Here is a 50,476-nt window from a genome sequence, read left to right as displayed (position 1 = left end):
AAATTTTATCATTTATCATAATGTGAATATTAATATGAATCTTGGATCTTTATATTAAACTTTTTATTTTTATATTTTTAAGACGGAGGGGAAGGGAGGGAGAGAAACATGTGAAAGAGAAACATTGCTCAGTTGCCCCTCGTATGCTCCCAGGAGTGAGGACCATAGCAGCAACCTAAGCATGTACCCTGACAGAAATTGAACCGGTGACCTTTCCCTTTTCAGGACAACACCCAACCCACTTAGCCACACCAGTCAGGACTAAACTTTTTTTTTTTCTTTGAATATGCATTTGCTTATTGTTAAGTAAATATTTTTCTATTTTAAAAATTCAAATGATATGGGTAGTGTAGGGGAGGAAGAAACTTTTTCATCTACCTCCTTAGGTCTAGTATCTGAGACCCTATAAGTTAATCTGACAAAAGACAGACTAACAGGAGGAAAGGGTTCATTGCAGATGCATATGGGAGTTTCACAGAAACGGAGTGAACACTCAAAGAGACAGATAAACCATTTTATCTAAGTGTGGAGAAGGGGATTTAGACTTTGGTTGGGAGGAGGGGAGGCAAGTGGGAAAGGTATGGGAAATAAAGTCTGTTAAGCAGACTCAAGTCATCACGCGTTGTCTGCAGAAGCCTTCTCCTCTTGCTGGTACAGGAGGGGAAGACACCTCTACACATGAAGATTTCCTTTACAAAAGGGAAACAAACGTATATCCTCTGGTTTTAGAGCTTTTCCGAAGTCAGCTGTTTCTTAGTTACCTTCAGCTCAAGATAATCCTTATGCCAAAGTGGCATGTTTTGGGGGCGGGGTGAGGGTTGGAAGGGTAGAGATATCCTGATCCCCCTCAGTAGCATGCTGAAAATAACAAAACTACCAACATCTTTTTAGAGGCTACCACATTCCTTTTTGCTTTTCAACCTACTGTTTGCCCCACAGTCCCTCAAATGAAAAAGAGCAAACATATCCAGCTTTGTTAAAGGAACTTCTAAACATCTAGCTTCTAAATTTAGAAGTTTCTTTAACAGAAAAAAAAAAGGTACTTTATTAGTTACATGAGTCCTCTCCTCCCCAGGTAGAATGTACACTTAGGCTATATAATCTGTTTGTTTAAAGCATAGAAGAGAATTATGAGCTCTTTGTTGAAAGAATCTGTTTACATTAAATCATTGCTGTAGTAGTTTTAAAAAGTACAAAATCATGGCAAAGTAAAATACAATAGACAGAGTCAAAGGCAAATAACAGGAACTGTTGTAAATCTTGATTGTGGTCATGGTGGGTTTCACAATTGTATACATTTGTCAAAACTCCTTGCACTATGCTCTAAAAAAGATGAATTCTACTGTATATAAATACTCCTTGATTTTAAAAATGAGGGGAAAGGTATTTAGCCAACCAGGAAAAAGTATTTGCAAATTTTTTGTCACAAGCAGCAAATACCCATAATCCATAAAACACTTCTCAACTGCCAGAAGAGCAATAACCGCAAGAAAAATGGGCAAAAGATCAGATAGTTAACAAAAAAGTAAATGAAAATAGCCCTTAAACATACAAAAAAGATGCTCAATGACATGTAAATTAAGACTACTGCAAGATACTACCCTTTTCTATCAAATAGGCAAAAATCTAAAAATTAGACCACTTTGTTACTGGGGTAGAGGGAAACAGGAATTCTTGCTTATGACTATTTGAATGCAAAATGGTCCAACTCCGGAGGATAATCTGGAAATACCTAGCAAAATTACACATGCATTTCTTCTTGTGGGAAACAATTTCAAAGACATACTGGCAAAATTGTAAAATGTGTCATGGCCAAGGTTATGGCTATACCATTATTTATAATTTTTAAAAAATGAGAACAATCCAAATATCCATCAACTGGGCAGTTGGCTAAATGGAATACTACATAGCCATAAAAAGAAATGAGAACAATCTCAACACACTGATCTGGAATGATCTCTAGGGTCAATCATTAAAAAAAGAATAGTACAGAACAATGTCTGTAGTATGCCATCTATTTGGAAAATATTTTTTAAAAGAAACAGCAGAAGGATAAACCAAGAAATGATGGTAATTAGTTATTTCTAGGGGGGATGGAGGAGGCCAGTCAAGTGTACAGGGAATAGAAGCACAACTTATGCAAACATATCTTGGTTGGTCCATAGTTTTGATTTTGGAACTGTGTGAATATTTACATAATTAAAATCTCATAATTAAATCAAAAGGGGTAAAAAGCAACCCTTACAAATTGAAAACACATTAAAAAAATGAAATTAACCAACTTTTTAGTATTAGAGACACATAAAGAAGATAACTGTTCTTAATGTTTTTAAGATAGTATTTTGATAGTATGTCCATTAATGTACATATTCTAAGTACATATTCTAAAATAATAACCAAGTAACCTTGACTACAATAGTGTTATATTGATATTGTTATTTTGATGTTACTTTTTAAAGATTTTATTTATTTATTTAGAGAGAGGGGAAGGTAGGGAGAAAGAGAGGGAGAGAAACATTGATGCAAGAGTGAAACATTGATTGGTTGCCTTTGGCACATGCCACAACCGGGGACCAGGTCTGAAACTCCGGCATGTACCCTGACTGGGAATTCAACCAGCAACCTTTTGCTTAGCAGGATGACACCCAACCCACTAAGCCACACCAGCCAGGGCAATTTTAAAATCATTAAGCTATATTGTAGGATGAAGTAATTAAGTGATAACCATGGCATTGTTTTTATATGCATCAGAGAAGGAAAACTCTGACTCCAAAAAACCTCCGCTGCCTTGCGGCATACCTCTTCAGGGGAAAGGCTAAGGGAGTAAACCCTGACAGAAAATCCGGAGCCGGAGTCCCTAAGGCGGTTTGACGTTGTAGTCAACACCGGCAACTCCTGCGGCGCACCTGAAGCCAAGCTGTATTGACTCCGTCTTTCCCTTGGACCCTTCAGCTGCGAAGAGAGGGGGGGTCTGCTGCATGGGCAACAGCGGACCCTCCATATCACCCTGCCCAGGCTCTGTAGCTTCAGCGTCATCGCAAGATGTCGATTCAACACGGGAGGAGACAGATACGATGTCACTCCCGAGTCGGACTGCACAGCCATTCTCGGCAGTGCAGATAGACTCTTAAGAAGCTACACCATCGTCTCTCGAGACGGACGGCTGCCGACGACGACGTTTTTATATTCATATTTTTTAGAAATATGTTTTAAAGTATGGATGGATGAAATGATATGCAGTCTAGGAGCTGTTTGATCAAAAAAGAAAAAGGAAATGGAACCCTGACAACTGTTAAGAGTTAGTAATGATTATATGGGGATTTATTATACAATTTACTCTCATGTTATGTTTTATAATAAAAAAATTTTTTAAGCATAAGATCTCTATTTTTAATGACTCCACTGGAAATACAGTCCCCACCCCTTACACTATTTTAAAAAAATTCAGCTGGGACCAGATATCAACTCCTGTGCACCCTTTCATTTTCAAAACTCTTTAATAATCTCAAAGATAGAGCTTCACTGTGTCATTGAGTGGTATTTCAGTTAACAGCTGCATTTCTACATGGAGAAATTAGTAACAGGAGTATAATAATAATAGCTTGATGTATCTTGGGCCATGATTTTTAAATGCTCATGACACTTTCTCATGTAGTTATCTCAGCTTCACCTAAGGGCTTTGTAATTACTGCCATTTCAGAGATGGGAAACTGAGTCGAGAAGTTAAGCAATGTGTCCATGAGCTGACATTGGGACTTAGGTTTCCTATCAGTTCATACTACTACTTCATTCAAATTACGGAGGAAATTAACATCAAGAGATGAAATTAAATTCATAGTATTTTAACTTCCACTTCAGACTTCTGGTTAAATAGTATAAATATTAGAAAAATTACCTTAACATCCTAAATTTCATGATGCAATGAATAGTCTAGAACTAGTTAAAAATTTTATTATAAATTTGGGCTCTTGTCGCATGTGTGTGTGTTTTGTGAGTGTTTATCCACCTTGTCTCCCTTTTCAACACTACTGTGAAGTCAAGGGTATCCCTTCCTTTATTTCAAAGTCTGGATCCTGGGCTTATATCTGCAAAGTAATCCTGGTAGAACACAATGGTTATTAAATGTGTTTGTGCTGTCTTGACCCCATTTCTTCCAAAAGAGAAGAATGAAGCTCATGAGTTCATTAAACCGCCACAGAATGCATTGTTACAAGGCAAGCCTAAGTCTTGAACACCTTTTATTTATTGGGGGGAAAAAGAATTGTTGACTTAAAATAGCACCTTTAAATGTTTTAAAATTATGCTCTTGTTTGTTGAAGCAATACTGGCACATGGAAAGGCTGTAACTATAAAACTACCATCTTTAGTGTTTAACTGTGGAGTGTCATCTTTAACTATTATATTATTCTCACATTTTTAATGTGAAAAAGAGAAGCGACTTCCAATCTAAATTCCCATGTTGCCCCATATTCTTGGATTTATCTAGCACTTTGGTATTATCTGAATACTTTGTTCTATTATTTTTCAAAAGGCAGTGTAATGATTTCTTATTTTTCTTTGGGTTTTCTTATAATTTGGGTCAGAGTATCTTTTTGTATATTAGAAACTAAAAAGAAGATATGTTGCCCTGGCTAGTGTGGCTCAGTGGATTGAGTCCTAGCCTGCAAACCAAAAGGTTGTCTGTTTGATCCCTCCCTGGTCAGGGCATATGCCTGGGTTACAGGCCAGATCCCTAGTTGGGGACGTGTGAGAGATAACCAATTAATGATTCTCTCCCTCTCTTTCTCCCTCCCATCCCCTGTCTCAAATAAATAAATAAATAAAATCTTTTTAAAAATGTGGATACAAAAGTAAATATACAGCATGACCCCAATTGTGTCTAAAAATAATTTATCCATACAAAAAAAGGCTGAAAGGAAATAAACCATGGGATTTATAAACATTATTTTAGCCTGGTGGAATTATGAGTCATTTTTATTTTTTACACTTTTCTACATTTACAGGTATCTCCTGCTTTTTAAAAGTTCTGGTTATGCCACTCTGTTGTTACAAAAGAAAGACCTACATTAGTACCTGTTTTTGCTAACAAAGAAATCCAAAGAGGATTTTTGCTTTCACACAAAAAGATGAAAAGCAAAAGAGCATTTAGTGTTTGCTTTGCAGTGTGCCATTCTACTGTTTTAGGGGCAGCGGGAACCCTGAGCAGCGATCAGCTCTGCTTTCACTCTATGTTAGTGTTCTGTTGGGTTGTATGTGTTCCTTGGTATCTGTGAATACTAAAACATGTTTCCATATAAATTAATGGCAATTGCTTCTTCATTTTACAGTTTCAGCTTACAAAAAGTTTCTCCTACACTATGCTTTTGGATAGTGGGGGAAACTTGTAACAAATAGATATTTATTACTGTTATCACAAGAAAAAAAAGATATTTTAAAGTCTTTTCTACCCCAGATTTTAATGAACATAATGGATTTTTTAAAAATATTCTTTTAAATTTATTTTTAGAGAGAGGGGAAGTGAGGGAGAGAGAGGGAGAGAAACATCAACGTGTGATTGCCTCTTGCATGCCCCCAACTGGGAACCTGGTCTGCAATCTAGACATGTGCCCTGACTGGGAATTGAACTAGCAACCCTTTGGTTTGCAGGCTGGCACTCAATCCACTGGCCACACCAGCCAGGGCCATACTGGATATTATTTATAGTGATTATACATAGCTCCCAGCAACCCTGTGATATTAGGAATGTACAGCTGACTGGACAGTTCAAAAATTCACTTTTCCAATCTTCCATCCATCCCAGCATTGCAAGCACAAATGCAAAGAAATATTCCCCTGTGACATTTTCCTTCTCTTCCCTCTCTTTATTCTCAGTAACCATGTGAAAAAAAACTTGGAATGACTTGCTCTTTTCTGATGTACTAATGTAGCAAATAGATTTTGATAAATATAGAAACCTAAAGATGCAGCCAGGGAGTGGTGTTCATTTAATTAATACCATGAAACAACCAAATATTATGATCTTGAAAAAATACTGGGTTGTCTATGTTGACATTGCCTATGTTGAAATATTTTTAACTGGAACAAAAATAGAACTGTTACAGTTTCCATTTTCTTCAGACAGTTACATGTCGTAAGTGGTTGGAATGATAAAAACTAACCAGGACTTGGCATCTTAGTATAGAAGCCACAACTGTGGAAGCTCAGCCACCTGACAAATACCAACAGAATACCACCCCCTGCCCTAGCAGCATCTGTCCTTTACCCCGCAAGTGAGTCAGGGAAGGGACAGTGATACCACCAGACTTCAGACATATTTATCTTAGAGATGGTGACCCACTTATCAAAACCCAGGCCTTTTAAATTTAAGTATGTACGTATTTCTACATACAGTTCGGCAATACCAAACAGAGACCTTGTAGACAAAACAGCCACATTAGCTTGTTCTTAAACTATTAGCCATTTCTTCCCCTTGAAAAAAAATTAAAAATAAAAGAAACACAAACCACTACTACCATTCCACAAAACAAAATGGGGCGGGGAAATAGAAAATAGGCTTAAAAGAGCCTACGAATTTGCAGATAGAACATTTAGCTTTGGGTAAATTATTTTACTTTTCATGAACCTTAGTTTTTCTCATCTGCAAAGTGAAGATGATAATAATAATACTATGTATAATATATATCAATGATTATGTAAGTGAAGATGATAATAATAATACTCGTCGGCAGCCGTCCGTCTCGAGAGACGATGGTGTAGCTTCTTAAGAGTCTATCTGCACCGCCGAGAATGGCTGTGCAGTCTGACTCGGGAGTGACACGGTATCTGTCTCCTCCCGTGTTGAATCGACATCTTGCGATGACGCTGGAGTGTCCTCTCCAGTGAAGCTGAAGCTACAGAGCCTGGGCAGGGTGATATGGAGGGTCTGCTGTTGCCCATGCAGCAGACCCCCCCTCTCTTCGCAGCTGAAGGGTCCAAGGGAAAGACGGAGTCAATACAGCTTGGCTTCAGGTGCGCCGCAGGAGTTGCCGGTGTTGACTACAACGTCAAACCGCCTTAGGGACTCCGGCTCCGGATTTTCTGTCGGGGTTTACTCCCTTAGCCTTTCCCCTGAAGAGGTATGCCGCAAGGCAGCGGAGGTTTTTTGGAGTCAGAGTTTTCCTTCTCTGAATAATAATACTATGTATAATATATATCAATGATTATGTCTAGAGAGTGAGTTTATAGGGGATTTTCACTTTCTAATTTTTTTAAGAAAATGGAAAGGCCTATTTCATAAGGTTTTAAAGAGGATCAAATGAGACAATGAACGTAAAATTTTTGTAGATGCCAGTGCTCTACCATGACTACTGTTCAGGACGTCTAGTAAAATTAAGTAAGAGTGTTGACTAAGTATAAGGGAAAAAAATGTTTCATTTATTGGTATCTGTTATGAGCTATTCTGTCCCATCTTAGTGCTTAAGAAAAAGCACTACCTCCCCAGATTTCTCTCCCCAGCCTGAAAAATAAATCTTTATGGTCTTGAATTTTTCAATGGCCACCCAAGAAATCCCCCATTGGTGTCCATAGACTGAGGCTGGCAGCCTCCATCCTGCAGGAAGGAGAGCCTGAGTTCAAAAAACCCTTTTGTGCTTGTCCAGGGAGCTTGAGTAGAATAATACTGCAGTAAGTATATATGGTGTGACTTCCTATGTCCCAGCCGGCCACACCTATCCTTCCCCAAGGATTGCCATAGAGTTGATGCTTCCCATTAGAAATCAATTCTCTGTAAGGACTTCTTACCACTCCAAGGCCAATAGTGTGTCCTTGGACATTCGGGTTGAATGTACTTATTGTGTACACTTCCTCTGTAATTCATAGGAAAAGTCACAGTCATAAAGATGTGGGAATTCTGAGGGACAAGGAGGTAACAAATGAAACATTGACTTTCTTCCCCTTTGTTTGTTTGTACCTCTTTAGTAGAGGCAAGACCATGAGGTAGGGAAAGCAAACAGTAGAGACTGGAAGGGAGATGTGGGAAACCAGGGAGATATGAGTTCTCCAGAGTAAACTTTACCTCATAATTTTGCCCGACTCTGGTTCTATAAACAAAAGTCCCTTTTCCCCTCTGGGCAAAAGAGGCAATCGGAGTAATTAGAAGTTCAGGGTTTGTTAGATGTTAAGTACCTGGATTTCAGCTGAGAAAAAAGCTGTTACATAAAGCGGGGGTTTCTCTGTGGAGAACTGCCCGGCAGAAATAAAGCTGGCACCAAAACCTGTTCTGTTTCCCTTTGAGTTTTGCTGCAACCTCTAAGTTATAATCAGAGGAAGGAAACGCCTGAGAGATCTGAAGGCTTTAATTGTCGCAGAGTGCAGATGGCTTGGATTACCGCACAGCAACGCAGCTCAAGGTCAGTGTCTCACAGTGTAATCCGCTGCCTGAATATATGATTTTAGTTGGACAGCCATTTCTAGACTAGAGCTGTGCAGCTATATTTAAGCAAGGTGAAAGCCTGGGACATTGGCTGACAGAAATCAACAAGTAAATTTATCAGAAATTGAGAGCATGGGTAAACCCACCATATTTTTCATGCAAAATAAGACCCTGCCAGTGAGCTTCAAAAGAAAACAGGAAGTGGTTGTGATTGGGGAACAAGAAGCCATGCACACTCCGCCCAGGAACTTGGGTTTCTGCTACTCTAGTGCAGACCTGGAGGGGGGGGAGGGGAGGTGGAGAGGGGTGGTCAGAATGTGCCTAGGGCCAGCAGAAATCCTGAGACATTGGTTCTGTATGAAAAACAAATCACATTTCCCCTACTTGACATGGAACTCTTGAGCTTTTCACCCTATTAACAGTAACTAAAAAGAGGGATTTTTTTTTTTTTTTTTTTTTTCAGAAAGAGCCCAAACAAAACAGCTTCATTCACTGTGCCAGAAGGTGGGGACTGTTTTGTTCTCACTCCAGGTCAAAGATTTAATACTTTGTGCGATGTATATGAGGTCTCTCTGGAAAAAGTCCAGAACATTGTTAATATAATGAGAATGGTTTGCATGACATCAATGTAACCTGGCAGCCAAGGAGAGTGGCCTGGAATGCGCATGTGTGAACAATGACAACTTTGCTATACTACTCAGCGGGGTTGGTAGACACTATTGAGTGAGCATGTGTACTGTGTGGCTGTTGCATTCAAAATGACTGAGCGAGTAGAGCAACAATTCTGCATCAAATTTTGCATTAAGCTCAAAAATTCCTCTGCAGAAACTATTAAGATGATTCAGAAGGTTGCAGCTATGGGCAACTGGTGACTGGCAGCTTCATCATGACATCGCCCCTGCTCATGCATCATGTCTCATGCTGAGTTTTTTGGCGAAACATCAAATTGCCGAGGTGACTCAGCCCCTCTACCGCCCAGATCTGGTGCCCTGCAACTTCTGGTTTTCCCAAAACTAACGTCATTTTTGAAAGTGAAGAGTATTCAGACCATTCATGAGATTTAGGAAAATACAACGGGGCCACTGATGGCGACTGGGAGAACTGTGTGAGGTCCCAAGGTGCCTACCTTGAAGGGGACAGAGGCATCATTTTCCTGTGTACAATGTTTCCTGTATCTTGTATCTCCTTCAATAAATGTCTCTATTTTTCATATTATATAGCTGGATACCTTCTGGACTGACCTCGTCTAAGTTCCCTGAGTACCTCATTGCCTTGGATAGAAAGAATGGCGTGGGGGCAGGGTAAAGGAGATCTCCGGAGGGGTGAGTCTGCTTGATCGGCAAGTGAACAAAAGATACAGGGTTCTTTTTGAAATGTGTACTTCGAGGCTCTGGGTTCATGCCACAGTGTTATAGCCTTGATCCAGCTTCAGAACGAGTGGGGGTTGGAAGCCTTTTCTACAGTCAGCCTTCCCATGTGAGAGGTAAGAAGATGGATGTACAAGCTCGTCAAAATTATAGGGAAATCACTAGCAGCACCAAATCAGAACCTCAGTGCCCCGCAGCTGGTGTGAAGCCCAAAGCACAGCCAGGAGGCCCCTCACAGAAACAGGTGAGCTGATACTGATTCCTCAGCAAGTGTGAAGGTGGGTGTTAGGAGGAGGTTGTTTCAGAATGAGATCTTTGTGAACTCCATGTCTTCCTTCCTCTCATTCTGAAATGTACGCCTTCCATGCCCCCCAAAGCCCCACCCCTCTGAGAATCTCTACAGGGTGGTAACTTGGCAGCATTGTTTCCAGCCTGAAAGTCATGAAGACCAAAAAAAGATGGTTACCTAAACTGTCCTTCAGACTCAAAAACTATCTTCTATGGATAAAATAGTAAAGCTTTTCAATGCAAAAACAGGCATAATAATTTAGGAATTACCAAGGGAAAGATCAGTCTTTGGGGGAAGAGGCATTTCCACTAGGGTGGGCAGGCTGGTGCTTGCAGTGAAGTGTCTGAGTAAATGTGGCCAATTTCAGAGAGCTGAGCAGACGACTGGGAGCATGCTGAGAGATGTGGAAGGGAAGGGCTTCCAATTTTACAGCCGACCCTAATCTCTTGGTTAGGGGACCTTTGACCTAGTTCATTTCTCTGTCTTCTACAATTAAAAAAAAAAATCCTTAATCTCTTTTGAAAGGCTTTCAGATTTTTTTAAAAAATGTATCCTTCATCAGGCTTTGGCAATAAGGTCTTCCAAATCCTCATCCTTTCCATCAGTAGGTGTGAGTACTTTCAAGTCGTAATATATATTGTTCCGAAAGAGCACTTTACCTGTACCCACTGCAACTAAACAACTAACCTGATGGTTTAAAGAGGTCTGTTAGATCTCCTGTGGACTAAGTATACAGTCCTAATAAATTCTTCCCTGAATAAAGCCCTGCCAACAGTCATAATTGTCCATAGACCCAAGGGGTATCTCCTGAGTTGATCAGCCACTTGTAGGTGGGCTAAGGGTAATCTCAACTACTACTGTCAAGTTATTACAGAAAGGTTATAAAATAGGTGAGTCATTAGATTAAACTGTGTTTACCAAGTTTTTAAAAAAGCACAACTAATATTAAATACATTTTACATTGTGACTCAGTATACAGGTTTTGCACATATATTAATTGTTATGGGTTGAATTGTGTCCCTTCCCAAAGATATGTTGAAGTCTTAACATCCAGTACCTGTGAATGCGACTTAATTTGGAAACAGAGTCTTTGCAGATGTCATCAAATTAAAATGAGGTCATTAGAGTGGGCCCTAATACAGTATGACTGGTGTCCTTATAAGTAGAAGAAAATTTGGAGGGTGAGCCCCTTGTGGTTCAGGTTTCCCCCACTAGGTGAGTGTTCTAGAAACCCATCTGTATCAGTGTACCAACTGGTGTTGTTGTGAGAGGCTGTGTTTGGCTTCAGTGAATTTTTTTTTTTTTTGAAGACTCTGCATGTTTGCCCATTTCATGATGGGTGATTTACAAATGCACCTGCCCACACTGTGGTGAGTGTATAGCAGTTTTTGACCAAAAATAGTATGACCCCTGTGCCCCACCCTCCCTATTCACTCAATCTCACCCCGAGCGACTCTTTTTTTTCTCGGATGAAAAAAATCCTCAAAGGGAAACATTTTGCTGATGTGGAAGAAGTGGAACAAAAAAACGGCAGAAGCACTAAAAGGCATCAAAATTGACTAGATCAAAACTGCTCTGAGCAGTGGAAAAAAGTCTTCAATAGGTGTATTGCATCAAATGGAGAACACTTTGAAGGTGACCAAAGTCTAAACATGTAAGAATAAATACACAACTTTTAATAAGTAAATTCCAGTTCTGGGGGTTCCCCCTTGTACAAGCCAAGGAATGCCAAAGATTCCTGGCCACCACCAGAAGCTATCAATAGAAGAGGAAGAAAGAATTCCACAGAGTTTCAGAGGGAGCATGGCTTTAGTGACATTTTGATTTTGGATTTCTAGTTTCTGAAACTGTAAGAGAATACATTTCTGCTTCTTTTAAGCCACCCATTTGTGGTACTTTGTTGTGGCAGCTCTATGAAACTAATACAATAATTCAATTTCCCTCAATGATATTTACCCTTACCATGTGTCATTTTATTGCATCTTTTGAAAATGCTTACCATATCCAGTTCATTGATTTCACAACCCACTAAGGGGGTTGTGAAAAATACTGGACTAGAAATGCCCTTTAAGGTTCTTTCCAAACTTGAGAGTCTGTGACTCTATGGGACATAAATGGGATACAGATCAGAAGAACCAGAACACAAAAATGGTCTAGTTTTGTACCTTATTCTCAGCATTGCCAGGCTTTACCCTGTAATCTCTTATAGGTTCTGGAAAAAGACAAATATGTTAATATTAGACAAAAGTTGTAACATTATAAAAAAATTTTTAAAAATATTTGGCTATTGCTCATAGTTTCCTTCCCCAAATAACAGATATTAAGACACCTAATTGTAGCCTAAATGTGACGACTTTTATTCCAAATTCTAGATTGCCTGACAATTCCAGAGATGTTGGTCAAAGAGTACAAACTTGCAGTTAGAAGATGAATAAGTTCTAGGGATCCAATGCACAGCATGGTGATTATAGTTAACAATATTGTATTATATACTTGAAAGTAGCTAAAAGACTGGGTCCTAAATGTTCTCACCACAAAAAAGAAATGATAATTATGTGATGTGATGGAGGTATTAGTTAACACTACAGTGATAATCATATTGCAGTATATAACTGTATCAAATCAACATGCTGTACACCTTAAATTTACACAATGTTATATGTCAATTATATCCCAATTTTAAAAAACCTGAAAATTCCAGCTTAATTACAAATGTCTCTGAAGCTAAATGGGGGTACATACTTTCCAACCTGGTTATTTGGCTGGTAGACTTGAGTAGACCTCCAACAAAAAGGAAGTATTTTGTAGATCAGAACCTACCTGCAGGATTGATGGATTGCAACCTGGCTGAAGGAGGCAGTTGCTTCCCAACTTGGCTAATGCTTGGGAGACAGAACAGGAGAGGGACAAAAAAAGCACCTACTTTCTGTCAGGTAGTCCATCAGTGTCAGGCTGATTTAAGTTCACAACCCTGTACTCTTACTTAGCCTCTCTCAGCTTCAATTTACTTGTCTCTTAAATGACGATAATAACCCCCACCTCCCTGGGCTGTTGGGATTAAATAAATTCATTACCTGTGAATGCGACTTAATTTGGAAACAGGGTCTTTTTACTAATTAATACAAAATAATATTAATGATAAATAGTAAAGAAATAGCATAGAATCCATGTACATACAGGGTAGTGCCTGATACATTGTAAACACTGAATAATTATTGAATATTTTTATCATCTTCATAAGACTGTAAGCTCCCCGGTTGAAGGAATTCACTTCAACAACACAATAGCACTCCCACTGTTTCTTCTTCACAAACAACACCTATTTCTCAAAGGAAAACTATAATCTCAGGTGCCACAATGAACTTCATGGTATTGAATGTACCTCATTAATCTAAATGGCAGCAACAAGTGGAACCATGCTCAGCTTCAGAGACAAAGGACATGCGTGAGGTCCATCTTCAGTCTGTCAGCAGGGCTGGAAATAGAAGCCAGGATTTCCCAAAACCAACCCTGTGGGGTGGACTAGTCCTTTTGAAAGAACCTCATCCAAGTAGAGCTTGGCAAACAACAGTACATTATTGGGGCAAATGGGATTTCTCAAAGGCAAGAGAAGCTTTCCCTTCTTCTTAAGTTTCTCATTCATGGGAAGACCACGCAACAATTTTAGGTATCATTCTAAGGAAAGAGAAAATGATCACTACCAACTCTTTGTTTCTGCAAAACACCTTTTAGTCTTTAGTCAGAGGCACTCACAGTTTTCACATCTGCCATCATGGTGCCTGTGCCTCTGTGTACCCCACAGCCTTTACTTTGCATTATATCACAGCTCCGTTTCCACGTACCTACCCTTCCTCATAAAGATCCTTTTTAATAGCTGCATCTTAGACCACTGGGTGAGTGTGGTATCATCTACCAAACCAGTCTACCCTTTTTTTGGTCATTTAAATTAGTTTTCAGGAAGTAGGTGCACAGTCACAAAAGCATGTGTGTCAAATTAACTTCCTTCTTTGTGTGAGCGGAAGCAAGTTTATGGACATTTAAAATACTGGAGTAACTTGCAAATAAGGAAAGCCTTACCAACTCACCAATTATTTTTCATTTACCTACTTCTCACAATAAAAACAATTACATCAGTATTGTCCTAACTGAATACACTACCTCCCTCAGAAGATTGAATTTCCCCCTAAAGAAATTAAAAACAGTGGAGCAGACAGAAGGGGGTAACTGGTGATTTTCCCTTTCCAGTTTTTCATCGGTGTGTAGTGACCTCTGTGGTTTTCTCCTCAAAGCCATTCCACCCTTCTTTATGACGTATCAGCTATGGCTTTGGTGGGATTTACTGTAGCTCCAAAAGTTGGTCCTGATCAGTCTAAAGCAGCGATCCTCAACCTTTTTGGTACCAGGGACTAGTTTAGTGGAAGACAATTTTTTCACTCACAGGGTTGCTGGGTGGAGGGGGGGATGGTTTCGGGATGATTCAAGCGCATTACATTCAAGCTCACCTCCCGCTCTGTGGCCTGGTTCCTAACAGGTCTGAACTGGTCCCGAGGTCCCTAGGTTGGGGACCCCTGGTATAAATGGATTGCTTTGAAACAAAGCAGAATGTGTCCCTCCTCCACCAAATTGGGAAAGAGGGTCTGGGGTGATGTGTCTACTGGCATTTAGTGTTTGGTGGGCCAGGGATGCTGTAGGACAGCCTTGAACCATAAAAAACTATCTTCTCAAAATGCCAACAACACTTCTGTAGGAAAATACTTGTCTACAACCCGTCAAGATAGTCTTGTCACCCTTCCCACAGTGATTGATTCAGGTGTCTAGTCTTCAGCCAATCAGACCTTGGCATTCTCCTGTGCTCAGTCCTGACAACTCAAAACTGATGACTTTTAATTGAAGTAGAATTTACATACATAAAAATGGGTAACTTTTAGAAGAACAGCTCAATGAATCATCACAAAATAAATACAGCCAAATACAGAAGAAAACCACCACCTAGATTGAAAAATAGAACATTGGCAGCATCAAGCTCCTCAAGCCCCTTCACAACCATGACCCCTTTTCTCTTCCCGAAAAGAAATTGCTTTCTAGTGTTCTGACACCACAGATTTGTTTTGCTGATTTTCAACTAAATATAAATGGAATCATATTATGTTTTTTTTCAAGTCTAGATTCTATGAACACGCACTTTGTGAGATTAATCCATAGTGTTAAGTGTGTAACAGTTCACTTAATTTTAGTGCTGTGTAGTGTTTCATTGTATGACTATCATAATGTATTTGATTACTAATGGACCTTTGGGTTGTTACAAGTTTTTGGCTATTATAAATAATGTTAGCAACATCTTGTACATACATTTTGGTGAACATGTGCCTACCTGTTCAGTATATATGTAGGAGTGAAGATAATGTTCTCCTTTAGTAGATACTGCCAAATAGCTTTTCAAAGTAGTTGTGCTAATCTGCACTGCCACCAGCAGCATAAGGGCATTCCAGTCGCTCCATATTCTTGTCATCACTTGTAATTTTCACTCTTTTTAATTTAGTCATTTTGGTGAGCATATAGTGATAGCTCATTGTAGTTCTAATCAGCAACTTCTTGATCTGCACTTCCTGGCTAATACTGTTGATACCGTGAGCCCATTTTAATGCACTTGTTGGCCACTCCTCTTTTGTGATGTGAGGACCTATTCCCATTTTCCTCATTTTTCTACTGAGTTTTTTTCTTATTAATTTATAGGGGTCCATTATATATTTGGGATAGGAGGCCTTTGTCAGTTATGTTTTTCCCACTCTGAGACTTGCCTTTTTCATCTCTTAATGGTGCCATTTGATAACTTGAAATTCCTAATTTTAATTTAGTCTAATTCAGGGGTTTGCAGACTTTTTCTGAAAAGGGCCAAATAGTAAAAATTTTAGGCTTTGCCAGCCATAAGATCTCTGACACAACTACTGAGCTCTGGAGGGGTAAGTAAGTGAGGCCATTAATGCATTCTATCACTTCTTATTTAAAATTGTTATTATTGATTTTAGAGAGAATGAGGAAGGGAGAAAGAGACAGACATTGGATTTGTTGTTCCACTTATTTATGCATTCAGTGGTTGTTTCTTGTATGTGCCCTGACCAGGGATCAAACCCGCAACTTTAGTGTTTGGGGATGATGCTCCAACCAACTAAGCTACTCAGCAGGGCTGCTATCACATGTCTGTATCAGACCAAGAACAATCCCTTCTATTTTTAGTGTGTTAAGGGTTTTTATCACCAATGGATGTCACATTTTATCAAATACTTTTTTGCATTTACTGAGGTGATTCTGTTTTCCTTTTTTGTAGTATTATTGGGTTAGCCAAAAAGTTTGTTTGGTTTTCCCATTAGATGTCTCTAGTAGTGCTTAGATGACTTTAACTTCATTAGAAGCAATTTTGTTAGATTGTATTATGACAGATGTCATATCAGCATGCATTTTAAAAAAGTATCAAAATTCGTGAATTTTTGTATGGCCATTTTAAAATTGAAGATGGAAGAAAAATGCAACATTTTTGGCATACTATGCTTTAATATTTTAAGAAAGAAAGGTAAAAATGCAACTGAAATAAAAAAAAAAAAGATTTGTGCAGTGTATGGAGAAGGTGCTGTGACTAATCAAACATGTCAAAAGTGGTTTGCAAAGTTTTGTGCTCCATGGTTGGATAGACAAATAGAAGTTGACAGCTATCAAATTGGGACATTAATTGAAAAGAATCAACATTATACCACTTGGGAGATAGCTGACATACTCACCCAAGAACATGTTTATTGATTTTAGAGAGAGAAGAACGGAGAGAGAAACAGTTATGTGAGAAACATTGATTGGTTGCCTCCCATATACACCAGGACTAGGGCTGAACCAGCAACCTCAGTATGTGCCCCGACCAGGGATCGAACCCGCAACCTTCTGGTGTACGGGACAATGCTCCAACCAACTGAGCCACCCGGCCAGGGCTCTATGGTTTCTTCAAGCTCCATTCTTTCATTCATTTGTTTATTCATTTAATAAATATTTATTGGATCCCAACCATATGCCAGTCCCTGGAATTCAATCACAAGCAGAAGTAATGAGGTCAATGGGAGGAAGACATAAAATAAATAATCACACAGGCAAATCTACAATTATAAACTCTGATATGAGTTATGAAGGAAAGACTCAGGGAGACGTGGGTGAAATTAAAGAAGGAACCAGGCCTATCCAAGGTGAGAGGAGGCTTATAAATGTCATAATCTATGAATCCTGAGTTTAGTGGAAGCATCTTTGCGCTCCAGCTATCCGAAAGAACAAAGTGAGTGATTCCTGCACCAGTGGAATCTCAGAAATCACTCTGCTTGCCCCCTCTGTCCTCGCCAGCCGCCTTGGTTTGTGTATTTATTTATCCACTTATGACTGGGCAGGGCCAAGCACTGGGGAACCTGAGAAGAGAGGACAGATCATTTAAACAGAATTCATCTCCTGATTTTAATGTATGCATGGGAACCACACAAAGAAAGTGTCCCAAATCTCTGCACAGAACATCGATGATAGGGAGATAATTGCTGGAAATGACTAGTGTGATGCTGTTAATGCCAGATCAGAGAAGGCTGCCAAGGCTTGGCTTTTTCCCCTGCATGGCAGCCAAAAAACACAGGTGTCTTATTAAAGAAAAGAAAGTGCAGAGGAGAGAGGGTTGAATGATCAGGAAATGTATTCATGCGGAAGCCTCAGCCCAGCCCCGAGGATCTCCAGACAGAGTCCGATTGCTAGCCTTGTTCTGCGTAGCCAGGTAGTAGTGGGGCTTCACAGCTGCAGCCGGGTTTGAGGCGGGTGTTCTCATTTCTTGTTGCCAAGCGACCTCCCAGTCCTCTGAAGCCCTCGTATTAAAAAGCTGACAGCTTCTCTTCTCTGTGCTGCCCTTCCTGGGCCCAGCATCTGCAGTCATGTCTTTATAAAGCACAGAGCCAAATGATCATTCTCAAGGATGTTTTCCGGTGCCACTTTCACAAGTGAGTTCACATCTGGAAGCCTGACTTTCAGGTACTGCCTGTTTCACACCCACACAGCTGCTCTGTCCCTATGGACCTTTCCTGCTATGGGTTACACCCATCTCTGGAATTCAAATTCTCTTAAGGGTTAGATAAACCTTGGCCTCCCATCAGAGTCTCCCATGAGTTATGCTTTACCTCCAGAGGCTGCACACTGGTGTAAACCTTCTTCAGTCAGAGAGTCCCCTGAGCTACAAATATTTACATGTTTCAAGAAAATGCTTCCAGATGAAGTCACTGCCAGTTCTTTGAAACCATCCAGACCGGCTTCTAAGAAGCTGGGAAACTGGCAGAATTAAAAGGATATTAATTTGAGCTAGGGTTTTTGTTTGCTTGCTTGTTTGTTTTATTGATTTTAGAGACAGAAAGGGGGAGAGAAAGAAACATTTATTTGTTGTTCCCCTTATTGATGCATTCATTGGTTCATTCTTGTATGTGCCCTGACCAGGGAGCAAACCTGCAGCCTTGGTGCACCGGGACGATGTTCTAACTAACTGAGCTAGCACAACTGAGGAAGGTTTTAGACACCTCTTAACCCAAAATCTTCCTTGCCAAATGGCTTGAGCCCCTCAAGTCCCTCCTATGTGGCAGAACAGAACTTCTCTGGGCTATGAAGAACCATGCTGCAATGGCAGAACCCTCACTTTTTCAATGCTAAATACAGCCCTGGGAGAAACGTCATGGCTGACATTAACACAAAAGTAGCTTAGATTCTTGTGGGGGTTGTTCATATAAGCAAGGGAGTGTTGGGGGTGAATGCAGGCAGCTAAATGGCTCTTTAGACAGACAATTTTTCCCTTTGTTTCTGGCTGCCAGCTAGAAGTACGTTTCAGTTTTCTAGTCAGCAAGCTCAGCCAGATGCACACATGGTAGATGACAAAGAAAGAGGCCAGGACAAAAAGATATTAAAATTAAAAACACACTTCAGAGATGGTCTTCTGCTCAAATTGCATGATCACAGGGAGAATTATAAATCAAGAATGAGGTCAAATGATGGTGCTGAGTTCAGCTTTGTTTGTCCCTTGCTATTATGATGCCCAGATGAGAACTATCAGGGAGAAAAGTCTGAGCTAAAACATCTGTGCTCCTAACCTATCAGCCACTAAGCACCACTTTTAGGACAGCACCGAAATAAACATTCAGAGAGGAGCAATGCATATAATCAGCATCTGTCCACTTTTTAATTAAATCAGTCATTTACAAAGATATATTCTGTGCTTGGGGTTCAAGTTTCAGAGAAAATACTACATGCAGAAATCTATTCTCCAAAGCTTGTGCAACATGTACGGCAAAGTCTGAGAGCCAAGGTCGAATCTGAGCCAGCTAAGGCCAGAGTTAGAATGAGTGACAGACATTTGAAAGCCCAAGGGTGAGAGGAAGGAACTCAAACACATTACAGACAGGCCTTGTGTTTTTAATGGGGAGATTGCCCCCTAAAGACTTATTTTTAAGTTGGTTGTTTGAAAAGACCTAGGAATACATTTCCCCTTATGAACAATGATATTAAGATAGTTGTGTTCTCAGATTAGTCCACAGAATTCTCCTTGGCACAATATAACTAAAATCACCCCCAGTCACCTTAAGATCCTCAAGACTTGCCTTTGAGTCCCCAGAGTGACAGTGATGAACTGAAGGAGAGAAGAACTGGTTACAACTGATGGCAACATTGCAGCCAGGTGCAAGGGGCCAGCACCGCACAAGCACCTGGCGGGAGGCAGGCGCTCCAGGGTGGCGCTGTGGTTGCCAGAGGAGGGGCCTTTTCCCAATTTGTCTAAAAAGCTATGCTCCCAAAGGAACCCTGGAGGCTCCAATAGTGACAGTGAAAGATGGCTTTTCAAGAAGGGGTATGGCTTTTCTAGAAAGGGGCTTCGCAAAATGAGTGGGAAGGAATTTTGGCAGAAGAGGATATTACAGGGGGAGAGCTGCAGCCATCCAGATACGCATTTCTATTTCTCGGTCACCGGACACTCAAGGAGCTATAAACAAAGAGGTCCTGACCAAAACTTCTTCAGGAAGCAAAACATAGTCCTCACCAACTGTTCTCACATTGCATGTTGAGACTCTCAGTTGATCTGGCTACTTCTGTGAGGGGATGGCAGTCAACTCAGAAAGGTTTGTTGTACCTTAGGGCTGGTGCAAGTGGGTAAATGAAAACAAGATACCTTTTGGGATTTTTCTGTAGAGTGGGACTCCCAAACAGATGAGGAGGTGCCCAGCCTGCTCTGGTGGAGTCCAGAGAAGGGAGATGGTATGACCATCACGTCCTGTGTAGGGGTGCGTGAGACCAAGTAGCTATGGAAAAGGGCCCCAGCCCAGATTGAATGTGGATTAGGGATCCTTACCAAGGCCTAGAGGCCTCTGTTGTAAAGAAAGAAGGAAAACAGCTTCCCAGAGTTGTCTCCATTCAGCCGGTGGGTGAGGAGAGAGAGTGAAGGTGATGCTCAGGGGGCTTGGGGGGCCAGGCCTGGGACCAGCCTGCAGCACATGCACTCATGTTTCTTTTTCTTTTCTTTTTTTTTTCTTCTCTTCCCTCCCTTCCCCTTTCCTCCCCTCCCCTCCCTTCCTCTCTTCATTTCTTCTGAAGCAACCCAGCACCAGCCATCTTTTATTGTGTGTCAGTTACAATATGAAAGGATTCGGAGGTGCTGCGCAAAGATAATGGTCAGGAACATGGAGTCTATGCTGGGTCCTCTTCAGCGGAACTTGTGTCGCCGCTCACGGTTGAGTTCCTTATAGGAACGGTAGTAGCTGAAAAGCAGAGAAGCTGCCAGCACCATGGAAACCCCAGCAACCTCTCTTTCTTCACCTCGACATACTTGTTTTAATACTGGTAGTAATCTCTTTGAAACACTCCAGCAGTGCCTTCAGGGGTGAATCCCGCAGCAGTATCCAGCGTGGCAGCTCCCCTGTCCTGACATCCATGCACTTCTCCGCCTTCAGTGGTAGGACCGACGCCACCTTGGAGCTGGGGTGTCTGCTCTCACCTGCACTCCTGTCTCATCGGCAGAAACTCAGTCACACAGCCGCGTTTCCGCAAGAGGAGCTGGGAGCCTCACGCAGCTGTGTGCTGGTGGGGGAAGAGCAGAGTGCGGAGGTGTGAGTGCTGCCCGCTGTGTCTCTCCTCAGAGAGGAAGTAGAAGTGTGGCCACAAGGGAGGAGTTTCCTTCCATTTTTGTACCTGTACTTACTCAGGCAAGAGTTGCGCTGCAGCTATGACTAACCCAGGCAGAACTGAGAACCAGGGTGGGACTCGCACCCTCTCAGGTTCAGGTACAATGTCACCCGGTTACCCGCGACGGGGACGCGCCCTGCACTCATGCCTTTCTCTCTTTGGCCAGCTCCTGCAACAGGCTTCTTCTAACCAGGCCTCTTTTGAAATCGATCTGCCACAACAGTTGCAAACCCCAGCTGCTCCTTTACCCCTTGGCCAGTAGAAGGGGAATCAATTATCCCTGCCCTCCGTGAATTGCAGTGTCTGCTGATCTGCCAAAGGACAGGATTCAAGGTCTCAGCCCTGCCCACAAGGCTCTACTTAATCTGCACCTAATCACTTCAACAACTGCTTGTTGCCCTTGGTCTCCACCTGGCGATGACAAAACACCACCTCAGACTTTCAAGAGTCTGGAAACCCTAGCCCTCAGGGGAGATAAGGATAGGCATGCATGGTGATCTCCATTTCACCCGATGCACGATACACAGAATGGTTAGCAAAGTAAAGTGCTGTAAACTTGCCCGCCATCTTTAAAGAAGTCTCGCTGTGAGCTAATGATAGTAATAGCCTGTGGTCTATTTGTCTCTGCCTTAGAAAATTCTTGAGTGGCTGCATATGAGCCATCTCCCTCAATTCATATTTGTTTTAGAGTTTTCAGTGTTACCATTTTAGGATTTATTTTCCACCACTTCAGCCCTCCTCTTTTCACCTATACTCTTGGTAATTTTGGCAACGAGTCTCATGATGCAGCCATTAGGAACTGGGGCTCTGCCTCCTTTCAGGACCCTTCCAGAATTTCTGGGTCTGGCTAATATCCTGGTGAGTATTCACCAGGAGCAAGGTGCAGCTGGACACTGAATTTTGGAGCCAAAGGCCTTATTTCCAATGAGTTCTGCTTTGGAATGTTTTTCAAATGCTTTGCAACAGTGCCATGCAAATGGATTAAATGATAAAATAAAAAATGTAAAACAAGATGGTTCACATTCCTTGGAGGGAAAAAAGCAGAAATGTCTAGGATGGTGAGCATTCTTAGAGAAGTTTCCCTCCTCTCTCATTCAGGATAGAGTTCCATCAACAAGATTCTTCAGTCCTCTGGGGATCGGTGATTGGTGCAAAAAGACATCCCTCTTCAGGGCCCTCCTAACACACACCCCAAATTGAAACAAGAAGTTTTCCTCTGCTTCCAGGCCAGACTTATTTATTTATTTGTTTGTTTTCTTTTTAAGAGAGCGAGAGGAAGGGTGAGAGAGAGAAACATCAATTTATTATTCCACTTATTTGTGCCTTCATTGGTTTATTCTTGTAGGTGCCCTGACCAGGGACTGAACCCACAACCTTGGCTTCAGATTCACCTGCTCTAACCAACTGAGCTTCCCGTCCAGGCCTTTATTTTTTCCTAAACAAATAATTTTAATCAAGTTCACAGTAAGCAATAAAAGTGCAATTACATGAGAAGCCCTATATTTTACATATTTAAATATTTTTCATTGTCTTTACTTCTAAGGTGTTGCAGGTGGGACTCACTCCTGAATCTTCTTTCTAGTGGTGGAGTAAGGTACTTATTGCTCTGGAGTGTCACACACCTTGAATTTATGGTTCATCCAAATGAATTTATGAGCAGTAGGTGGTTTTGTTGTTGGAGGATAATCAGACATATAGTGAAGCCAGCAATGACATTCAGAGGGCACCATGCTTCAATCCACAACCCAGAATATGTTTTTGCTATTCATTTCTGTAGTATATGTAACCCATCAGTGACGGCCAGAATACTGCTTATTGTCTTTATAGCATGTCTCTCTAACTGTCTGCCCCCACTAATGTACCAACCCTCACATCACTTGCCCTGAAGAGGATTCGTAAGCAGTCTTGGAGGCCACCAGGGATGCTGACCTGCTGGGGCCAGTGTTTCAAGACCAGCAGGTACTCAGTTGGCCCTGCAGACTGACCTTCCAGGTGCACCATTCAGAACGCCAGCCTGTCACTTTTTGCTCACAGGATAGTTGTAGTTTACCTTCTTCTACTATTTATGTATGCAGGATTTGGTTTTGAGAATGCTAAAAATATATGCAAAAATTCTGAGGCATAACTGAATTGTCTCAAAGAATGTGATTCTCTGTTGGAGATGGCAGCTTGCAGAAATGTGATGGGGGAGAGAAGGCAGTTACTAAATTCAGGGACTAACAAACAATTATCAGCCCTCAGGCCAATAAAATTAGAATCGTAGTTATCAGAGGGCAGGGGGCCTCTCTCTTGCTTGTTTATAAAAAATCCTGTTTTGAAATTACACAGATTCCACTGTCAAACAGCAAAGACTGTCTATCAATAGAGAGTTGAAGTAAATACTGACAATTGACAGTGTTTGAGACAACAAACCCCAGCATTTGGGATGGTGTAGACTGAAAGCCAGAAGTCTTTTAAGTTGATGGTCAAAATATGCAATGACATTAGATATACAGACACCATATACATCAAAGGTACTATTCATTCATTCAACAGATATTTTTGAGAACCCAGTCTGTGACAAGATGAAATGCAGCCATGAAAAAAACAGCCTCTTCTCCTTTGAAAATTACACTCTACTGGAGAAGACAAGAAATGAACAAAATAAAGTCAGTGTAACTGATGTGAAGGAGACAGAACAGGGTAGTACGTTAGAGGATAATGGTAGGCAGAGGCAACTTTTGTTCGAGTAGCCAGGGAAGGCCTCGTTGAGAAGGTGACATTTGAACTGAGACCTGAATTAAGGAGCCAGTTGAGAGAGGATTTGGGGGTAATATTGTAGGCTGAGTGAACAGCAAAGGAGCTCAGGACTGAGCTCGGCCTATTTAAGGAACAGAACAAGAGTCAGTCAAGCTGATGACTGACTGAATGGGGCAGTGATGTGGGTCAAGCTCAGTGAGGTAGGCAAAGACCAGATCATGAAGGGCCTTGTAAGGCATTGTAAAGGGTATAGATGTTATGTATGTATGTATGTATGTATGTATGTATTTACTTATTTGAGAGATGGGGAGGGGAGGGAGAAAGAGAGGGAGAGAGACACCAATGCAAGAGAAACATCGATTGGCCGTCCCTCTGCATGCACCCCAACCAGGGACCCTGACCAGGCATGTGCCCTGATTGGGAATCAAATTGGTGACCTCTCACTCTTTGGGACAATGCCCAACCAACTGAGCCATACCAGTCAGGGTATAGATTTTATTTTAAAGGCAGTAGGGGTTAAAATAGGTGTGGGATGTAATCTGATTTTCATTTTAAAATATTCTCTACATGTTGTGTGTAAAAGAAGCAGGAAACACACAGGCAATTGTCCTAGAGGTGCCAGGGGGAGAAGATGGTCATTTGGACAAGAGTGGCAGCCATAGACATGGAGGAAAGCAGAGAGACATTGGTTATATTCTGGAGACAGAGCCAATTGAGTTTATTCATTGTAAATAGGGAGGAAAAAGAAAGAAGAATCAAGGAAGATTCCTCGGTTTTGGCTTGAACAACTAGCTGCAGAGAGTGTCATTTATTTAGGAGGGAAAGATGGGGGTGGAGGAGAGGAGAAGCATGGGGACAGGGTGCAGAGGCAACAGCTTGGGTTTGAGGAACTTTTCATCCACCCAGGTGGAGATACCGAAAAGGCAAGTTGAACTATCACAGAATTGCCTGCAATGGTCATCCTCACCAGAATATCTAAAGATCTTCTGTCTGCAAGATCCGTGCTATCAAGATGCAGAAAACTCTCTGAAGCAGGAAGGGGTGGGGCTCTCTGGGGCATCTTTGGTTATATGTGCCCTTGATGTTACACAAGTGCCTGCATGGGGGTCACATCTGCACAGCAACTTTGACTCTTCAGTGAGCTAGCTGTCCAGTGGTATTTGGGACTCTACAGCTTCCAGAGAGTTTTTAGAAAGGGAGAGGGCTGTTTTTCTTGTCACCAGGTGGGGGAGGGGGTCACTGGCATCTAGGGCCTGGGGCAGGGAATACAAAGTGTGCTGCAATGTTCAGAATAGGCTTCACCAGAGAACAGCGGTCCAATCTAAAATTCCTGTGCCTTGGAAGAGGTTATTTAAAACTGAAGAGTCTCTCTTTCTTCATCCTTCAAATGAGGTTAGATCCAACCACCTTATTCTATGACTCACAAGATATACAAACAATAGTGATATAAATAGGGACCTGGCGGGAGGTGGTGGCGGCCTTGAAAGCACACCACTTAGATCTCCTGCTGTGGGGAGTGTGAATGACTGATGGGCCCAGCTGCTGATATTCCAGACCCACCTCCACACTTACTTGGAGACCTCGCTTCCCAGGTTTCTCCCAGCCAGAAGGGGGCACTACTGCGGGGCTCCTTTAAGGAGTGGCTCAGGCTCAAGGGCTCCCCCTCAGCTTGTCTGAACTAACTATTCTTGCTACTGCAGCCTGACTCTCCTCCCTGATCCCTGATCCCCCTTGCTTCCCTCTCTCCCTCACGCTCTCCCTGCCTATTCTAGCTCCCACCCCTTTATCCTTAGCAAGTGTTCCCCCAATAAGTTTCTTACACATTTAATCCCATCTTGGCTTCTGCTTCTCAGAGAACCCAATCTTACTCCTGTGGTGCCAGCTGTGGTTTGAGAGATCAGAAGGGAAGATGAGGTATGGAGACTGGCTTACTCATAGCCTAACAAGCAAAGAGGATGCTATCCTGAGTGTTATGTGGGGCATGCACAGTCCCTAGAAAAGGGTGGTGGCACAATTACTAAAGATTTCTCCAGGGATTACCTGGGAGAACGTCCCTGCGGAGAGGAATGCAGTGGCAGTTGCAGGGACCCAGGCAGTTGAATGATATGAGAGCAACAATACCTCCAAGAACACCAGAGTTGACTGGTTACTGCTAAGAGGCACTGCAAAGGGCTAACAAACAATAAAGATGAGTGTGAGAGCCAAAGAGGCTCTTCAATAACTTACAAAGAGGCCCTTCTCTCCTGACAGAGTTGAGCAGCAGACTGAGGATCTGATGAAGTCATGGAGCTCCAAGATGTTTGAATACTCTGCTAAGGCAAGTCTGTTATGCTATGATCAGGAACCATTTGGAGAAAGAGGGGACTCTGAAACCTGGGATGGGAACATCTGGAAGGATGCCTCTCAGCTGTTGACTTGCCAGAGGCCTTGAACCTCTAAGGTTGCAGAGCTGGCATGTCATGGCAGTGGCGCTAGTGCTGTCACCATGCTGGCAAACATGGCACAGATCCCCCTGCAAAGCAGCAGGTGTACTCTCAGGAGTGGCCTCTACCTCATCTACTGGCTCCCAAGATAATAATCAGGATTAAACCCCAGCATGACCTAGAAGGGAGTGAAACTATACATCAAAGGAGCTGTGAGAAGTAGTGAGGATGTATCAACAGGAAACTGGGAGTAACCTTGGAATTATATTGATAGCTAATGTGAGTGAAGTGGAGATGTTTGAGTTACCTTGACTAACGGTAGAGGAAAGGCTAAAAAAGCTCAGAAAATGGACCCACAAGGACCTAGAGGACATGTAATTCACCAAGACCTCCATAAGAGCATCAGCACCGCTAAAAGGTTTGGTGGCGGCTCTACCCTGCATGTCAGGTTCAGTGGTAGAAGTGGCAATTATATATTGAGCTGGCCAAAAAGGTCATTACATTTTTTCCATAAAATAAAAGACACAGTTTTCATTTTTGCCAATAACTTTATTGATTTGGATATTTTAAGTAAGTTGGCTCTCTCCTGCTATTGGCTTCTAGTGGGTAGAGGCCAGGGGTGCTGCTAAATATCTTCCAGTGCATAAGTCAGCCCCACAGCAAAGACTTATGTGGCCAAAATGTCAATAGTACCAAGAAACTTCACAGACCACTTTTTTTCCCTCATTAAACTTTGTTTTAATGGGTCTCAAAACTCTGTGACAGATTTTGGTCAAGTTGTTTCCATTAAAAAGTACTGATTTCAAAAACTAATAACTTAACTGGCACACACACAAAAAAACCCCAAATCGTCCACAAAATTCTCCTTTCTTTCTGAAGGTTTTACGGTGCATTGTAATCATTAACCAGTCCTTTACTATTAAACTTAAATGTCAAATTGAGACCAACAGTTCTGAGACTGTTCTTCCACCACTGATTAAGACTGGGTGGCAGGTGTTGGGGATAATATTCATTTAGCCTTCTGAGCTTTCTGGGCAGACTTGGTGACTTTGCCAGCTCCAGCTGCCTTCTGGTCCATTGCTTTGATGACACCCACAGCAACTGTCTGTCTCATGTCACGAACAGCAAAGCAGCCCAGAGGAGGATAGTCAGAGAATCTCTCAACACATGGGGGCTTGCCAGAAACCATATCAATGATGGCAGCATCACGAGATTTCAAAAACCGTTGGGCCATCTTTGCAGAATGACAATCAATCTTCTCCTTCAGCTCAGCAAATTTGCAAGCAATATGAGCTGTGTGACAATCCAGAACAGGTGCATAGCCAGCACTGATCTGGCCTGGCTGGTTTGGGATAATCACCTGAGCTGTGAAGCCAGCTGCTTTCATTGGTGGGGCATTTTTGCTGTCACCAGCCACATTGCCACGGCAAACATCTTTGACAGACATGTTTTTGACATTGAAGCCCACATTGTCCCCAGGAAGAGCTTCACTGAAAGCTTCATGGTGCATTTCAACAGACTTTACTTCAGTTGTAATGTTGACTGGAGCAAAGGTGACCACTATGCCGGGTTTTGAGAACACCGGTCTCCACTTGACCCACAGGGACAGCACCAATGCCACCAATTTTTTATTTTATTTTATTTTTATTGTATTTCTATTACAAATGCCACCAATTTTGTAGACATCCTGGAGGGGCAGATGCAGTGGCTTCTCAGTTAGATGAGTTGGTGGCAGGATGCAATCCAGAGCTTGAAGCCGAGGGGTTCCACTGGCATTGCCATCTTTACAGGTGACTTTCCATCCCTTCAACCATGGAATGTTAGCACTCAGCTCTAGCATGTTGTTGCCATTCCAACCGGAAAGTGGCACAAATGCTATTGTGTCCGGGTTGTAGCCAATTTTCTTAATATAGGTGCTGACTTCTTTAACAATTTCCTCGTATCTCTTCTGGCTGTAGGGTGGCTCAGTGGAATCCATTTTGTTAACACCAACAATCAGCCATTTTACACCCAGTGTGTAAGCCAGAAGGGCATGCTCACGGGTCTGCCCATTCTTGGAGATGCCTGCTGCAAATTCACCAACACCAGCAGCAACAGTCAGGACAGCACAGTCAGCCCAGGATGTGCCTGTAGTCACGTGTTTGATAAAGTCTCTGTGTCCTGGGGCGTAGATGATGGTCACATAATACCTGCTGGTCTTGAATTTCCACAGGGAGATATCAATGGTGATACCACGCTCACATTCAGCTTTAAGTTTATCCAAGACCCAGGATACTTGAAGGAGCCTTTGCCCATCTCAGCAGCCTCCTTCTCAAATTTTTCTATGGTTCTTTTGTTGATCCCACCACATTCGTAAACCAAATAGACTTGCTGGAATCTACATGTCCAATGAACACAATGTTGATGTGAGTCTTCTCCTTTCCTGTTTTGGCTTTGATTTAGTAGTGGTGGTTTTCACAACACCTGTGTTCTGGCAGCAATCCCATTGCAAAAAAGACGCAGACCATTTTTGACACATTTAATTTGTTACAGCACCTTCTCCATACATGGCACAAATATATTTTTTGTTTTTACCTTTCTTGAAATAATAAAGCATGGTATGTTAAAAATGTTGTGTATCTCCTTTCATCTTTAATATTAAAATGGCTGCACAGCCCTGGCTGGTGTGGCTCAGTTTATAGTGCTGACCTGTGAACCGAAATGTGACCAGTTCGATTCCCAGTCAGGGCACATGCCTGGGTTGCAGGCTAGGTCCCCAGTTGGAGGTGTGTGAGAGGCAACTGATAGGTGTTTCTCTCCCTTTCTTTCTTCCTCCCTTCCTTGCTCTCTAAAAATAAATAAATAAAATCTTTAAAAAGTTTTTTAAATGGCTGCACAAAAATCCACGAATTTTGTTAAGTTTTCTCAAAAAATGCACACTGATATGACAGCTGTCACAATACAATTTAACAAAGTTGTTTTCAATGAAGTTAAAGATAACTAAGTACTACTAGAGCCATCGTATGGAAAAAACTAAATGAACTTCTTGGCCAACCCAATACTAATAACTGAGTTGGCCTTATTGATATCCGTGGAATTGTGAGGCTCCAAAGTGATAGAGGCCAGGTGGTCACATTTACACGACGAGAACCAGGATGCCACAGTTATTTGGAATGACCAGCAAAATCAGAGGGGCACCCAAGGAGGCTTGACCTGAAGGGACCTATCAGGTGGTTAATAGAGCACAGTGTCCCTGGGGTCAAAAGTGAGGAGCACCCAAGAGGGTGCTGCATAGTATCTACACCAGGAAAAGGCCAGAATGGAGGAGCAGGAAGCTGAGGGATGTCCCTCCAATAAAAAGTCACACTCTCTCACACAGTTCCCAGACTCGAGCTAATTTTCAGACCTGGCACCCACAGACTGAAGAGGTAGTCAGGGTTCCTAGGAGAAAGGACCCTGCAATGTTGCAGAAAAAATATATTGTAAAAATTCTTGCAGCTATTCCCCAAAGACACATTTGATCATTTACTAAGGTGATTATAAATAAGGGAAAAGGGGAGTATCTAGTCATTTCAAGGACTCTGACATAGGGTCTAATTTGACTTGATTCCTAGGTATCCCAACTCCCCACACCCCCCGGCATCCTACTGGGCTCTGGCAGAGAGGGAGTGCTTGGCCACGGTGCAACAAGTAATGGTCCCTCCAGAACAACCCATTCTGCACTGGGTTCTGTCACATCCACAGAGTTATAAACTAGAATGGACCCCAGCAGCAGTCAGTTGTGAAATGGAAAAGATACATTCAGGATTGAGTCCGAGCAAGACCAGAGGGTGTAATTATGCTGTATGAGCAAGTAACCCATGCCACCAGGTCCCCATGTCACCTAGCAGTTTTACCTTGGACACCTGGCTATGGGGGGTGGGTGGCATCTCATCCAAGCAGCTGAAGAAGGAGGAGAAAACAAGCTGGAGCTTGATCTATAGGTGGGTTGCCTCTGTGTGGGGGGTGTAGATCAAAATGGATGGTGGCTGTATTACAGCCATAGTCAGGAGTAGCCCTGAAAGATATTGGAGAGAGAAGAGCTTACCTATGGGCAGTGCTGCAAGCAGTACCCCTGGGCATTCACTTTGCATAGAAGAAATGGCCTGGATGTACACAAATTTCTGGACAGTGGCCAATGGCCTGGCTGGCCAGTCGAGGGCTAATCCAGGTACGTGCATGGACATATAGGATTGGGCATGGACTATATTTTTGTGTCATGTGTTAACAACCCCCAGAAAGCATCTCTCACAGGAGAGGCCCTGATCAACCAATTAGCAAAATGACTTAGCCAGGTGACATTAGTCAACCTTCACGATCAGCCAATCCCCAAATGATGCACTGGGCACATGATCTGAGTAGCCATGGTGGCAGACATGGAGTCTACATATGGGCCCAACAGCATGAACCTCTACTTATCAAGGGTGACTTAGATACTGATGCCTTTGACTGTCCAACTATCAACAAAGGAGACCAAGGTCGAACTCTTCATCTGGCACTATTCTTTGAGAAGGACAACTGGCCACCTTTTGGCAAGTCTACTGCATTAGGCACCTTCCATCCTGAAGACCAGTAGTTCACCCTCAAAATGAGAGAGAACTCTTCCAAGTAGCATTTGCCTTTCTGCCTATCGAGCCCCTGCCAGCATCACTAGCTGGGGTCTCATAGCTTGCCTGACCCACAGACATGGAATCCCACACAGCACAACTTCTGACCAGGGGACCCACTTCACAACAAAGGAGGTGAAGGAGCAGACCTGTGACCATGGCATCCACTGGCCATGTCATGTATCACACCACCCAGAAGCAGTCAGATACAATAGAATGGCCTTCTAAAGGCATCAAGTGCTCACTCAGAGGCAACTCTATACAAACACAAAGTGCCATTCTTCAGGATGAAGAATATGTGTTACATCATGCCTGGCTGGTGTGGCTCAGTGGGACAAACGCCAGCCTGCAAACCTAAAGGTTACTGGTTTGATTCCCAGTCAGGACGCATGCCTGGGTTCACAAATCAATGTTTCTCACCCTCTCTCTCATCCTTTCTTTCTTGCTCCCTTCCCTTTTCTCTAAAAAATAAATATTTTTAAAAAGAATATGCATTAAATCAGAGCTGTCCCTGTGCTGCTGTGTCCCTGAGGAAAGAATGTACGGGTCTGGGAGCCAAGGGGTGAAAGCGGGAGTGGCCTCACTTATCATCATTTCCAAGGACCCAGTGGGGAACTCAGGCCTTCAGGAATGATGGCTTCAGTCACACCACAAAGCAAGCCACTGAGGGTGAGGGGAGCTACAAGGAGGGAAGGAGAGAATGAGCGAGTACCAGGGGTGTCCTGGGCACCAAGTGCAGCTGTGGGGTCTGTAGTGTGTTAGTCTTCCTCTTCTAAGTTTCCCCTCAGGAAGCGGGGTCCACAGGGACCATGGAGTTGCTGCTCCTAGAACCTGCACAGAGATGTAAACCCATGTGATGCAAGGGGTGGACTGTGGCAGCCGTGAAAATGCACCATTCAGACCTCCTGCTGTGGAATCAGAACTGACAGAGGACCCCAGTTGCTGGCCTTCCTGACCCACCCTGCGCTGGCTCACAGCCACACTTCCTGCAGGTGGCTTCCCGCCACAGACCGAGCTGCGGGGCACGAATGCAGGCCGTTCCATCGAGATGCAGACTCCTTTAATGAACATTGTTTTCAAGTTTCCAACCTTTTAATTCTTGTAAAAAATCACCTTATTGAGGTGGTGACACATAAAAATCTGTACATATTTAATGCATACACTTGATGAAATTGGAGATAAGTATTTACCCATGAAAGCATCATCATCAACATATCCATCACTTTCAGAAATTTCCTCCCACCCTCTTTATCATCACCATCATCATCATTATTTTGTGATAAGAACACTTAACATAAAATATACCTATTTAGCAAATTTTTTAAGTGTTTAATACAGTATTGTTATCAATAGGCATAATGCTGTACGGTAGATCCTAGGAGGAATTCATCTTATGTCATTGAAACAGCATACTTTTTGGCTAATACCTCCCTATTTGCCCTGCCTCCCAGGCCCTGGCAGTGACCATTCTGCTCTCTGCCTTTATGAGTTTGACTATTTTACATTCCTGATATAAACGGTATCATATACTATTTGTCCCTCTGTGTCTGACTCATGTCACTTGTCATCCAGATTCATCCATATTGTCACAGATGGCAGGATTTTTTCTAGTCCATTTCTTTAAGGCACTCAGGGGCTACCCACAAAACCATGCCACAGATCACGCTCTTCCTACCCCACCCCTTTCTCTCCCCTCCCTCTGGAAGTGTCAGGTCTGCGCTGCTGCTGGGAGTCTCTCCCCACTTTTCCTGGCTCCCTCCCCTGCACCCTGCACAGATGATCCCATAGTAAATCTCTTGCTTGTCTAATCTATCTTGGCTTCTGCTTCTTTGATGATTTGCACTAACACAGAAATGAATCTTAAAGCATCATTAATCTACTCTTAAGATGGAGACCTTTGTCAGTAGAGCAAAGATACAGTTCCATCAAAGAGTTCCTTAAGAGGTACAAATGTCCTGTTTAAAACTTTAAGAGCCGGACTCTTCCGGGTTTTCAAATACATAGTATTATATCAAAATGTATGATTCATTCATTCAGCAAATATTAATTATATCTTTACTATGTGCCATACACTGAGAAGACAGTGGTGAAGAAGACAAACTTCTGTCACAGCGTATAGTCTAGTGGGAGGAAACAGATTCTTCTATTCAACTATTATGTCTTATGTGTGGGTCTAATAAACATCTCAGAGTCAGATGTGCAAAACCGTACTCCTCACCACCTCCCACCACGTCTGCTTCACCCTCAGCCTTCCCCATGTCAAGGGATGGAAACTTTCTCTTTCCAGTTGCTTATGAGTGTCAGCATATCTTCAAATGACATCCAGAATCAGACTACTTTCTCTGCTGCTACCACTCTAGTCTGAGCCACCACAGTCTCCTGCTTGGGTTTCTACCATAACCTATCAGTGGCTCTCCTTGATTCTACCCTTGCCTCCCAATAGTTTATTCTTAACCCAGTAACCCCAGTGATCTTTTTAAAAGAGAAGTTAGAACATGCCACTCTATTCAAAACCAGGTAATGTTTCTCCATTTCACTCAGAGTAAAAGTCAAGATCTGTAGAGCAGGCTATCTGATCACACCATGATCAGCCATGTGTCTTCCCTCCTCTCGTCACTCCATCTGCTCAGCCACAATGGCGTCCCACATGCCAGGCTGCTCCTGTCCGGAGCCTCTGCACCAGCTGTTGCTCTGTCTTCAATGCTCTTTCCCCGGTTATCTGTATGGCTCACTCCTCACCTTCTTTAAGTCCTTCTCAGATGTCACCTTCTCAATGAGACCTACCCTGACCACACTAAGAATTCTGAAACCCTCCCTGGCGGGTGTGGCTCAGTGGACTGAGTGCCAGCCTGTGAACCAGAAGAGCACTGGTTGGGTTCCCCATCAGGGCACAGGCCTGGGCCGTGGGCCAGGTTCCCGGTTGGGGGCATGCGAGAATCAGCCAATCACATCTCTCACGTGCCGAAGTTTTCCTCTTTTTCTCCCTCCCTTCTTCTCTCTCTAAAAATAAATAAAGTCTTTAAATAAAGAAAAAAGAATTTTGAAACCCATGACCCCTAGGCAATCCAGATTACCTTACATTTTTATACTTTTTCTCTCAAAGATTTTACCAGCACTTATTATACTGTATAATTATATATTTTGTTTCTTGTTTATGGTCTGTTTTCTCACACCAGAATGTGAGCTCCATAAGGCAGGGCTTTTTGTCTATTTTGTTCACATGATTGGTAATCAATGAATAGTTCCTGAATGAAGTGCCTTTAAGTCACTAAAGCAGGGCTATGTGATAGAGAGTGATGTGGGGACAGGGTGGGCACTTTACACAAGATTGCTCCCTGGACTCGGGCTCCGTGAAGTCAGAGATGGGTAGGAATCCTCAGTGCCCAACACAGACTGAAGGTGCAATAAACACTGGTTGAATCTCACTGGTTGAGAGCCGGAGGCAGGGCCGGGCATCTCTTGAGGATGGTTATAAAGGCATTGCCTGTTTATTTGCTCCTCTTAACACTCACCTGGTCATGGCACCTGTGGAAACTGCTCACTTCTGTTTTATATTTGCCTGCACTTTGTACTTAAGAAAGGCTTTGCACCAGGTCTTGAACCTGTTTTAATTACCTTTTAAGAGGAAACCAGAGAGAAGGCAGGTGATCAGGAGTTTGAATGGAGGTGGAGGATATGTTCTGTTTTGTTCCTCAGACCAGAGGTTGCGCTACAGGGTAAAACTGCAGAAAGACATCCTATGTCCAGTATCAAGAAGTCAGTAGCCCTACCATGTGGAAACTACTGCACTTCCTACATTTGGGGTGGTGCGTGACAGCGTGTCGACTGAGTGGCGAGTACCAGGGGGTTTCCGAGGGCTGTTGGAAGGTCGTGAGCATTTGTGTGAGGTGGGCTTCCAGGGCTGTGTGCATCTTGCAATCTTGCTGAAAATAATATCTCTTAGCTTGCCTACCAGAAAACTGAAAACATGTCTGACAATATTTTGTAACTAATGCTAGGTGTGAGCCTTTAGCACGTCTCTGGGCCTCTGGGGAACTCAAGTTGCCTCTTCTGGAGCACTCAGCACATCATGGTCCAAGTGCTAAATGGATCGTTCTATGCTAAATGCCTACCTTTTATATATGATTGTTGGGAGGATTTAAGAATATAGTAATTTAGCTAATATTTAGTGAATAGTTTCCTGCTGAGCACTGGGCTAAGTACTTTTCCATTTGTCTAATTCCATCCACAATGAGCCTATGAATAAGATAGTCCATTTGTTACATACGCTTTGTGGATGAGGTTAAGTGACTTAACTAAGGCCACCCAGCGAGCGGGAGCGATGTGCCTATGTCTCCTTGCTCTTTCTCACTGTGTGTAGGTAGTTTGTGTGTATACTGTGACGTGCTATAGAAGTATAGCTGTCATCTTTGAGGGGTTATAGAGATTCCTAAAATTCTCCTCCTGCCATCGCCCACCTCTCTGAATTTGAATACAGATTAACCTGACATCAGTCAGTCACCCAGGGCAAGCCTGAAGCTGAGAAAGAAGTCACAGCAGACTGAGAAATGTGTGGGTGCAGGGCTAGGGGTGGGAGCAGGACTTGTATTGCCTTAGCAGCAGGCAGGCAGGACAGGAAAGTACTGACTTTGTGTGCATTAGCTTCAGCTCTTTTTCTTTTTACGCAAAAACATATCTCCTTTCAATTATAGTAGGAAAAGAGAAAAAAGAGGGAAGGGTGGGAAAGAGAACTGTAATGAAGGACTGAGCCTGTGGATGAAATGTTTTTTCTCATTTGTAAAATCACTTCACCTTTGTAAGCCTCAAATCTCCTCATCCTTAAAAACAAAAGATAATCTCTCTCTGATTGAACTGTGAAATGAGACATGTGGCAAGCACACAGAAGCTGGATTAATATTAACAACAAAAATAATAATGATATGGTTACGTGTCTAAACCTTAGTTCTGTTCAATAAGTACTCAGTAAATGCTAACAATCTTTATATATTTATTTACTGTTTTAAAAATATTATTGGGGTGACACTGGTTAATAAAATTATATAGGTTTCAGATGTATAGTTCTATAATACATCATCTGTATACTGTATTGTATGCTCACCACACCAAGTCAAGTCTCTTTTCATCACCACGTATCTCCCCTTTACCCTCTCCTGCCTCCCCCAACCCTGGTAATGACCACACTGTTGTTTGTCTATGGGTACTGTTTTTTTTCTTTTTTTAATTGGATTCTGTGGCTAACGTGCAAATATACAGTAGTCAGTGCTAGGTTGCCCTCTGGTGGCTCTCCTGCCACAAACAAACCAATTATCCCAATGGTTCAGCGATCCCCTCCCGGTCTCCTTGAACTGAAGAAGAGAAGGCTCTGCCCTGCTGGTGATCACCCAGTGGGCCCACCCAAAGGAGAGGAGCCCACGCTACAGGTGTTCTCACTAGAAAACATTAACAGTAACTGATAATCATTAAGAATAATTCCCTAACTATGTTTGATCCTTCCAAATTAGCTGGTGTTTAACCATTTCTCAAAACAATGGAAAATTCATGTGGTTGAACCTAATCATTGTTGCTGGATGGGGAGCAATTAAAAATCGGAGACTATAGTTTAAAAAGTGCTAAAACAATGGAATAAAGCACACAATGACTTTACGCGTGACTTTGTGGCTTGTGGGCTCTGGAGCTGAGAGAAGAACAATTGCTCCTCACATTCAGTCAGACCTCTCAGAGATTTTAATAATTGGGGCTCTTTTTCTAATTTTCTGTATCTCTTCTAACAGCTTTCACCCTTATATCCTGCCCTTACCTCAAGCAGAATCAGATGGTGGTGGGCTTTTGTACAATACCCCCCCTTCACTGCTAGTTCACACACACCTGCCATTTCTTTCCCTGCTTTGGAACAAGATCTACTCTCAGAGTCTCAAGAGGACAATGGATTGTGAAGCCCACACCCCCTGCATAGCCCCTCGAGAAAGACCAGATTTGGGGTGGGTGTCATAAAATCATCAATGTCCTAACATCATGAATTATAATTTTCAAAAATTGGAATCGACCAACTACGCAATCATTCTCCCACCTCACCTACCAAATCTTAAGGGACTAAGGTTAAAAAAAAAAAAGAATTTTTAAATAGAATAGATTATTCAGGAAACTATAGGAGAATTTATACTGCTTAGGATAAGCCTGCCTAGGGACTTCTGGAGAGGGTGGAAATTGGTATGAGTTTTCTGTTAAAGAATTTGACAGTATATATTAATGGCCATTAAAGCTCTTGACCAAGTAATTCTCCTTCAGGAATCTGTCCATATTAAGGAAATAAACAGGAATGTGGGGAAAAGATTTTCATACAAAGATGTTATTGCAGCTTTATTTATTACAGTAAGAAAGAGCACCAAAAGAAACAGAATTGTAAGGTCAAGTATGAAATATCCGTAAAATGAACAGCTTAGAGGTCATGTTTTCAAATAATAAAGAGTGACAGGGAAAATGGTCACATTGTAATGAAGAATGAAGATAGATCTCTATCTCCGTCTGTGTATCCAGGTATCTAGGTATCTATCTAATAATTTCCATTTCACAAAGAAATACATATAGATAATAGACACTGAAGAAAGAATGAATGACACTAAAATATTGAGTGATTATCTCTGAGTAGTGGATTGTAGGCAATTTTAGTGCTTTCCTTAAACTTTTTACATTCTCCAAAATTTCTATAATAATTATGCTTTACTTTCATAATCAGAAAAATATATGCAATAGGAAAGCTTTTTTTTTTTTGAAAAGTCAGTCAAATTTGAGTTTTATAATCTTCATGGTATTAAATTTATAAACTAAATACCAGGTTTCATCACAATGTAAAGGTGATAAATAACTGAACATGTTTTAAAAGACATCTTACAGCTGAAAGGTGCTTTCCAGTAATCTTTCAAAGCCCTCACCATATCAACATGCAGCAGTGAAATAAGTGTGAGGGAATTGTTTTCTGGGTTCTTGGCCAAATTCTGCAGCTTCTAGGAAACTCTGAACTATTCTTTTCAAGGTGTTCCACTGAACTGAAATCATTCTAAAGTTAATCCTTCTATCTGTGGCCAAAGTCAGTAGCGTTGGGGATTATAATTACACAGAGAGCTCTTGTAACATAATAAATGAGCTGATACACACTTCCAAAAGGTTAATATCCTGTGTCCTGGTTAGAACCATTGCATTTATCATTGATTACCTTGAAAGCCAAGAACAGAAAAGCACAATATCAAATCCAAATTCACAAGGATAGACCAATTAAAACACATTTTGGGTATGCCTCATGAAAAGGAAGTATTCAAGATCTTAATTTAATTCTCATCACCCCCTGTGATGTATCTCTTATGATCTCCTAGATGTGCATACAGGAAATTATATGCTAGTGTGGCATTCCCAGTTGAAGACATTAAAAAAAATGTATATATATATATTTTTATCCTCATCTGAGCGTATGTTTTATTGATGTTAGATAAAGGGGAAGGGAGGGAAGGATGGAGGGAGGGAGGGAGGGAGAGAGACAGAGAGAGAGAGAGAAACATGGATCAGTTGCCTCCCCAGTGCACCCTGACCAGGGATTGAACTTGAAACCTTTTGGTGTACAGAGGATGCGTCAACCAACTAAGCAACCCAGGCAGGGCAAGGACATTCTTAACCTAATATAGAAGAATTATATACTCAGCCTGCTGGGAATGCTTTTTTTTACATGTTCTGCATGGCTCTGTCTAGCAAACTAATTCTGGGACTCTTCAAAACATTAACTTCTAAATCTGAAATTCTAGCCCTGGCTGGTGTAAATTGAATGCCAACCTGCTAACTGAAAGTTCACCAGTTTGATTCCTGGTCAGGGCACACACTCAGGTTGCAGGCCAGGTCCCTAGCTGGAGGCAATTGAGAGGCAACTGATCAATCTATCTCTCACACATCAATGTTTCTGTCCCTTTCTTTTTCCCTCCCTCCCCCTCTCTCTTAAAGTAAATAAAATCTTTAAATAAAAATCTGAAATTCCACAATTTAAAAGTAATGGAATTAAAATAAATATCAAATTGCTTTATCATTTTCTAAAACTTTAAGAGTAACAGTATTACTTTTAAAAATCATTATAAAATGTAAATTATTCAAGCATTGGTAGTTCAGGTACCTTTTGAGAAACTTTCTGAAGTATTTGTATAAGCCTTACACTTGAACTCTATGTTTGTTCAAGCCAAATCAGCATATATCTCTTCTCCCTACATCTTCTTATAATACTTCTATTATCTTCTCTGCTTGCTCCAAAGTCATCCTATATAAATTACAAACCTGTATCCCTAATCCAAGCTTTTCTTCCTGAAATGAAGGCATTTTCTAAGTTAGTTGTAAGGCTGGTACAGCTTTGCAGGAACTCCCACAGGCTCTAGCTGGAAAATTCACATCAGCTACTACTTAAAATGAAGACATTGGTTGGCCACACGAGCTACTCTTTGTGCCCTTTACAGATTCCCCACTCACTTTCAATGCCCCTGCCCAGTGTAGTTAAGTTGAATGGGAATTCAGCAGATGTGAACCACATGCTGGACAAACTACAGCAGTGATTGCTGCCCTGATCAAGAGTTGACTTTGTTGGGAAAACAAGCGGGCGTCACCATGGGTCTGGTCTTTTGTACTCGGTGCTGGCAGGGAGCAGTGGGGAAAGCAGCCTCCTGACCCAAATCGAATATCAATTTCATTCACATATGAAGGAAAGATGAATATTTCTGCCTGATTTCAGCAATCCTATTCAGATATGCCAATGAGCTCTTAGAAATTGACAAGGCACCAAAGATCATTCAGTGCAAGTGTCCCCAACCTTCTGGAAAAAAACAACTGACTTTTAAAGAAAACTCTTGGTGCTAGAATTAGTCGAATTTGCAGAGGAGTGGGCATCATCACCAGCTGTATCCCTTTCCTTCCGAAAATTTTAGCAAACCAGGAAAAACAGCAAGGCTGGCCGCGCTAGCCGAAACCAGGCTGAGGACATATTGGAAGCCAATAAAGACCTACTAGTTGGAGGTCCTTACTTTAATGGAACCAGTGAAAAAAATGGATGGATTCCCTAGCAGGTTGTTCATGCTGAGATTCTTCATCAGATAAAGAAATAGCCAACACACACATTCACATTTCACATCCTATTTCCAGCAGCAGCGAGTATGCCTGTCAACAAGACCACATTCCAAACAGGGACAAGTCATGCAGATTAAAGCCTCACATTTTATCCTAAACCTGTCGGATTAACTATCGATGCATTCTATCGTGTTATTTTCAAAATCACAACCCATAGCATAGTTAAGCTCTGATGCGACAGGGCCTGAGGAGCTCAGCAATGGCCAAGAAAGAATGGGAGCCTGTGAAGACCACAGGTAAACTCTGAAGGCGAGAAGCCCACTCTAGGGCATGTGAGTGACAGCGGCCCAGGGACCCAGAGCTCTGCAAACACCCAGTAGTGCCTACCTGAGTGTGCTTTTGGCTTGAAAATCTTACTTCACAAGTGGGCATGCAGGTCGGTAATTTCCCATTTTGTGGATAATCCAGATGTACCAGGTCTCGGCAGTAGGAATGACATATGTATTTACCCTCTGAAAGAGAAAGCACAAGAGGTTCCTGGTTAGATGTTATATGGATCTCTCTCCATCTGACAGAAGGAAATTTAAACCCCCAAACCAAAAGCCAGCATCTGACCTGTGATAATAAAAATGAGTTTTTGAAAGGCCTATTTGTTCACAACAATATTCAGAGCTATCGAAACCCAGACTGTCTTGGTTTCCTCTGAAATATAAACATAAAGTCAGGGAATATATTTTACAATGACAGGAAATGAGGCCCTGGCGGCTTGGCTCAGTTGGTTGGGCATCGTCCTACAAAGCTAAAGGTCACTGATTCAATTCCCGGTGAGGGCACATGATCAGTATTTCTCTCCCTCTCTTTCTCTCTCCCTTCTGCTGTCTCTAGCAATAAATATTTTTTAAAAGACAGGGCTACTGTAAACTTTTTCTGCAATTTTCTAATTGAGATAAAATTTACATATTATAAAATTCCTCATTTTAAAAAGTAAAATTCAGTGCTTTATAGTATATTCATAATGTTGTGCAATCTCTTCCATTACCCCAAGAGCAAATCCCTGACCAGTTAGCAGTCACTCCCATTTTCCTCTTCCTGTCTCCCCTGGCTACAACTGATCTATCAATCCTTTCTGTCTCTGTGGATTTGCCTGTTCTGGACATCATATCAATAGAATCATATAATCTGTGGCCTTTTGTGTCTGGCTTCTTTCACTCAGCAAAATGTTTTCAAGGCTCACCCTTGTTTTAGCATGTGTCAGAATTTCATTCCTTTTTATTGCTGAATAATATTCCATTGCCTGGAAATGCCACATTTTGCTTATCTACTCGTCAGCAATTCCAGGAGTGGAATTGTGGGGTTCTATGGTAACTCTGTTTAATTTCTTGAGGGACTGCCAGACTATGTAAATTTTATTAATTGACCTTAGAGACAGAGGAAAGGAGAAAGAGAAAGAGAGAAACATCAGTTTGCTGTTCCACGTATTCATCGGTTGAGTCTTGTATGTGCCTTGACCAGGAATTGAACCTGCAACCTTGGTATACTGGAACAACACTAACCGAGTTATCCAGCCAGGGCTGTATATATTTTTTAAAAGAGCTCTTACAACAGCCAAACACAACATATAGATAAACACTTGAACTCTATTCACTAGAAAATAGTTCTCTAAACAGTCGTCTAGTAATGGAACCCATTTGAAGGTGATCTTAGATTATGAAATATTTAAGGAAACTTATTACAAAATAACTTTATTGATTAAAGAGATGTCAGGGCAAGAAGAACCCTGGAGGAAAATTAGAGTGGGAGCTCTACAGGAGGTTCTTATTCTAGCCAAGGACAAAGCAGTCTATGTTGTCATCTTCATCTTGAGGTGATGGGGGAATGGGCAAGACTCAAGAAAGATGAATTAAAAACTCATTTCATCTGCTTCAGTAACACTCAATATAATCTCTATAGTAAAATCCCTAAACATTCTGGAACCCACATTGCTGTCAACAAAGAAAAAAAAATACAGACACACCTTGGTACTCATCAGTTTCAGAACTTTTCAAATCCTCTACTTGTTGTATTTTTAAAAAGATTTTATTTATTTACTTTTAGAGAGAGTGGAAGGGAAGGAGAAAGAGAGGGAGAGAAACATTAGTGTGTGGTTGCCTCCCACATGCCCCCAACTGGTGACCTGGCCTGCAACCCAGGTTTATGCCCCGACCAGGAATCAAACTGGCAACCCATGGGTTTGCAGGCTGGCACTCAGTCCACTGAGCCACACCAGCCAGGCTACTTATTGCATTTTAATAAGAAAAATATGTTTCAGCACTTGGCACTTGCTCGGTACGTGTCAGCTTTGGCACTTGTCATGAGTTCTGGAATGAATTAACGGCGAGTACTGAGGTCCCACCGTATTTAACATGCATCTTCAATGTATGCAGATGAAGATGGAAAGTCAAATTTTAGAGTTATCTCAAAGCTAGAGTTATAGGATGAATTTTGTCCCCCTCAAAATTATATCTTGAAGTCCTAACCCCCAATATGGGTGGGCCCTAAACTGACCGTCATCCTTATTAGAAAGGGCTATTAGGAAACAGGCAACACAAAGACCAAGGGGCAACATGTGAGGACACTGTGAGAAGGAAGGCGGCCATCTACAAGCATTGTCAGGATTTAGATCTGGGGAGGGAGGACTCCTAGAGGACTCCCAGGTGGTGCCTTTCCTAAGGTAAGAACACCGGCAGAAAAATGAAGGACTGAGCTCTGGGTGGTCTGCGATTCAGGTGCCAGTGGAAGTGTGCGAGAAGATGTCCACTAGGCAACTGGTGAGGTGAGTCTGGTGTTCAGGGGGCAAAGCTCGAAGGTCTACAGAGCGAGGGTCATGCAGCCTATTAGGTTGCACAGGAAGACCTGAGTGAGACTGAGAACAGTCTGAGAGAGAGTGGCATACTGGAAAGAGTGTGGTTTATTGGTCAGACCGTCTGACTTGAAATTCTGCCTCCACCTCTCACTAGCTGTGAGGCTTTGCACAAGTTACTAGCCCACTCTGAACCTCAAGTCACCATCTGTGAGCAGAGGGGATAATGGAACCTCTCAGAACTCGTGTGAGCCATAAATGATGCAACGTGTTATATCCTAGAATGTTCTAGAATAGGAACCCAGATCAAGTGGCAGCTACTCCTATTATAGTAAGAGGCAGGACAAGGGAAGATCACTGATATGGAAAGGGTGCTCAGAGGAAGGTAAGCATCTACAGGAGAGTGAGAAGTAAAATTCAGGAGGCAAGGGGAGAAGTGAGCAAGAGTGTGGGGAAGGAAGTCAAGATAGGAGAAAGTTTCAAGGAAACCATCAGTCAACACCGTCATGTGTCTCCGAGGAGTCGAGCTGACAAGCACAGGACAGAGGACAGGGATTCGGCCATTAGGATGCCGAAGTAAAGAGAGATTGTCCTGAAGTAAGTGAGAGACAGGGAGTGGGAACCTAGAGTGTAGACCATTCCTTCCAGAAGCTGAGTCATATTCTACCAGGCAGTTGGGGGAGCCTAGGTCCTGCCTATGAAGATCTTAGACATGAACACCAACTATACATTTGATTATTCAGTAAAAGAGACATGATATTGAGAGGAAAGGAGACACTGAATTCTTCACCTGTCTTCTCACCTTCGGTTCACGTCACCCCCCAAATGGAGCTGGAACTGAAATCCTGTAGAATTCCTATTTAATTCAAAATAGAATGGGATATATTCCATTTCTTATTCTATATTTTTCCTCTTTCAAGATTATGCACTGCATTTTATCTTTTTCTTAAAAGCTCATGACTCTCAATAAACAAGGGCAGGTTAAAGACACTGAATGGAAAGTAAAAGCCAAATTCTGTGGAGAACCACTCCTTGTGGTTTCAGGAATTGTAGCCCCAGCTGTGAGCCAGGCTGCCCCCACCTCGGGAAGCCTCTAAGTCTCAAAAGAAAACTGGAAGGCTGTGTGGGAAACAGGACCAAAGGCCACTCAGAGGGTTCCCATGGGAATTAGATTTAAAGAATGCTTATTATGCTTTAGAGCTTGCTCTGTTTTTCTTATCTCTCAGTTAACTCTAAACAATCTGTAACAAAGAATGTATGAAACCTTGCACCTAATGCCAGTGTGGCACAAAGATGTTTAATAGACCCTGGCACAGACTGGTCACTGTGCCCTCTATATTGATATCTGTAATCAGTAACTGTCAACTGTAATCCAGGCGCCTAAAAGCTATTGATGATTCATGAATTTTGACCTTGTATCTCCCATGCATACCCTTCTCAATAAAAAGCATGAGGGATGGAGGTCTTGCGCTTTCTCCACTAGAGGGAACAGCCACCTCCTTTAGCCCTCCAGACAAAATAGTGTCCTGGATAAGTTCGTTCTGCCGTAGTCGTGAAACCTCTGCTGGACAGAGTAGTTTCCAACCGAGCCAGGGCGTTGGACGCATCTCCGCCTCAAAATCCCATACGCATTCAGCCAAGAATAGATAAACCTTCAGTCCTCAAACATCCCACTCCTGTGCTTTTAAAACTCTGAACTGTTATGAAATCCATGTTGGTACTGGAAGGCACTCATTAGCTACGCAACAATAGCCTCAGGAAAACCTACGTTCGCACTCCTCCTGCACGTTCACAATTGGGAGTGTTAGAATTGCTGGTGGATTCCCCCACACCCCGAATTCCATAATAAGAGAGGATTCTGGAGAGTCAGGTGGCTTGGAAATATTCTCTTTTTGAGAATGTCTGTAAATACTTATTTGCTACTTGAAACATTATAGATTAGGGAGTCCACATCCTAAATTAAACATTTGCAAAATAATGTCACTAATGGGATTTCTAAAAACACAAAAAAGGCTTTGAGAGTTATAAAATCTATGCATTTTTGTGTTCTAAACTCCCTCATCAAAATGTCCAGTGTTTTTTTTTTTTTTAAGATTTTTATTTATTTATTTTTAGAGAGAGGGGAAAGGAGGGGGAAAGACAGGGAAACATCAATGTGTGGTTGCCTCTCACGCCCCCAACTGGGGACCTGGCCTGCAACCCAGGCACGTGCCCTGGCTGGGAATCTAGCCAATGCTTTGGTTCACAGGACGGTGCTCAATCCACTGAGCCACACCAACCCGGGAAAAATGCCCAGCTCTTTATATTTACTTTTTAAACTTTATTTTAGCAATATGATTTATTTGAAAAAGTATTTACTGAGAATAAAGTTGTTTCATGTTTCAGTTAAAAAAAAAAAAAAAGCTCCATGACGCTCTTTTCTTATCTGGGAACTAGATTGACACTATTATTTGCCTGTGCCTCTGTGGTAATAAACCTACCAGGCAAACTGAGTTAGAGAGCTGTGTACTAGTCAGTGCTATTCTAAGAGGGGATTAATTCACCATTGACATCAGAAAACATTTTTTTCTGATGCATTTGTGTTTCTCATTCATAATTAATTTAAATCTCTAGCTACAATGTCAAGCCTCTAGCAGGCCCACTCTTTCCTTCTGTTACCAGCGTACTTGAAAAATTGGAAAAGCAAAGCCCAAGCAGCGGCAAGGTTTTACCCCCTTACTGTAAATGCAGTTTTAACAGGATGGGAATACTCTTACAAGGAAGCGCTGAATTACAAGACTAAAAGAATCTTTGGAAGGCTATCTACTAAATTTCATCTATGCTAAAAGACACTTCTCTTTATTTACTTACAAACATCTTGAAATGGGCCTATATTTTACAACAAATAGCATGTCGTGCTGTAATTGGTGCATGGTACATAAAATGTCTCGCTGGAAGGTGTCTTACATATGATGAAATATGGTAATGCTTTTCCTTACTACCAAACTATTCTAGAAATACTACTACTTACTGCTTTAAAAAAAAAATCCTCTAGATAACAGAAGTAAGATATTTGGTAATGTGGCAGACAAGCTGCTCTGGCAACATTTCCCATAGCTTAACGTGGAGGCAGGCTTCTTGTTGCCCACACCAAGAAACAAGATAGGTCATGGCTCAACACTAGGTAGAACTCCTCTTCAAATCCATTCCAGCTCTTCCTGCTCTAAACACCCCTGACACACACACACACACACACACACACCCTCCCCTTGCCCCCCCTTATAAGCCACTTCCTTCTCACCCCCAGCCTTGCAGAGGAGAGGTCTTCAGCCCTGGGATGGGTCATCTATCAGCCACTGGTAAGAGAAAAGTGAAGACCCCCTTTTTACTTAATATTTAACTTATATTAAATCTTCATTTACATCTTGTTGATAAGATCTAACCACTGTAAAGCTGTTGGAAACCCCAGGGTCTTTCATGTGTTTACAGGTGTGTCGCTGTGCCCACAATTCTTCCTGAATGGCAGCCTCAGTGCATTTTCTGCTGCCTCTCAAGAAAGACTTAGGAGCCAGGGACTAAAACCTGCAAGTCCTTGAGTCCTTTTAGGAAGAAACTGAACTATAAAACACATATCTTTCCCTGGCTGGTGTGGCCCAGTGAATTGAGGTCCAGCCTACGAACCAAAGAGTTGCCGGTTCGATTCCCAGTCAGGGCACATGCCTGGGTTGCACTGCGTTGCAGGCCAGGTCCCCAGTTGGAGGCACACGAGAGGCAACCACACATTGATATTTCTCTCCTTCTCTTTCTCCTCCCTTCCCCTCTCTCTAAAAATAAATAAGTAAAATCTTTAAAAAAACACACACACACATGTCTTTGATATTTATAACTAGTCAGAATCATGCTCAAGTTAATGTTCCATCTGTTATGGAAAATTCAACCCATCGAGCTGTCCTGTACCAAAAGGGAGCTGCAGGACTCTGTGGTCTCCATACTTTGTCTAACTCATGCAAAATCTGAAAGCACACTTGCCTGCAAGAAATAAGGCTTTCTCGTGAACAGGCTTGTAAATGAACTCAGCTGACAAGAAACCAAAACAGCAGGCCCAGCTGAAGCATTTCTCCCCAGCCCTGAAGGCCAGCTGGGTCTTTCTATAACATCAAAGGCACAAACAATGGAACTAGCGTGGAGACTTTCATCCTCCCGGTGGTGGCCCGTTGCCATCAGACTGTCAGAAGCAAGGGTAACCTACCGGGAATGTGAGTTTTCTTCACCTGAAAGTTGATTTTGCCCGAGAGCTTGTAAATCGCAGTTCCCATCTCTGAGCCCCGGCTCTGCTGTGCAACACAGAGGGACAGCTGAGGGGGACAGGCTGCGCGGACCAGCCCCGGCTGACCTGTGTGACTCAGAGCCCACCAGGAGGCCGGGCCTGCCTCCCCTTCCTGGCCACCAGCATGCTCGGCAGCTCTGCTCATCAGGGCTGTCAAACATCCACAGCCATGTCCCTAAATCAGGTCGAGGGAGCAATGAACAGGGTTGATTGGAGGTGCCTGTAATGTGCTCATTAAGGCCTCTGGACATAGACAGTTGTGTGGCCTCTGCAGTTTTTTTAACCTCACTGGGCCTCTGTATCTTCTTCTGTAAAATACAGTAATGCTCCCTTATCTGCGGGGGGTCCGTTCCAACACCCCAGTGGACATCTGAAATGGCAAATAGTGCTGAACCCTATGTATAGTATGCTTTTTCCTGTTCATGCAAACCTATGATAAAGATTAATTTATAAATTAGGCATAGAAAGAGATTACAAACAACTAAGAATACAACAGAACCATTATTATAGTAGACTATAATAAAAATTATGTGAATTGGTCTCTCAAAATATCTTACTGCACTGTAATCACCTTCTCACTTAAAGGAAGCACTGGCGGCTTCTCTTTGGTGCATCTGAGTTCCCAGCATCACTGCTCTTGTGCTTCGGGACCATTATTAAGTAAAATAAGGGTCACTTAACCTTGAGAAAAATGAAAACACTTTCAGAGTGGAGTCCACCAGCACTGCAGACTTCTAGGTATTAGTATAAAACCATGACAGCCGGTCTGATACCCGAGATTTCTACGAAGTGATTCATGGTGGGGGGGGAGGGGGCGGGGTGGGCGTGTACATTGGTGATACACTCAACAAGAGGAGGAACAGAGCGGCCTCAACGCACTGTCCAGAATGGCGTGCAATTGACAACTTATGAATTGTTTATTTCTGGAAGTTTCCATTTAATATTTTTGGAATATGGCAGCCCATGGATAGTAAAAACCACAGAAAGTGAAATGCAGGTGAGGGGAGACCTGTACTTCCAAGAATCCTAGGAAACCTCATGTCGTGAGATAAACCAGATCACGATGCCCTGTGCTTGGGGGAAATGAGCTGTGGCAGTTGCCCAGACTTAAAAGAAGCGATGCTGCTCATTAGCGTTATTCAACCAGGTCCATCAGCAGGCCTGTCTTCTATTTGTGATGAGAATTGCACTCCATCCTGAGAGCAGGAATTGCTGTCTAGTGTCATGGCTGTGAAAACTCTTTCTAAGCGTCCTCTCCCCAGTGGCCACCTAGCTAGTTAGTGGTTAGAAATCTTTCGTGTAGCTGGGCTTTTTCTGTCCCCGATTGCCCTCGTTTGTCGATTTTGAGGCATTTCTGTCCCTTGCTTAAATCTCAAGGCAGTCCTTGGGGAAGGTGGCATCGCTTCACTTTTCTGGAGTCCTGAGGCAGAGAGTTTATTTCAGCGAAGCCAGGTCTCAGAGAGGGAGGCAGTCAGGATGTGGTGCAAACCCATCAGCAGCACAAAAATAGCATTTCTTATTTCTCAGCTGGCTCTGTCACTTACCAGCGTGTGATCTGGGTTCTCAGTTTTCACATCTGTAAAACCAAGGACACTTCTGTAAATTCTCATTTCTTCTGAGGTTCTCAATTGGGGTTTGCACAGCCTAGGGAGGAAAAGATGCCAAGGAGTCCACCATGCAAAGCCACTGGCAAATATTTTCATCTTTCTGGCACATTAACATTATATTTTATATTAAAACAAAACTGGGAGTGCAATGAAACGTGGATTACTAAGTTTTTTTAATAGAAAAAATGAGGTTTAAAAGTGTTCATTTTGGAAAAAATAGTGATGATGGTTGAACAACATTGTGAGTGTAATTAATGCCATTGCATTGTGTATTTAACAATGGTTAAAATAGCACATTTTTCTGTCATATATATTTATCACAATAAAAAAATTAAAAATTAATGTTTAGGTAGACTAGAGAATTCAAAAATAAATTCACAGATATACTTAACCAACTGATTATTAAAGGTTTTATTTATTTACTTTTAGAGATGGGGGGAGAGAGAGAGAAAGAGAAGGAGAGAAATACCAATGCTTGAGACACATTGATCAACTGCCTCTCTCACGCCCCCAACTGAGGACCTGGTCCACAACACAGGCATGTACCATGACTGAGAATTGAACTGGTGACCCTTTGGTTCACAGGTTGGCACTCAATCCACTGAGCCACACCAGCCAGAGCCCAACTGGTTTTTGACAAAGGTAAAAAGGCAATTCAGTGAAGAGAGGATAATCTTTTAAGCAAATGATTCTAGGACAATTGGATATTGATATGCTTTTTAAATATTTTAAAATACACCTCAGTTCATAACTCTCACCATATACAAGAATTAAAATAGATTACAGATGTAAATGTAAAACCTAAAGTTTAAAATTTCTAGAAGAAAACATAGAAAAAATTTTGTGATATTGGATAAGGCAAATATTTCTTAGATAAGATACCAAAAGCATAATAAATAAAAGGCAAAAACTGGTAAGTCTAATTTTATCAAAATTAAGAATTTCTTTTCCTCAAAAAACACGAAGAGTAAAAAGACCACAAACTAAAGGTAAATATTTGCAAATCTTCTATCTTTTTGTTATTATTATTTTTAAGAGGGGGAAGGAAGGAGAGAAACATTGATGTGAGAGAGAAACGTGGGTCAGTTGCCTCTTGTGCGTGCCCATCTGGGGACTGAACCCACAACCCAGGCATATGCCCTGCCCAGGAATCGAATTGGGACTTTTGCTTTGAGGAATAGCGCCCAACCAACTGAGCCACACTGCTCAGGGCCCATATGGCCTATTTTATTGATGAGAATATTTTGATTACAAGTAGTAATAAGAAACCTATCTCAAACTGACTTAAACTAATGAAGGAATTTATTGGCTCGCATACTAAGGTTGCATTTAGGTACAGCTGGATCCAGGAACTCAAATAGGATCACTGATTCTTGATCTGTCTCTATTTCTTTGCTCTTCTCTCTGTGATGGCTTCACGTGGTGGCAAGTTTACTATATCTAGCAGGCAGAGTGCTTCTTTTTCCTAAGAATGCCATCAAAAAATCCAGGACTGTGGTTGGATGGACTTACATGTCTATCTAGGTGTTAGAAATTGCTGATTGGACAAGCTTTGGTGATAGTTCCA

The 50,476-nt window shown here is 42.1% G+C and overlaps 3 pseudogenes; all 3 read right to left on the bottom strand.

The window, feature by feature from the left end:
- Positions 1-20,684: 20,684 nt before the first annotated feature.
- LOC150012080 (ATP synthase F(0) complex subunit f, mitochondrial pseudogene) lies at positions 20,685-21,429 on the bottom strand (annotated as a pseudogene).
- Positions 21,430-22,821: 1,392 nt separating this feature from the next.
- Positions 22,822-23,284, bottom strand: LOC150012079 (NADH dehydrogenase [ubiquinone] 1 alpha subcomplex subunit 12 pseudogene; annotated as a pseudogene).
- A 4,020-nt stretch (positions 23,285-27,304) lies between these two features.
- On the bottom strand, positions 27,305-47,447 carry LOC150012078 (elongation factor 1-alpha 1 pseudogene; annotated as a pseudogene).
- Positions 47,448-50,476: the final 3,029 nt, after the last annotated feature.

Source organism: Furipterus horrens, unplaced genomic scaffold (genome assembly GCF_987537825.1).
Source record: "Furipterus horrens unplaced genomic scaffold, mFurHor1.1.pri manual_scaffold_4, whole genome shotgun sequence".
In the NCBI taxonomy this organism is placed as follows: domain Eukaryota; kingdom Metazoa; phylum Chordata; class Mammalia; order Chiroptera; family Furipteridae; genus Furipterus; species Furipterus horrens.
The sequence above is the reverse complement of the archived record's forward strand: the minus strand, read 5'-3'. Positions and strand labels throughout refer to the sequence as shown.